This window comes from Salminus brasiliensis, chromosome 6 (assembly GCF_030463535.1).
Source record: "Salminus brasiliensis chromosome 6, fSalBra1.hap2, whole genome shotgun sequence".
NCBI lineage: Eukaryota > Metazoa > Chordata > Actinopteri > Characiformes > Bryconidae > Salminus > Salminus brasiliensis.
The window spans coordinates 10,392,550-10,462,871 of record NC_132883.1 but is presented as its reverse complement, the minus strand read 5'-3'; the positions used below and the strand labels follow the sequence as shown (position 1 = coordinate 10,462,871).

Genomic DNA, 70,322 nt, shown 5'->3' with positions numbered 1-70,322 from the left:
AACTCATTGCTGAGGGGGGTGTTATAGCCCTCTGGCACATGCCTGGCATTAGGCATGGTCCTCATTGTGCCAATACTCCAGAGGGTCTTGTTCTAACTGCAGTGCTTCTCTACAAGGTCTAGTCAAGCTGTGTGTGTGTTCATTTGCACATCTGTATAAGCAATAGTTGCTTCTTAAAGTAGCTGAATGCATTCATTAGAAGGGGTGTCCTCAAACATTTGGACATATTGTGCACATCAAACCAAGCCAGATTTGATTCATACCATCATTTTATAAGGGTTCTTTATGGAACCAAAAGTGTTCTTTTAGTGATGGAGGTCATCAGCCGATATGTTTGGTGAGTCACCTTCTCCAACACACCTAGTGGTCTTGGTAACCTGGCATTGAGCAGGTAATCAGTGGTCTGAGTGATGGTCATTTCAAAGATCCTGTTGTGGCATCTTCTTTCTTTAAGTGTATCCGGAGAGCTCTGAATAGCATGGGTGTTTTTGTTGCTTTCACATTGCACTGAAGCACAATGCATTTGAAGTGCAACAATACAGACAATCAGCTTTGGAAGGGCACACCCATCTCGAGTGATCCGTGTGGGAATTCAGGTCTTTTTATATATAATCCTCTGTTTTGAGTGGAGGAACATTACCTGCACAAATGTCTGCTTAGTGTTAGTGTTTATAGTTTATTGATTAGTTAATGCATATGTGAGCTAATGAGATGTCTAGAGTAAATTCTAGACATGGAATTTGCATGTAGTTTTATTGCTATTGTTTGCAAACATGTAGAGGTGAGACATTTAGTGTCATTAAAAGTAGAAATAATAATAAATAAAGGAAATAAAGGAAGGACTAGCTAAATTAGGTGTGTTAGGTACATTTAGGTGTGTGTAAAAAATCATCTTTTAGGTAGATTTAAACACTTTAGCTATTGGGTATATTGAAGCACTGTCCAAGTGAGCTTGTCAACCTGAAACCATGGCAAATGAACAACATAATGAAGAGGAAAAGGATACTTTCAGCTCAAGAAAATCTTGAGCTCCTGAAGAATACACCAGAACCACAGAAAGTTTACCACATTATCTAAAGCACTGGTTAATGTCCTGAACAGAAAGGGTATCATTTGAGGAAGTACCACTTTAAAAAAGCCAGTTCTCGGACAAAGCCTTATTAAAGTTGTATTATGGATAGAGGAGATGGTAAGCAATCTCAACCTGAGTGATGGAAAGAAGAAAATGTGCTGAAAATCTGTGAATCGCAAAAGGTGTTCTTTGGAGCAGTGCCGTAGTAGAAGTAGATAATAGATAGGACTGCATGCCTTTGAAAATGAGGGAGTGTTGGGTGGTGTTAACATGGTCAGATCAGGCCAAAAGATTGGAGGAAAAATGTAAATAGTAGTAGTCCTGGGTGTTACACTGTACATACTGTTTCAAATTTGTCTTATGATCTAGGTTTCTTATATATAGTAATACAGAGGATTACAACGAAAATACATTTAGCACTAAGTAATTTAAACACATCACAAGTCCTAGTATAGCATAACATAGCACTAATGCGTTGCTAGCGAGAGTAGGTTAGCACACACGCTCTTTCACTTTCAAGGACTGCAGGGCTGTTTTGGCATCCACCTGTTTTAAATAAACCCACTACTACTGTTGGCTCTCCTGCCGGTCGTTAACCGGCGGCTCTAAGAGGAGAGCTGTGTTTAGCCACACCGAACATAAACTGAGCTATTCTAACAACTTCCTCACTCTCCAAGAGAGAGACGCCTTTATTGTATACGTGATAAAATTATTATTTTTCCTATACCATGTACTCTTGACACAAAATAAGCTGCAAATCTGTAGGAAGTCCCAGGCATGGAACAAAATACAGTGAAACTGTCAAAAAATACTATGATAAACATTTTTGGCCATTCCGCCCAGCCCTACGTAAGTTTATGTTAATGGAACAAGATTTTTATTTTAAATAATTTTAGATCATTTGTATTTGTTATTTCAGCATGCCATGTTTATGCAATGTAAAACAAAAATCCAGTTATCTGGATGACTGATAATGACTTACAACATAAGCCATATTGCCATTCATAGTAATGGCTTCTGTAAAATATATACTGTACTTAGTTCTCATGTGCAATTGACTGTTTTTATAGCCCTTGTCATTGAACTAGAAGTAGTGTAGCAGACTGCTGAAGTAGTGTTAGAGGAATGTGGTCTCATGAGATAGTTGTCATCATACTGCTGTCAATGGAATAGCTTTCTTTAAAGCCCACAGTTCAGTGAGCTCAGTTAAAGGAGTCTAGTCTGTATTGTTTATAGTTGATCAAGCATCCAAACGCCCCCATATCTACTGGTGATCTCTAATGAGCTTTAATAGATGTCATTCAGGGACAGTCACAGTCTCTCTGGCAGGGAACCTAATAGTTTTATCTTTTAGAAGCAAGTGGAGAATTAAGCTTCAGATAATATGGGTGTTCATTTTAATAAATAGAGTGGAAAAAGAGGTCCCTGTAATATTGTAAAGTTAACAGTGTGGTGAATTTTATATAGTTTATTTATTCACAGTTAGCTTACAAAGTAGCACAAAAATGTGCACAGTACTGACAGACATATCTGGGCAGTACACTGGAAGAAATACAGCCTACAGCATTTATTTGTAAGCGTTTATCTTATTTAGTTTTTCAGTGTAAAAACCATCAACACTGTTTATAAACCTGATAAGAAACAGTAGACTTTTCCCAATAGTAACGCTCTGATCCAGTAAAGTAACCTTTTTAAACAAATGTTTTAGACTGGATATGATCGACCTACATTTGGCACATCGCACATCCATTTGTTTTATTAATAAACTAAAACAACAAATTAATTACAAATACTTTGCTTTAAAAGTACCAAGCAGAGTCACACTTTTTGAGAAAATAAATTCTGTATAAAAAAATAAGTTGCATCAAGATGCATTGGTAATCATTTTAGTATCGCATAGCAGCTCTCTGAATCATAATATAAACAAATCGTGAGGTGCCTAGAGATTTCCCACCCCACAAATTAAAATTTTTGTTACTCTCACTGATGGACAACTGTAAATGTACATTTGTTGACAAGCTGAGGGATATAGAACCGACATCTGAGATGAAAAAAATAATATTACATGATTTTACACATGAAAGGTCTGTTGCAATCGTACAGTACAGTAGCAGCGCTCCAGCCCGGAGAGACAAAGACAGAGATGCCATTCTCCCTATTACAGTCAGTGTACCATCAAATGGATTGTGAAGCTGTTATTTCAAAGTAAAATTGCTACTGTATGTTGCTTTATGAAGTGAATGCTTTACTACAAGGGCCTGTCAATGGGCCTAGACTGTGGTTCCATACACTTATATAGTATAGATAACTTTAAGTAAGATGTTCATAGTAGTTTTAACAAGTAAAAACACAAAATAATATGACTAGTGTTTAAGGGTTTAACCCTAAATAATGCAGGTGAAAGGGGACTAGGTGACTGGGAGCACTCACAACAATATAATGTTAGGCACTTGAATTTCTTAAATCGTCGTTTAGGCTTTTCTTGGTTAATTACACATCCAGCCTGCTGGTTCACTAAGCCTTATAAATATGTTGACAGTGTAAATCTGTAGCTACATCACTCAGCTCTACTCTGGAAGAAGATCCCTCAACATGTTGAGTAGCATAACTAAAGACTGGTTGGTCACTGCTGGACTGCTTTTCCAAATATCAGCTAAATTAGTGGTCACTGCTGAACTGTTGTGGTCACTGCTGTGGTCGTCTTCTCAACCGGCTATGTGTGAGTGTTTCTAGAGGCTCTGATGAGAGAGAGGCATCAGCATGCACGCACACATGCTTCGCTGGCCTCTTCTGCTTTTGTGGTGCTTCATCCCTAAACAAACCATTTCTCAAAGGAGTAGCCATGGCAGGGAATGCCTTGGCGACTGTGGGGGAGAAGTTTATGATTTGCACACTGGGGTCATTGAGTTAGAAATCTGTGAACTATTAGGATCAAACGTTTGTAAGACTCTATACACGTTACACTGGGTAAAGTATTAAATGTATTTGGGATTTAAATATGTAATTGTTTATTATCTGACTGCATAAGCCATGCTATTATGCTTAGCTGAGTACACAAGGGTGGACCAGGTTAGCCATTTTACAGCACCATTGTGAGAGAGTGAATGGAGCATGCAGATGTAGTAGATAAGGGGGTATATAATAATTGCTACATGGGATATTATTTTAAGAAGCTGTTTTCAGCCTATTACCAAAATAGAATTCCTGTCCGTAATGAGTTACCATAATACTCAAAGGGGGTGTCTGACTCAACATTCTCGTACGTATAGTACGAGGTCTTGATTACAAAAAAGGAGCAAGCTTGTGCCAACATTCAGTGCTGTTTAAAAAGATGCTGCAATATCTTAAGTATATCAGTATTGAAGGTTTATTCCCTACATTTCAGCCTGATAAGGAAGTTCACACACTGTCTGACTAAATAGTATGCCAAATGGTCAATCATCATTGTTAGTAGTGCATTCACTGGTGGAGTATGTGGTTTTAGATTGAGCCTACAATGAAATACTGGCCCTCTTCCCAAATATGGCCTTTTCTGTCACTGTGTAATAAGAAAAGTAAACCCAGTCGGCAACAAGCATACGCGAGTTAACATTGTGATGTCCCATTCACATGAAAAACGCCATGCTTGCATGCACTGGAGGCCAAAACACAGAGAAAAAGCTAAATATATTTATTTAAAATACCGGTTAAGTGTGGACATGGACAAAAGTCACATGTACAAACAAAAGAGGTTTGTACATGTCAGACTTGACTCACCGTAACTCATCACAGATGATCTCAGAAGTGGAAAATGTCTGTCTGTAACTCATTAACAAGGACAGATACTTAATACACTAATTAGGTACTTAAGGCTCATAAAGTATTTCGAACAATATACTGGTGGTAGTTTAAAATATGCCACTTCTGTTACAATTCTAAATGAAAATGTTGGGACGGTGATTCAGAAGGTCAACAATTATCAAACATACAATCAACTGTGACCCAAAATCTGACTGGTAATGTAAATTCAGCTGTAAAAAGAACACCTAGAAATGATGTCAACTCCCACAAGTTCTTTAATAAAATGTATTTAATGAATTAAATGATATGAAACTCAATCTAAGTATTTATTTTGCTACTGTGGACCACATCCTGGCGTAGAACGGGAGAGCTTTTATGTGGTCTGCGTGTGAAGCCCCTCCGTTAGAGTGGTGAAGAGGGAGGAGACGGGGTAGAGGTGGGTGTGATGTTTGGTAGAATGGGGAAAGACTGTGAGGTGTTGGTATATAAAGGGGTTGAAGACCTGGAGAGAGTGGAGTTAAGAACATTGCCCCTCTGCCAAAATGAAGTTGAATTCCCAACCTCCACTTCATTCATTAAACATGGGAAGGCTTTTTTAGGTTGAACAGGCAGCCTACTTACAGTGTAATAACTGCATAGTTCAGAGAACCTTTTAAAGGAATAAATTGTAGTAATTACTCCAGATGAAAAGGAAGTAGATGTCTAGCTCAGGGCTTGGTATACACTGTAGTGTGCTGGACTCTGGATCTGTTTGTCCATTTCATTCAAGACTGTAAAAGAGAAGCAGTTTGCCATATGTGCAGAACAATGAGAGCTGATGAAACACACGGCATTCAAACAGACCTCACTTCCTCAACCTGCATCCTGTGTTTGAGGGGAAGAGCTTTTAGTGGGGTGAGAGAGAGTGACTGAAGAGGTGGAGTGACTTCCCTCAGACCTTCCAGAAGGGAAATTTTGAACATGGAGAGAAAGGTTACAGGTGTTTCCAGTGCAGTACTCATAACTATCTATTGTGGGACATTATTAGAAGGATTTAAAGGATCCACTTCTTATATTTTTCTTAAATTTTTGTTTAATTGTTTGTAGATGACTATTTTAAGATTATGCGATGGGAGAATGTGCTCTGGGGAACAACAGAGGGTGAAAAGAATGGAGAAAATGATGTGTATAATGGTGCACAATCTGTCAGAGCTTATTCTGCTGAGATATTGTAAGGATATGAACTCCGGAATGCATGGAAAACACCCATTCATAAAAAGTATTGCTCTTAATCATGACAGCTCTTGCCATTTCCGTTCATATTTGAAATGGCATCTCTCTGCTAATTTAATCATAAAAAACAATGTATTATTAACTGGATGCGCTCAATAAGAAACACTAAATGACGCTTTGTTTTTTTTTACTCTTTCAGGTGATTTGGACCTCCAGCTGACCCTGGACTGAGAAGCAGTGGCTAGAGGACGAAAGGACAAAAGTGTCTGAAGGACCAAAGACCCAACTGTAATGAACTGAAGGAGTGGCACCGTTCTCCAAATCACTGTTCTCCAAATCAACCCTTGAATATTTGTCAGGTTTCAGAATTTGAAACGATGCACAAGGATGGCCTTATTTCACCTGTGAGAGGTTAACTCTCTGTTTCGTGTTGAACTGTGTTGAACTCTTGAGCCAAAATGGCAGACCCCTCTATGCTTGTGACAGAGGGAGTGAGTCCCACCCTGCCGACAACAGACAGCTGTGTGCTGGAGGTCAGGACGAAGTATGAGGTCATTCCTTCAGTAGTCTGCTCCATGTGCTTCATGCTGGGGATCATCTACTGCTTCTTTGGTGAGTCTGTGGTGATGATTTTGATAATGATGGTAGCGGTATGGGTGGCCTTGTGAAATTGTGCATGCAGTTAGATTAGATTATACAAATAGTTGTAGTAAAAAAAACGTATATAATACATACACACACTGATGAAAGTGTCAGACACTGATGTTGGACGAGGGGGCCCGGCTCACAGGGTTCTAATTCATCCCAGGTGTTTGATCGGGGCTCAGTGTGGGTTGTTTCATAACAAACTCTGCCAGCTATGCCTTTATGTACCTTACTTGGTGTAGTGGTGTAGTGATGGATGATCAGTTATCGTTCTCAAGTCATGTTGCAAACGTAACTCGGTCCTGCAGATTTCTTCTGTACAACATTCAGAGAATTCGACCCTTCCTCTCTAGAGAGGCCACCCAGGTGCTTGTTCAGTCTCTCGTCACTTCCAGACTTGATTACTGCAGCTCTCTTCTGGCTGGTCTCCCTCTGCGCACCATCAGGCCCCTGCAACTCATCCAGAATGCAGCGGCACGGGTCGTCTTCAATGTCCCAATATTTAGCCATGTCACTCCACTGCTGCGTTCTCTCCACTGGCTTCCTGTAGCTGCTGCCCGCATCAGATTTAAAACCCTGACGCTGGCCTACAAAACCAAGAACGGACCAGCCCCTCCGTATCTGATGGCAATGGTCAAAAGCCGATCCGCACCAAGAGCCCTTCGAGCTTCAAGTACGGCTCGGCTCGACCCACCATCCCTCCAAATCCGCGGAAGACAAGCGTCCAGGCTTTTTTCTGTCCTGGCACCAAAGTGGTGGAACGAGCTTCCCCTGGGTGTCCGAACGGCTGAGTCCCTCGCTGTCTTCAAACGCAGACTGAAGACCCACCTCTTCAGAGAGTACTTGGACGAATAGTTCTATGGTCGCCTTATTGTATTGTGTTTAGCAATGTCTAAGCTTGGAGGTATCTTTTGAATTTTTAGCCTATTCTAACTAGCGAAGGTTTTCTTGGGTAAATAGCCAAGCACTTTGTAAGTCGCTCTGGATAAGAGCGTCTGCTAAATGCCGTAAATGTAAATGTAAATGTACTTTGTACGCTGGGGCACAGTCATGCCAGAGGAGAAATGTTGCCACAAAGTTGGAAGCGTATGATTGTCTAAAATGTCTTGGTATGCAGAAGCATTAAGATTACCCTTCACTGGAGCTATAGGGCCTATAGGCCAACCCCTGAAAAACAGCCCCATAGCATTATCCCTCCCCCACCAAACCTTACATTTGGCATAATGCAGTCAGACTTCTGTATGCAGTCACAGTTCTGTGTCAGACTGCCAGATAGAGAAGCACGTCACTTTACAGAACACATTTCCACGTCCCAGAGTCCAGTGGCGATGTGCTTTACACCACCTCATCAGAGGACTGTGATGCAAGAGGACTCCAATGCAATTCTACAATTTTAGGCCCGCATGCAGCTGCTCTGGCATGGTACCCCAGGCAATAAAGCTCCCAGCGCACAGTTTGTGTGTTGATGTTCTTGCCGGAGGAGGTTTGGAACTCTGCAGTTGACTTTTATGCACTATGCACCTCAGCACCCTGCAACCCTGCGCTACTCTTTGACCCTACTCAGTTCAGTTACAGTTGATCGCTGAATATTTAGATGGGAAGGAATTTCACTGACTTACAATTGACTTGTTGAACAACTCATTCTTTCACAGATGTCTGTAAAGGCAGACTGCATAGCTAGGTGCTTGATTTTATACATTTATGGCAATGGGACTGAAACACCTGAATTCAGTGTTTAAGACGTGTTCCAATACTTCCGTCCATATAGTGTATATGCAGTAAATGTGATGCATCATGACACTGGATTGTGAAGAGCATACAGTATAATGATAATGTTATAGTTCTAGTTTCTCTCTTTTTTAAGGGTTAATGGAGGTAACATTGCTACGTGACAGCAAAATATAACCTGGTTTGATTTAATCTGCTATTTTTAGCTAATTCATAAACATCATGTTTTTCAGTAGGCCTGCACATAAACTTAGCAAGGATGTGCTCGGGTGGTAGTTCTCCCCAAAAAAAATACTGCACTGTGAAACCCAGTTGGAAGCCATATTTGGTTTCCTTAAGCGACCCGTGCTGACTACCGCCCATTGTAGGCCTTGTCTTTTTTTTGTAAACCGTCCTTCCTGTTTTTTGGGGTTTTCTACAGTAACTGAAGTAGAGGACACTCAGACGCTCCGAGGACGCTCAGAGACTCTCTCACTAAGCACCATTACTTACTGACAGCTTTGAGCACTGACCAGTTTAATCGTGTTGCTTATTTGCTAGAGTGTTGTTTAAATGAATAATTGCCCTCATCCTGGAGGTAGACTTACCTACAGAGTTTAAAGAAATGGTTAAATTCATATAAAAGATTACTATAATTACTTTAAAACACTAGGAATAATAATACACTGTAATTTACAATGAATTAACCAATTTGTCTATAAGCAAATCCTACCTCGAACCTTGTGCCAATGTTAAGCAAGATGAATACATATTTATAAAGCATTTATAATAAAATACTGTTTCTGAGTCTGAATATTCCAATTGATGCCCATAAGAGACCTTCACACAGCATATTAATCTTCCATCATGAAGAACAAATGTGATGTTCTGTAGTTCAGTAGATTCCTTAGACAAAGACTTTCTGTAAATTCTCCAGAAATTCTTACAAAAATGGAAGGGAGACATTCATGCTTATCTGTGTATTCAACTGCTGTCAACCTACTACATACACTATATAGGAAAAAAAAGTATTGGGACACCTGCTCATTTGTTGTTTCTTCCTAAAAGGTTTTAAAAAGAGTTTTTCATGCTTTTATTGGAATAACTGTCTTTACTGTACAGGGAAGACTTTCTACTAGATTTTGGATGTTAGACTAGGATTTTGGATGATGACCATTCCACCTCATCTCCAACTCCCCAACTTCTCCCAAAAGAACTGGATGGAGTACTGTCATTCCAGAAAGCACAGTTCCACTGCTCCAAAGATCAATGCTGGGGACTTTAAACCCTTCCAGCCCACCTCTGGCATTAGGCATGGTGCCAGTAGTTCATGTTTACATGGACCAGAGAGTCTTATTGGCAGTACTTCTTTATAGGGCATTTGCATATCTGTGTCAGCAATGGGTGCAACGCAAAGAAGCTGAATGCATTTCTTATATAGTGTAAATAGTGTATCTGTCAGCCTAGATAAAGTGTGAAGTGAACAGAACAGTTTTAAGAGACTGAATGGACATCATATAATCAAATTCTTACAGTGAGATGACCTTTAAACCGGTTGTGTTTGCTGAATAGTGCAAATAAAGATGGACTATAACCAGATGGACCAGATGAAAAATGACATACTGATTTAATTGAGCTCAAATTTTGACTTTAGATTTTTTATAATGACGTATCTCGTTTCATTTTTGCAGGGTACCGCTGCTTTAAGATGGTGATGTTCCTCTCAGGCCTGGTGTTTGGGACTGGTGTGGGCTACCTGCTGTGCCTACGGGAGCAGTTGCTGGACTCACCGCTGGATGCAGAGACCCGAGCGGGTATCTCACTGGGCATTGGTTTAGTGGGAGCACTGGTGACTGTTTTGGTGCGCTGCGTGGGTCTCTTCCTCACCGGCCTCCAGCTAGGCCTGTTGCTCTCTGTCACTGCCCTGGTGGCAGCAGGACAGTACTACCCCATCTTCAGTCCAGTGTGGGTTCCGGTGGGCTCAGTCCTGGGCACGAGCGTATTCTTTGCCGTGCTGACGCTGTGCTGGCAGAAGTCTATGACTATTGTTGCCACGGCTACACTGGGCGCTGCCATTGTAACGGCCTGCATGGATTACTGCGTGGAGACACCAGTGGTAGTGTTGCGGGCATATATGGGACTGGATACCGACCAGCAGGGGACAATGTGCTGGTACAGCTGGGTGATGTTGGGCATTTGGCCTGCAGCAGCTGCTTTAGGAATACTGGTGCAGCGCAAATTTACAGCCAGAGGACTCTCACACTCTGAGGGTAAGAGCATGAGCACAGTGTTTCACAATCCTAGTGTTTGAGTAACCCTGCATAGCACTGTGTATTGTTTACTCTCTTCTCCCACACTCATTTTAACCTCAAACGTCTAGGCTTATTTTTCGGGTATAAATCTTAAAAGAATACTCATAACAAAATTTCTCAATCTTTTGCATTGGTAGCACACATTTTACAATCAGGGACAATAATGTTGAACTTAGAAAAGATTAGAATATCTATTATCAAGAACAGACTATTTTAACTCTTTTAAATTCACAGCAATTTACATACTAAGGCTTATTACTCATTTACAGTGAGTACAATGACCCAACTAGTAACCTGACTGTCATTAACATTTAGACCCACTAACAGGTTCTAGCAATTTGAAGAATAGTTGCTAAATTACAGATTTCAGTAATTTAGTAACTATTTTGTGTTATTAGGCAAGTACTATGAAGCTAATATACACTGATCAGACATAACATTAGCACCACTGAGGTGAAATGAAAATGGTGATGTGGTAAAAGTTGGAAAAATGGTCAAGTGTACAAATTTGGGGCACGTTGACAAGGGTCATATTGTGAGGGCAGTTTGACTGGTGCAGGGCATCTCCAGTGCCTACCAGACGTGGTCCAGGAAAGGACAACTGTTGAACCAGTGGTAGAGCCATAAGCACTGTGATGCAATCCATGGAGACCCCAAACTTGTGTGACCACCTAAGGATCTGCTGCTAACGCCTTGCTGTCAGATACCACAGGGTGCTTTCTTGTGGAGTTCATGCCTTGAATGGTCAGATCTGATGTGGCGACACAAGGACTGCTAATACTCAAATATGCACATAAACAGCCTACTTATTACACTACAATTACTTGCGTATTGTGAAATACCAAAAGAGCAAACAAATCAGTGATATTTAAATGTCAGACACATGTGAACACCTGTGGATCATCAGAGATCTCAGCAGACTCATCAAGAGAGTTGGAGATGATGATGATTATTCAGATTTCTTACAGCACTCATTTGCTGATTGCACTTCTTAATGCTAGAAATGCTTGATTTTGATGTAATGGATATACACCTAAATGCGTTACATTAATCATATTGTGATGATGTGACATTTTATATAATGACTTTCATGCAAAATAATGTGCTGCCCTAGTTCAGATCTTGCAGATTCCTGCAACATGTAGCCTATGCTTATGAAAAGATAACCACTTTGTTGCTGATCTAGCATCCAGCGTTTCCCAGTTCAGGCACTGGTTGACCCCTGCACTGCACTGTTTAGTGTTTTCTGAATATTATTTGATTAAAATATAACATTTAATTACCATTTTGTAAAATCTGTAAAATGCCCATTTTAAAGTCAATGGCTTAGACATTAGCTGAGAAATGAACAGTGTACACCATATGTCTCTAAAAAAACTTGAAAGAGTCTAATGTCTAATGAAGCAACGGGGAACATATTTTATGCATTAATAAATTGTTGCATTATCTGATCATAAGTGAACATCTTTGAGTACAGCTGTAAATGGGGTCTGTTGCATTAAGGTAACATCTCAAAATGCAATTACGTGACCATGCAGCCTGTAGAACAGGACTTCTGTTAATTATTATATTTAGTGTGGGGGTGTTGTTGGAACACCTGTTTGTAAACAACCAAAAGAGTGTTATCATACCTGTAAATTTAACATACCTTTTTAATATCCTCACCACAGGAGAACTAATCGCGTCTTCAGTTTTAGGCAGAAGTAGACAAATGGCTTTTAACAGGTTAATTATGAGTATTTTGGGTATATTGTCAGCGTTATGAAATTAGGCTTGTTTGTAGTTTGTCACCTGTGACAGCAATTTTAAAGTTGTAGGGTGCATTTTTGTGCCACTATTTCTGGAAGTCATTGCCAACTGTTAGATATAATAAAGAATTAATTTTTCTTAACGTCAGTGATCATGTTACTAAGTAATACAAGTTAATATTTTTTTGGATTCATCATATAAAAAATGTATCATCATTTTTTTAAATAACCATTTTATATTTATATTTAAACATGAACAAGTAATTCTCCCTTTTTCTCCCAATATGGTACTGCCAATTAACCCACTCGTTTGTAACAACCCTTAGCACTAGCAATGCTCTTGACACTAGTAGGGTAGGGACCTAATACGTCTCCTCCAATACATGTGAAACCAGCCACTGCCTCTTTTTGAATTCATCACCAGGCAGCCGCCACACTTGGAGGAAAGCGTCAGGTCCCCAGACACACCGCACCTGCTAACAGACACCTGCCAACATCACTTAATAGTGATGAGGGGAGAGAGCATGATCAATTGCGATCTCTCGGACGCTGATGGCAAAGCAGCATGGCTCGGGATTCAAACTTGAGACCCCCAAGCCATAGTGGTAGAAGCATTAGACCACATTAGACCTTTGAGTTGAGAGTTTTTTCTGGACCTGATTGTCCCGAATCTGTACTGACTTTAAGACAATGCTTTGGTTTCAAACAGAACATCAGTATTGGGAATAAATGCTGTGATGAGGGAGGGGGAACCGATCACTAATCACACAGGTTCTCTGATCATTCCTATAGGCCGACCTATCTATGTAGTGTGGATTCAATGCACAATTTCATATACAACCCTTCTATGTTAATGCCATGGTTCGAAGGTTCGACTCAAGGAGTGGACTGTTACACACGTAGTATTGAATCTGTGCAGCATCTATTCTCCAGTCATGAAACCTGATCACAACAGGCCACTAGGGACACAAATTTGACAGACACAGAAATTCCAGGTCTATAGGACTTTTATATTGCTGTCCTCTTGTAATCACATTACCCAGATATTAGAGATGGGTGGTATTAATAGGTGTGTAATGGACTGAAAGTTTGCAGGGGACAAAACAGCAGTTCCAGGACTGGGAAAGAAAGACTGGCTTATTCCAAAGCTTTAACAGCTCAATTACAGGAAAAAACAAGACTGCCCAGAAAGGGTGGTCAGAAATAGTGAAGCTACATAAGCAGTGTTTAGAAAAACAAGATCGCTATCTGAGAACATTGCGGTTGAGTTATTGTTTTAAGTAGTTTGATTTTCTCATCAGTTTCTCTGCATCTCAACAAATAACAATTAAGGTACGATAGAGACTTTTGGTGAATGTGTTCCCATAGAAATGCCATAGAAATGATTACCTTGTAACACTGACTCTCCCTCTCTCTCTGACAGTAATTGTGAGCGGTAAACAAAAGCAAGTCCAGCTGATGCGGATCAGAGAGAAAGACGCCCGTCGCCGACCAGAGGGAACATACCGTCGCAGACCCCCACCCCTCAAACGCTACGCCGGGGACGTGCTTGCCCCGGTACGAAGTGCTCACTTTCAAGCTGCACTACACTTTCACACAAATTAGCCAACTTTCCCCCAGCATAGAACACATTCTCTAACCTTTGTGTGTTTCTTCTTCACCTCTTTTATGTTGATTCTCTGGCCATTCAGAACAGATTTCATGGTTGAGCTAAAAAAACTATTTTTCACAGTTGAGGAGGTTGATGAAGAGGTTGATGTAGAACACTGGTTCCAAAACTTATCACCGTCCCGGATCTCCTCTGACATTAAACATCCTGCCACATCCTGGCACAACTTTTATTTTTGTTGTGGCTTCTCAGACCTCATATTCCCACACTACATAGTGAATAAAGAAGTGCACCACCATTAAAAGTATTAGTGCAGTAGGTAAAATTAGAGGTGTGTGGATATATATATATATAGTCATTTGTGCATAAGGCCAATAACAATTTAGCGAAATATTGCCTGTTTATAAATGTACCACTAATATATACAAGAATCACTAATATATATGGGTAGTGTTCATCTGCTGCCATCTAGTGGCTGATTCCTAACGCTGCATTCACCATTTTTTCTCGGTCTGGAAAAAAGGCTGTTTTTACCTGTTAAAGGTTGTGAAGTACTGAAGTTATCTCCACACTGTTTAATAAAATACAGTTTTTGGCTGTTTGGGCTTTTATTACATTTAATAAAAAATTTAGGTTAATGGCTTTTACCCACAATAAAAAAATCTCATGAAAAATGCGTTTATTGTACTTTTGTTTTTTTAAATATTATTTTAATCAAATTACTTTTTTTTTTTGGTCTCTTAGAGCTACCTGGCCAGCCTACGTGAGCGTCAGATGAGCACAGGGTCGTCTATGAGCAGCCTGAGCACGGTCCACCACACCATGATTGATTTTGACTACGAGACTGGCTCCATGGTGCCTCTGACAACCTCATCATCAGCAGTGCTCAGAGTGTGAACACACACAAACACATGCACGCACACACAGGCCTCAGACCCAGGGACCTTTATTTTTATGCACTGTGGATTCTAGGGAGGAGTCCCTAGAGCCGACTGCTAGAACCAGCTGCGGTAAACAGACTGGAAGAGTGCTACAGAGACACAATGTGTGGACTACAGGGACAAAAGAGATGAGTCTATGGGGCCTGTGACATTAGATCAGCACTATAAACAACACTGGATCTCCTCAAGACTCGAGGCGTTTTGTGCGTTTTTGAGGCATAAACCACAAATACTAACAGTCCCTTCCAAATTAACCATCGCTGTAATCCAAGAAAGTTTAGCAATAAGCCGTAGATAAAGCCACCTTGTATTCAGATTCAAAAGTGCGCAATAAACTGACAAACTGGGACTAATTATGCCAGTATAGTGGTTTGGGTTTCAAAGATATTCTGTTTCAAAGCATTATTTCACTGGTATCTATGACCTCAATTGTGAAGAAAGGTGCCCAGTCGCTGTTCTTCTCTTTCTCTGGAGAATTGCTGGAATTTACACAACTGTATCTCCCCTTGTGGCTGTATGGATATATTTACCCCTCTAGAATGATTTATTAGACACACAAATAAAGCAGTGCTACTCATATATCAATGTTCCTAAGGTTAACATGACTTGTTGTGGGGTCTGCCTTATACATACTTTCATAAGGACACATCTAGGATTGCATGTTTATGTGTACTCTCTATTATTACCTACAGCATCGCCTTGGCATTAGAGTGACTAGGCGTGAAACAATTAGCCTACATAAACATGTATATCAGTGGTCTTCAGTGCACCAGAGGCCACTGAAGTGGGTTTGTAGGAACTTTGTACTGGCAGCAGAAATACTTGTAAACACTGAATTTATAACAGGAAGCCTGGGATTAACAACCGACCCTTCCTGTTTTTTCAGGAGCCGTTAGTTCCACTAAACCTTTCCAACATGGAAATCCTACAGAAACAACTGTGCTTGGGTTAGTAAATGGGAAGAATCTGGATTGATTGCATACACTGATTTAGGTTAGTTAAATAAAATGTAGGTAATATTTATCTGGCAAGCAAGATGATGGCAAAAGACCAAGGCAAGTTAAAAGTCAAGACACAATGACTGTGAATATTCCTAAAATTAAAAAGAACACATTTTCTGCAATAAATCAGTCTTCAGTTTTCTTTATAGTGGAACACAAAGACTTATGTCGAGCCAAGAATATTGTTCTGACGACTGTAATAAGCACCGCTGCCCTCCATGTGGGTTAATCGCCACATTGCATCCAGCGCTCTCGCTTGCTGAGTGGGTATCCCTTCTCTACGAAGTGCCTGGGGTCGATACGCCAGTACTGGTCCCCTTTAAACACGTAAGTGTGGCCGTTAGTCCAGGTGAATGCCGCGTCTGAATTGGACGGTAACCCTTTAATAAGATCTGAGAGAGCTTTAGGATAGTGCTTCAGTTCATTGCTGGGTCCCAGTTCGTCCCACTGCCAGTATTCTGAACCCTGACAGAAAGAAACGATAAAAAAACAGAACAAATTCAGACATTACTGACAGTGGAAAGGTTTTTAACAGGGCAGTGAAAATGAAATTAAGACGTTTTTCCACTTGTCCTAAATGAAGTTGATCAGCTAAGACATGTTTAGTGTCCGAACACTGAGTCTTTAATTTTGTTCAATTAAGCTCCAAGGCTAATGTAGCTGGTAGCTGCGTTCTAGGGCCTAGGCCAAGGTCTTCAGCTGTGGTAGGGCGGGTCCAACCCATTTTCTACTAACAAAGTGATGAAGCCCACATACCTATGCCAACATACGTGACTGCAAATTCTCCAGCCAGTGGGGTAATGGTGTCCATCACAACCACACTTAAAAAACTCCCGGCTCAGAGTATAGATCTTGGATTGAGTATACTCCACTTTGACACTTTATCTGTATTACATGCTTTATACTGAAAACCTAGTTAGTCTTAGTAATTACTACGCAATTGGGACGCACCCATTCTGTCAGAACAGCAAGTCTATTTGACAACTCAAATTGACAAATGATTGTTAATAAAAAAAAAAGTTTAATGTTTCATTGCTAATTGTTATAGCTAAACTTCCATTACCTGTTGGCTACATTAGCCTCTTAGCACCAGCACAAAATTGAAAAAGATTGGTATTGGCTTACTGATAATATTTAGGATAAGTGGAAAATCTGATAAATTTGATTTCTAAATTGGTTTCATCAGTGTAATATTTTGAGAACACATTTCGCTACAATTTGGACAAGTTTACAGCTCTATAAACATAACTTAAGAATTCATTTTTCTGCAAAGAGATAAAAAACTAAGTGATAAGAGGCAGATTTCAGCCTCAACATAGTTATTAATGATGATCTTTTATGATAACAGAGCATTGCTTTACCTTGATGAATATGAGTTTTTTATTGGCACTGGAGTAAAAGGCTGAGTCAATGTTCGGAGAGATAAGGATCACTTTTGGGTAGCCATGATCCAACTTAAAGCCAGAATACCTCCACACTTTCTCACCTACAAGAGAAAGGCACAGTGTTTGATGATCAGAATAACCAAGAAAACAACTAACTGCCTTAATACTTTTGCATTATATGATTTATGATTTTATGATTCATTCTATGTGTAAACATTAGACTGAATCCTTCACTCATTTACACCCAGGATTGCTGATTTGGTTGTGTTGCCTGAGGTCAAGCATTTCCATTCAAATAACATAATAAGATATGTAATCAAATGAATGTGTCATGCTGTGGGTGAAAGGTGAAAGTCTACCTTTAAGGAAGTAGGATTTGTTGGTCCTCCGAGAATGCACTGCCGCATCTAAGTGACCGGGTAGTTCTTTCCAAAGGACGTTAATCCTTATGGGTGTATTATAGCCGGCATCTGATATGGTCCACACATAGTCTCCACTGAATGCAAATGTCTTGTGGAGAGGCCCTTAAAAAAAGTTTCCAAATGTTCAATGTGTCACTGAGGTACTAATGGTGTGTGTGTGTGTGTGTGTGTGTATATATATATATATATATATATATATATATATATATATATATTCACAAAATATAGATATCTTAGACTAGTGTTGATTTTTTTACCCAGCATTATAGCATCCAGCGAGGCAGTGCATGGATCAGGGCCAGGTAAGTCAGCTGATGGCTTATTCGGCACTGCAGGAGCCAATGGTGCCTTTTCCACTGGCTTACCTGAACCGCAAAAGCAAAAGAGGATAAGGATTCACTAAAAATCTAAGTGCTGCCTCATAAAATACAGTCTCTTATGCAGCACACTGATATAATAAAGGAACTGTGTCATGTACGTCCAAAGTGTTCTAGCATATTCAAAACTTCAGACGAGGATAAACTATATGAAAACTACTGATACTGAGAATTATCAGCAGCAATGTCAGCCAGACCAGTCACAAATATTAGCCATAAAGCCCTTTAAGAGTCAGTGGTTTAAAGAGGCTTAGGGAGTTCAATTGAGACGTTTTAACTTGCACTTGTATGGAAATACAACCCAACCCAAGTTTAGCCAATGAGAGATCCGTGAGTGGAGGATTTCAGGATTATGGGTTGTGTAATTGTGTGTGTAACAAAAGCAGTGATCCAGAGAATCTGTAATGAATTTTGTGGAAATGAAACTGTGGGATTCTATCCTGACCCCGTTCTCACCATACAGTGCCTGGATACCGCGGATGTCGTCAGGGTGGAGTTTGAAGTTGTTACGGTAGCCAGTGTACACAGGGCCCATAAGAGCACTGCGGTACTGGGAATGGCCTAAACCCAGGGCGTGGCCGATCTCATGGGCTGCTACAATTCGTAGGTTTGACCCAGTGCTCTTCCCTTCAGTCCACAGCTCATCTTCATCGAAGTGCACTATGCCAGACTCCGGACTGTCAGCGTGAGCCAACACCTCGCCTGCAGAACCAGCACAGCACTGTTTTTTATCAGTGGGTCAATGAAATGTCAGTTATGTTCTATAATAATGCTTAAATAGTGTTTGTACTGAAAAGGTTTTGTTAATGGAATTTATATTCTATTAAAACCCCCAAATGATTATAGGGAACATAAGGATAAGTAAGACGGTTGCTATTTAGTATCCACTATGAATTCAGTATTAATTTTGAATGACTTAGTAACTATTTTAAATGATCCACTATGAATCATATAGTTTTTACTATATATTCAGTATCCACTATGAATTATTCAATAACTTTTATGATTTAATCAGCATGCAATGTAGATTATTTATTTCTGTGATTTATTTAGTATCCACTATGAATTAATCAGTACTTACTATGAATTATTCAGGATCCACTGTGCACTATTCAGTATGTGCTATGATTTATTTAGTGTCCACTATGAACTATTCAGTCATCATTTTAGTGTCCACTATGGATTTCATATTTCATTCAACTATGGAACTATTCAGTGTGTGTGTGTGTGTGTGTGTGTGTGTGTGTATATATATATATATATATATATATATATATATGTGTGTGTGTGTGTGTGTGTGTGTGTCTAATATGAATGTGTGAACGTTTTTACTATGCATTAGTAGTTTTTAGTAGTAATTCTTCAGTATTTATGTGTGTTCTTCAGTATAAAAGTGTGTGTGTGTGTATACATATATATAATAACATATAATATGTGTGTCTATGCATAGCTTATGTTGTTGGAGGGTTAAACAGTATGAGCGAATGTGACCCTGAGTCTTTTAAAACACTACCCAGGTCTGCAGTAGACTAAACAAAGCTCCTACGGCTGAATGAATCAGTATCTCCAGGGATTCAGTTTCTTTCCCAAGTGTGAATCAACCAACCAGGCCTTTTCTTTCTCTCTCACCTGGCCCATCAAACGGCACAGGGCAGAACTTGTCCCGCCCATGAAAATAAATTTTGATGTCAGGGAATCCCTTGGTGACCTCGTAGAAGCGGAGAGGGGAGACCTCGCTCCAGTACCTGAATGCAGTCTGTATGGCTGCTCGGGTTTTAGCCATGCCCAGACTAGAAGCATAGTTGTAGACGCGGTAACTCAGTGTCTTCTTGCGCCAGTGACCTGCTTGTACAAAGCAAATCAGTCATTTCCATCTTAACCGCTGGGATGCTGCATCCTGGTTGAGAGCTGTGATTTCAGCATCCACAGTGAATAGTAAAGGGGAGGTCAGCCAGGTATCTTCATCATATACTGTACCTGACCAGTCTTCTATAGATCTATTTACAATTAGAATTACCTCTAGGAAATGGCAGTGTAATATCAGCCTCCAATAGCTACCAAATATGACAACAACATTTAGATGCTGAACATTTGCGTTGGACTATTTTGGAATTATGCTATCTCAGGTCCTGAAACTCCCACCGGTCTTCAACTCACCCAGAACACGGTATTTGAGGGTCTTGTTATTAAAGGGGTCTTCAAGGCCACAGCGTGGCTGTTTCATCATTGCCAGTGTGGCATTATCCGGCCAGCCAGTAACTGGCAAGTCCATCACTTTCTGAAATACCCTAATGAAGAAATAAAGAAGTAAATGACCACATTTACACCTGGTCACTTCATGCATCTTGAGTATCAGGCCAAGCCACATACAAATGTGTAAACGCATCCAGGACTCATTTAAAATGCACAAAGGAGGTGCTCTGAGACGCATTTGAGCCACATTATAGCAGTATGAACACATCTGTCTCTTTGAGATGAGTTTGGCAACCAAAACCCTTCCCAGTACAACAGAAACCCCTCCCAGTACAACAGAAACCCCTCCCAGTACAACCACACAATGAACACATTTACAGATTCCCTCCGACGCAGCACTCAAACTCCAGTCTGACTTATGGAGACACCTTCGACTACCAAGTGTAAATGCAGATGTGTCAAATCTTAACAGGATACAATCCAGATACTCGTCACATGATGTGACCACCTGGAAGACGGGGTCAAAACGTGGTAAAAGAAGCTACAAAGCTGGTGTTGTGCATGTTTGGGGTAACATTATTAATAATTAATAATATCAATTTTCCAAGAGCTCTGTTCATGTCTTCCTGCATAAACAAAATAAGTCGTGGCCACGACTCAGTAATGAGTGGAAACGAGATCTTAAGTCATGGCCACACTTTTGTAAGGCATGGGAACAAGATAATTAAGTTGTGGCCTCTACTTAGTAAGATGAGGGAACAAGATAATTAAGTCATGGCCTCTACTTAGGGCATTTTCACACTAGCATTTTTTCTGGACATAGTCCTTCACAGTAGTAAAAACAACAAAATGAAACACAATAAAACTATACAGATACAGACTATATTCAAATTAACTTACACTACACACACATTCTTGCACTGTTGAAATCAGTCTGTGTGAACGTAAACCAGCGAGAATGATCCCCTACCCTATTCTATGGCATCAGTGCCTAGTTCTGGTCCTGGAGATCTACCACCCTGGAAAGTTTAGATGTAAAACTCACTGGCTTTAACATTTAGCATTGGAGCTAAACTCTGCAGGGTAGATCACTAGAACCAGGATTGTTCTATTAAATTACTGTTTCAGACTGAGGCCCAGCCAAAAGCCTCCTTTTCCGAGTCTTCTGCTATTTGTTAAAATGGCAATGAACTGATTTTAGACTTTTAGACTTAAAGAGACAGTTCCAGAGTACTTGATTTAGTCAAATAGGTTCACCACTGAAGGGACTGATGACCACTAAGACGTTCTTACAGCAGTCCAGTAAGTAGGTAACGTGTGAGGGAGTGATAAGTGAAGTGAGAGAGAGTGTTTTACCTAAGTGCCTCAGATATTTGCTGCACCTGGCCTTCCTGGTCTTTGGGATAAAGCAGTGATGTAGGAAGATAGCCATATCGCTTTAGATAGACCTGAAGAAGGTAGAAGAAGAAGGAAAGACGTTCAAACACCATTTTTATGCAGCTGGAACCGAAAGGAAAATTATATTAATATACTAATATAAGTGTAGTTTTTTTTAATGACATTTAAAATACACTATATGTTCAAATGTTTGTGTTTTGGACTCAAATGTGTCCAAAAAGGAGTTCAGACACCACTGCTTGATGCTTAATTTATAAGGCTGGGCTACTTTGGAACTGGGAACAAAGCAAGAATCTCATTCCTTAAACAAAGGCTGGGACTGAAACCTAATAAATGCTGCCCAGTCCGGCAGCATTGGAAGGCAGGAAGGTGCCGAGTCACGTCTGAGTCGAATGTTTGTGGACAGCTCTTCTAATAAGTGCATTCAACTTCTTTAAGTTGCACCCATTGCTGACACAGATGTGGTAATGCACACACACACAGACACACACACACACACACAGCTTGTCTAGTCCCTGTAGAGACTGAATATAGAATAGAACAGGACTCTCTGGATCAGATGAACATAAACCTATTGGCACCATGCCTGCCTGGGTTAGGAGGGTATTGAGCTGTGGAGCAGTGGAGCTGTGTTCACTAGAATAATGTTGGTACAAGTTAGGGAGTTGGGGATGAGGCAATCATCCAACATCCCGACTTAACTAACGCTCTCACGCTGAATGCAATCAAATCCTCACAGCAATGCTTCAAAATCTAGTACAAAGCTATACCTGAATAATACAGACAGTTACTCAAACAAAAGCTGATTATGGAAGAAACAATGAATATGCAGGTGTCCCAATACTTTTGTCCACATAGTGCATATCTTCAACAAGTAAACTGATTATTTCACATGACTAAATGAAATGAATGAAATTTCTTACTGTAGCTTGCCTCAGTTCCTTTTTGTGCAAAGCAGCATACACTGGCATCCACATCAGCACCAGAAACAGCACACGACCCATCTTCAGTGACTGACACCTGTCACCTGCCAGAAAAACCGTCGCAGTCACTTCACACTAGTTCAAAAGTCAAAGGGTGCAAACGACCACCAGGGATTGGCCAAATCCGACTAGTGCCTGACGCTCCAAGCTGGATGAGCCTTGAGCAGTCAGTCCGTGTTTGTGCGCAGAGATTTGTCTCCAAGGGCCTGAATCTGATGCTTGTGTTTGTCCCCCTTTTTGTTTTTCTCACTCTCCGGCTCTCTGGGGAGTGTGTTCGTATTTATAACCCTGTCAGGGAAGGCGGGTGTTTTTATTGTTTTTTTTTTTGCCCGTCAGCTAGGAATGCGAGGTGGGCCTAAATGTCGTTCGGCAGCACATATGGTGAGTCTCAGAAGGGCAATTCCAGCACAATGACGGATGAAGAAGTTGTAGCACTATTAAAGGGCTCATAGCATTAAAATGTAAATAATAATTAATAATAATAATAATAATAATAATAATAATAATACATTGATGCATATTGACACTGTAAAACTTTTAAAATGTACATGCTGTACACTTGATTTTCTCATTAATTGTGTTGTTTTGGTCACAAAACCTGCTGTTTTTATAGTAAAGAGCAAGTCAATTAAAACAGAGGTCACGTAGACAGAAATAGTCTGTTTAGGCTTACAGGATACAGATGTATTTTTAAAAAATACGCTGAAATTAATTCATTAACACATGCCACAAGTAAAAGGGGACATAGCCTGTTTAACTGCAAATCTGAAAACTCTGTTCAGTGCAACAATTCTCTGCATGTAATTTCAGTCTACTCATTCATCCTTTAATCCATTAAAGGATTTGTGGCCTACCTGGAATTATTAAGCCTAAAGCAGGACTAGCCCCTGGACAGTGTACCTTTCAATTGCAGGCTACCACTCACACCCATTCACTCACACCTAAGGGCAATGTCGCATAGCCAAGTTACCTAGCATTGAGTTTTTTGGTAGGCTGGAGAAAATCAGAGTACCTGGAGGAAACCCATGCAGATACAGAGATTACACACTGAACTCCTCACATGCAGAGACCAGAGCAAAGATTGCAGTACACACACACACACACACACACACACACACACACATTACCTACTGCACAGTGAACTTGTAGCCCTTAATCACTTCTAATGTGTCCAAAATGGAGTTCAGACTACACTATTGCTGCTTGATTTATAAGACTGGGCTATTTTGAGACTGGAAAAGAAGCAGGAATCTCATTCCTTAAACAAAGGCTGGGACTGAAACCTGATAAATGCTGCCCACTCCGGCAGTATTGGAAGGCAGGAAGGTGCAGAGTCACCTCTGAGTCGAATGCTTGGATTAAATGCTGCCTGCTATGCCTGCTTCATCTTTCCAATTTCCCATGATGAGGGAAAAAGCAACATGGCGGAGGCAAGCAGCAATCTGTAGTAATGTAACTTATTTACGATCATTCCCCCTTAATGTGGCGGCGTAGAGCTGCCTTCAAAGTGTGTCTCAAACGCGAAGAGGCCGTAGGTATCTTCATCACAAGCCTTCCAGTTCGGATACAGCCAAAGAGTCTGGAAGACTAGACACTCTGATATTCAAAGCTGATGGACTTTCCCTTTGAGGCTCGTTTGTAGGCAGATGGAAAACAGTTTAATAACGTCCCACACAGCTTACGCAATGCGACAGTAAAACCCAAACCAAACCAAGAAAAATCCACACCAAACTCAAGGACGGAATTCTACTGTTCCAGGACTCTACATGACGGCTTCTCTGAGAAATTAATCCATTAAAGACATTAAAGAAATCCATAAAATCCCCAGAAATCCCTTCTTTCTCACCAAGGCCAGTATTCTTTTTGTGCTGTTCAAAAAGTGAAATGCAAAAAAACTAAGCAGAACCGCTTGATGAGATCTGATATGATGGTCATTTAAAAGAGAGAACCAGCAGTTAGAATCTGATCCAGTCTGCCAGGGCTTGCCCAGGGTTCGTCTGCGGACGCCTCTCAAATTATCCTTCAAGCATCTTCCTTCAAGTTGTGCGCCGGAGGTCAATAACAAACACACATGAATGATTACTGGTTGGGGAAGTGAATGTGGCATAACTTGAAAAATCTCAAAACTGTAATTTTCAAAATGTGCCACCCAAAGGACAGTAGCAGACAAACACTGTATATATACGGCTGTCGCACAAACGTTACATCCAACATCGTAATTCACGTTTAACCATGAAAGCGTGATGATTAACAATACCAGCAATGACACTTGCTTCCCAAGTTTCACAATAATGAAAAGAGAGAGAGAGAGAGAGAGAGAGAGAGACAGAGACAGAGAGAGAGAGAGGCTGTTCGGAATGTTTGCGGCTGTGCCATCTTGCAGTCTTCAGCGTAGCATCCCTTCAGCATCATCTCCTCATCTGCTTCATCGTTTTTTCATCGTTCATCTGAACCACAAGAACATGGTTAAGTCACTTGGTAGTCACAAATCAGCGTGTCTACGTAATCTCTACTCACGTTATGTAAAGCGCAAGTAAACATGCTGTAAATGCTTCTAAACGCTTCTAAACATCCAACACAAGCCATTTTCAGCATTCAGATGGTCGGCACTCCTCTTCTCTGTCCTACATCTACAGCTGGGAGGATCAATCAGCTACACTCTTAAAAATAAAGGTTCTTTGAGCGATGCCACAGAAGAACCATGCTTATAACAGAGATAAGTTAAAGTGAAGAACCTGTAAATTATTTAAAGAACCTTCACATCCTTTACGCCTTTTTTTAAGACCTTAAAAAGGTTCTTCACACTCTCACACTCCATCACTATTACAAACATCGCTCTTTATGGAACCAAAAGTGGTTGTTCTATGGCATTGCCCAAAGAACCAACTGAGGCACCTTTATTTTTAAGAACGTAGGCAGCAGCGTTGGCCGACTTTTTCTAATTTAGTCAATCTGAGAGCTGATTATGGTATGGTATGGTATGGTATTATGATATGGTTCTTATTCTGCCAGTTGCTGCAGCGTTGTATGAGGCCCCTTTGCCATAGGATGCTGTGAAGCTCCATTAAAACCAGTGTTGAAATTCGCTCTGTGTCGCTCTTGTAACCACCCCTGTGCACGCCCTGTTTGCTTTGGACATTCATTTATATTCACATTTAAGGCATTTAGCAGATGCACTTATCCAGAAAATACTTTTAGCTAATACTTTTGTGGGGGACGAGGTGTTTGAAGACTGTGACTGACATTCGGACACCCATAGGAGGTTCGTTCTACCACTTCTGTGCCAGGACAGAAAATACACTATTACTCAGCCCAGTACAGTGAGTAGTGACACAGGGCGGCTCATGCGGCTCGTGCTTGGAGTTCAACAGTGGCAAAAAAAGCAAATAAATAAAGGAAAGAAAGGTGAATGTAGCATCCAGCCCTGCACTCCATCGGTTTCAGTGGTCGGCAGATTGTGCTGTAAGGCGACTATTAGGCCCTTCCAAAAACACAGATCAGCCCATCTCTAGCTACGTAAACACAAATCCCGCTTCGGGTTCCCCCTCATGGACAGCTGTACATGTGAATTGGTTGCTGAGTTAAGAGATACAGAACTGACATCTGAAGTGAAAGAAGCGTGTGGACTGATGCACAGTAGGTCAGTAACATTCTAGCATTTTACACAAATATGACTTATGGGTTATGCAGCGTTTTATACAGCGTTCCCATTTTAAGGTGAAAAATGCTGCGTCATGTTGCTTTAGCAGAGGAAGCTGAGAAACCATAGGAGAGGCGTTTTAGTGGACAGCTTTTTCCTGTCCCCTACATACAGACAGAACATGACATCATCCACTGTGTTTATGGTAATCACTAGTCCATGTGTTGGTGCTGGTCTGACGGAGGTTAACTGTCATATAAAACCCACATCTTGAGTGGAAATACTCATCAAATGGCTGAATCATTCAGGAGGTGATGACTTTACACCAGACAGTATCACCATGTCTGACATCCAGCTGCATTCGTAAGGTTGGGCTGTTGACCTGGGAACGGATTTCTGAACTCAGTGGTACTGCAAATGTAGAACATCTGCTAGTTAAAGGGTTGTTTGGTGAAAAATTAAAAGAATAAGATTCATCACAGATGCAGTTGATTAGCCTAAACATGTTTGGAATTTGATGTTTACATCTGTGGAGATGCTAGACTAACGTTGCCAACACTGGACTGTCCAATCTTTTCTCAGTAAATACATTTTCTCTGGTCAAACATCCAGTAGACAGGCATGGATACAGCTTATTCACATCTATGCTAAATCTATAACGATTAAAAGGCATTTTTATTGACTAATAAAATAATTAATATGTTTTAAACCACATCATGGTGATTTGACTGGGTTCTGAGAGACATTTTTAGCTGTGTACCGACAGAGTCTGTTAGCATTGTTAGCCCAGCATTTTCCTTAGAGGCCATGTCTACATGTATCTGTATATTTTTAAAAGCTGAGAGTTTTGTCTGCATTCTGGCCTCCAATCCAGACAATACCTGAGCAGTTCAATGTAGCAATGAAACCTCTGTTTTTCTCTCCTATGTCGAGCGTACATGTGGACAGGGCCTAAAGATGCCTCATATATCAAACATGTCTTGAGTGATGAACTGAATCTGATGTAAACCTGTAGCGAGAAGGTTTTCTGAACCAGACGCAATGGCACCAAATCCTGGTCCTGTAAGCATGCCCGGAAAAAAATTAAATTAAATAATTACATATAAATAATTTTGCTCTGTGTGTCCATCCCTCCAACTCTTCTTTAGCTCTTCACAACTGTCTCTGATGATTCTCTGATGAACTCTTTAAAGTCCTTGGCGGCCCAGAGTTTATCCAGATGAGCCACCTGCTTCTGATGCAGCTTGCAAAGAGAAGTGCAACAAACTGAGCCATACATATATAGTTAAAGCATATTAGATACACATACCACCTTTAACCTACACTTAGTGGCCATTTTATCAGGAACATCTAGTGGATAGTAGGTGTTCTTCAAGTTTACGATATAGACTGAAGTCTATCTGCTGCTGTATAGCCCTTATCAGCTGCCTTCTACACATCCATCAAAAGTGTACCATTAATAACCACTGATTTTTTTTTTTTGCTCTTGGCCCAGCAGCTCAATAGTTCAACCACATTCAAAGACAAATCTGTTCAAAACACATTCACCATTCTCTTTCAGCGTCTCCAACTGGACAGGTGATGGAGCAGAGAAACACAGTTCTCTAACATGGGGTGTATGTTTTTGCCTCTTTAATGCAATAATAGAATACTACTGCCGAATATGTGACAACTACTGAAGTTTAAAAACAACAGACATGATAAAAAGGGCCCCACAAAGAAAGAAAAATGACTCGATGACTTAAATACTGTCATTCTTATTCAGTCCATAACCACAGCTGATTCGTACTTGTCTTACAAGTAACTTTGGAGTTGCAATATACTGTACTGGACGTCACACATCTTAAAAGAAGAAAAGACCTTCTGAAGCCACTCAAGTTCTTGCACTGCATCCTCGGGGAAATCTATCATGGTTAGAGTGGTACTCAGTCCATTCATTCAGCCTGGATCATGAGAAAAAGGTAGTGTGAATGGTTTTAACTGTACAGGGTACTGAAGGAATTCCACGCTGTTCATAGCAAAAAGATGGTGGCCCAGAAAGAGACATTTTCCTTATTTTCCCCATGTCAATTCTCCTCCTTCTTTGAAAAGGTCCAACTTGCAGGGGTGCAGAACTACACTTTAGCCACAATTCATTGGGAGTGCTGCTCCAGAGGACAAAAAAAATGAGGTCAAGAGCAATGAAGAGCGTTTTTATGCTTATAAAAAGAAGATTGCTCATCCTCACATTATGGACTGGCAGAGGAGAATGAAAACAGGGGAAATGATAGGGGCATTACACCTGGAATCAGGCCAACTGTAACAAATGAAGGTCTATCCTAGATTCAAAAGTACAGTATACGGCACTACAGCCTCCAAAGAAAACAAAACAACAACAACAAAAATCAAACTGCCTGGCCTCCCTCCATTTCCGTGCAGTTTTCTTCACAATTCCCCCTCCAGTTGCTTTATCTCTTCCCGTAAGGCCTGCGCCCGTCCCAGTTTGTCTAACTGATCCTTGGAAGGGTTCTGCAGCTCTCCTGAGTCCAGTTTCTGCTGTAGCTCCTCCACCTGTCGCAGCTTCTTGCGCAGGTTCTTGATCTTCTTGGCTTTCTCCGCGGCTGCGGGGGTTGGGTCAGCGGCGGGGGCGGGGGCGGGGGCGGCCGTGCTGTTCTGCTCCGACGAGGCTACCGTCACCTTCTCGAGCTCTTTTCCTAGTGTCTCCACCTCCTCGGGTGCCTCCTCCTGCTGACCCTGGGACTGAGCCTGTTGCTGCTGCTTACGCTTCTCTTTGCGCTTCATGTTGCGCTTGGCTGTTTTGGAGAGCCCGGCTGTCTCGCTCTCCTTGTCGCCTCCCCCGGCAGCTTGCTGCTGCCTAGCTGTTGCCGCATCCTCCGGACTCATGCCAGGGGGGAGGTCCGGCTTGCTTTTGAAGAACTTCACATATTTGTTCTCATAGCTGTTTAGAGATGGGAAGGGAAAAGCAGGAAACTTTTACATTTCAGTACACTGTAAAAAAACATTTAGCTATGTGGACAAAAGTATTGGGACACCTGCTCATTCACTGATTCACCCCTGCCCCCAAAAGCAAGGGTTTTTATTAATAATAAAAAGTTATACAGCCTATAAATTGGACCAGCAGCTGCTCAAACACATACAGCTAAACCGTCTAGCTACATAGTTAGTCAAAGAGGTTTAGCAAATAAGAATACTACACTGTTGTAGAATACAGCTCTGTATAACATCTTTAATCCAAATCTAAGCTATAAGTATATATACTTACACTGGCACTTCCTCCTGTGGCACATATCCATCCTTCACTCGTCGAGGTTTCCTCCAGGTCCCGTCTGGCCGCTGTGTAGCAGCAATGTACTTTCCTGAGAGAGCACACAAACAGGCCATGAAAATGCTGCCAATACCTGTGGGTGGAATATTTTGGTTGGCCACACTGGACCCAACACAGACTTATTCAAAGCAAAATGATGCTGCTATACAAACTACACATTGCAGTGTTTTATTATTTAACTCATCTTAATTATTTACCTTTTATTTTTATATTAAATATTTAATTTTCACCTTACCCTATCCTCATTTTGTCAATCACTTGTGAAGCCCTTTGAATTTTAATTTTATTTGTCTGAAGTGTGCTCCATAAATAAAGTTTAATTGATTGATTGATTGACTGATTCAAAGTACACATGGTTGGTAGAGCATAAAGAGTAACATCACTACCCTGCATGTGGCAGACTAGGGTCCCTCAGTAAGACTTTTACTTTTGTTGGAGTAACTGTCTCTACTATCCAGGGAAGACTTTCTACTAGATTGTGACACATTGCTGTGAAGATTTGACTGCATTAAGCGACAAGAGCGTTAGTGAGCTCAGGATGTTGGATGATAACGACCCCACCTCATCAACTCATCCCAAAAGTATTGGACGGACCACCATCTATCGTTTCAGTGAACACAGTTCTCTCACTGCTTCTCAGTTCAATGCTGGGGGACTTTTCAGCCATTTAACCCACATCTGGCATTAGTCACTGTGCTGGCACTCCAAATTAGCAGAGCATAATTTAAAGGACCCATGTCCTCCTTGTTTTCTGATGTCCACTTACGACTTCATTATTCTCCTTTAAACAACACCTCCTTACCCTTTAGGACCAAACGGTTTCCAAAGTAACATAAAAATATAGTTTAAAGTAAAGTACAGTTAAACAAGCATCACGCAACACATGACTGCCTTGGGGGAAACTGGGCCCAGGCTGTTTGTTATAAGACTATCATTCAAAATGGTAAGTTCAACTGGAATGGGCAGGGCTGAATTACTGTAGGTTGAAAGGCAAATATGGAATGTCTTGATTTTCGATATATAAATTTTCCATATATGGCCTGTATGAAATGGAGAGTTAAATGGTATGCTTTAAAACCGAGCTGGACAACAGGACTATAAAGTGCATAATGCAATACTTAAAACTCATAGTTTGAGATATATATATATATATATATATATATATATATATATATATATATATATATATATATATATATTGTTTTTTTTTTTGTTTTTTTTTAAGGATTGAAATTGTTGCATATCTTGTATCATAAAACTCTCCTGATGTTATGACATTTATACCACATCTCTGAGCCCATTCTAAAACTTTTATACACTAAACTCTTATTCCAACAAAGTGGGACTGATACACTGATTGGACAAATGACACATAAAACACTACAATAAACCAATAAGACATAAAAACATAATTCTTCAAAAATATTTAAATATAACTTAGTTGTACCTAAGGGGTGCCCATGCCTACAGGTGCTCTGTTTACAAATCACATTTACAAACCATTTATTTAAAACACAGTAAGTCCAGTCCTACAGAAGAGCTACTGATGCACAGGTAGCTGAAAAGGGTAATGCTGGCTATGGTAAAAAAGGTGGCTATAATAGAGCAAACAGTGCATTACAGCTTGCTGCTCATGAGGCTCCATCGCTGCAGACCGGTCAGAGTTCCCATGCTGATCCCTATCCACCCCTGAAATCACTTGCAATGGGCATGTGAGCATTAGGACTGCACCACCAAGCAACAGAAAAAGACAAGCCAGTGGAAGCAGTGTGATGCTCTGCTGGGAAACACTGGGTGCTGCCACTCATGTGGATGTTACTCTAACTTTGACATGCACCACCTCCCAATTTCTGCAGTGCACCCTGCAAAAACTGTCCAGAAACTGTTTGAGGACCATGACAAAGAAAGTGTGTCAGCGTTGACTTGATCGGATCTCAATCCAATCGAGCACTTGTGGGAACAACAGAGACCCCACCTCGTAACTTAAGGGACTTATATAGGATCGGATGCTAAAGTCTTGGTGCCAGATACCACAGAGCACCTTCAGAGGTATTGCAGAGTCTATTCCTCGACGGGTCTGAGCTGTTTTGGCAGCACAGCAGGGACTTACACGTTACTGGGCGGGTGGTTTTAATGTTATGGCGCATCGATGTATATGACACGATAAGGCAACAAAGGAAACCAGGAATGCAAGCATACACGAGTTAACAGAGTGCACTTGAAAAGTTGCTGTGCATACATTAGCAAATGAGTTGGCATACCTAAATCATCTGTGATCATCTGTGACTGCAAGCAAGCGACATTATGGAGGGATTGGTGCCTTCAGCACGCGCCGCGTTCAAAACACGGGCTGGTTAGAGGACGACAAAACTGGAAACCCTGAAGTTTTTTTTTTTTTTTAGTTTTTTGACATTAGTCACCTCCAACTTTCTAACAACTGTTTAAAAAGGAAAGTAAAGCCACACGTTAGGCTCGTCGGGAACAGAAGCGCGGCTGGGAGCTTCATTCAGACAGGCGGCTAAACACGCTGCCACAGCGCGCGCTGCTCTGTGTGGAAGCGAACATGCTGCACCGCCGCGCCCGGAGCATCATCTTAACACTTTTACAACACCAAGAGCTGACGAGAAAACCATACAGCTGTCGATCTTTGGGCAGATAACACACACAACGCTTTGTAAAATCATTTAGCTCACCAGACTCATCCGTTACATAGGGAGTCGCCATCTTGCCAGATGTGGGGTTTCCTGTCACATGGCGGAAAAGGGGGCCGAGTGAAGAATTTCAAACAGCCATTCACAGGTTAAAATACAGTTAAATAAATAAAATAAAAATACTTTATTTAATTCCCATATTAAACGATTAAACGTTGAATAGATATCGTGCCCTGCCAAAAAAAACAAAAAAAACAAAAAAAAACATATATGTGATAGGCTTCTGTTTTGTTGGAGCTATGATGGAGTGGACTGTTGTAGGCGTAAACGTTTCACAAATAAAACTCAATATTTTCTTACATGTACAATTACTACAATTAAGTATATTTTTTAATTTAATAAATAAATGAAAAAAAAAAATCATCAGTGTGGCCTGTGCAGGTTTCAAATCTTGGTTCCCCGGACAGTTCCTAATACTGTTGGGGACATATGCCAGGCCTGATTTGCTAATCAAGGTCTGAGACTTTGCAAAGCACAGGGTGCTCAAACACCACACTTATGATTGAGGGGTTTTTCAACTGCGGAGGTCAAGATCAGATTTAGAGGATTCGAAAAGGAAACTCAAAAAGAACTGCTCATATGCTGGTAAGACAGGCCCCTATATTTGAGTTGAGGTCAAGAGTGGTGGGGCACTATTCTAACATTATATTATAAGGCAGAGTCATGACATCATTTCTGTGACCTCATCACAAAACTCACAAAACATTTGCTAAAAAGAAAACCTTGACAACTGTTGAGCATGAGAGTCCACAACGGCTAAGGGATTATAAGGATTTGGTTGTGCTTTTGTAGTGAAATATCCTCCATGATCTTAACAAGATCAGAGCGAAATATAGTACTTATCCTACAGATTAGTATATATATACAATGCCTTGCAAAACTATTCAACCTTTTGCCACATTTAAGGCTTCAAGCATAAAGATATGAAATTGTAATTTTTTTCTGAAGAATCAACAACAAGTCTCTCGATGTGCAAAACTGATAGAGACATACCCCAAGTGACTTGCAGATGTAATCGCAGCAAAATGTGGCACTACAAAGTATTAACGTAAGGGTGTCGAATAATAATGCACGCCCCACTTTTCACGTTTTTTATTTCTTAAAAAAGTTTCAAATATCCAATACATTTTGGTCCACTTCACGATTGTGTCCCATTTGTTGTTGATTCTTCACAAAAAATTACAATTTCATATTTTTATGTTTGAAGCCTGAAATGTGGCAAAAGGTTGAAAAGTTCAAGAGGGCCGAATATTTTGCAAGACACTGTATATATATATATATATATATATATTCTCATGGAAAGTCCTGGTGGCTTGGGAGCCCTAGGCATTGTAATAAGAAAGAAACACCCTTGTTCTGAACTAATGACACTTTAGAGACATTCCACCCTCCCCTCACATGTACTTTCAACAGCACCATTACATTTTGCTGCAGGCAAAACAGCCCAGTATCTGTACAGGGCCCCCAGGCCAACATACCAGGGCTTAATACTTGAATAGCTGTAATTTATACTCAGGTCAAGGTTCAACAAACATTGAATTTCTTACAATATAAAAATGATTACAAAAACAGGTTCTTTAGAAGTAAATGTGAATCTGAGATTATAATGCATTTTGTTCAGTGATAGGAGGGTTTGGTGGTTTATTTTTCCTACTGACAACAATCTATAAAATTGCCAAGAAAAATACATTTTAATTGACAATTACAGAAAAACCAGAATCTATCATCTTTTAAAAGACATTTTACATGATATGAGAAACTTTGCTTAAACTGAGGGTGACCTGGTACCACAGCAGGTAGTATGTGTGCAGCTTAATGGGCCTGGGGTTGTCAGCTGAGTCCTTGCTCCAGTCACTTTTTGCTTTTTTGTCTATATGGGTTTCCCTAGGTACTCTCCAGATGTCCATATGGGTTTCCTCCCTCCTCCCCAAAACACATGATATGCTAAAATGCCCCTAGATGTAAGTGTGTGAGTGAATAGGTGTGTGTTGCACTCTGTGGAGGACTGGCACCCTGTCCAGGGGGTATTCCTCTCTGTGTGTAGGCTCTGGACCCACCACAACCATCGGCAGGAAGAAGCGGGTAAGAAGACGGACGGATTAATGGATTTGAACTCACAAGGTACAAAAAGTTGCTTGAAAAGATACACACATTTTAACAAATTACTGCAAATTCTACTTTCTTCCCTTTCTGGTGGCGTTGAAGCTGGTCCAGTTCACAGTTTTGTTCCTTTGCCATGAATTCCAGGATTAAAGGAAAACAGCCAACCCCCCAGCTAGCCAGAAACACCTAAAGTCCTAAACACATCTGCTCAGGGGGGCAAACATATGGACTTTATTATCTTTCCAGCGTTTTACACCTTAATAAACTCTCACAGATCCAGAAAATGACGAAAGGGAGATTTTTGGTGTGTGGACACTGCAATACACTGTAGTACAGTCAGGAATCCAGCTTAAAGGAGCTTGATGAGACTCTTATTACTGAGAGCCATTCACTGGAGCAAAGTACCACCGCTCCACTCAGCAGAACAGACTTCCAAGCTATTGCAGCTTTTGGTTGAAGGTGTATTTCGAAAACTAGATGGTCACTTCAATACAAACTACACCAATTCCACGAAATGAAGTTGCAAAACGACGAAGGCGTTTTCAGACAGACATAAGGAGGTGTCTGAACGGGATGCCTAAAGTCCACTGCCTGCAGGATCTTCGGAAGTGACGCGGCAAGCCAGCAAAGCCGGCTGTAAAGAGAGCGCGAGCGAGCGCGAGCGCGAGACAGAGGCGTGAGGGAAAGCAAAGCCCATACACTCTAAGATCGGACAGACGGCAAAACAACAGTCTGCAGCTTTCTTCTGATACCTCCAGGTAGGCCATCTTTCCTATATACCCGAGGAGATCCAACTAAGCGCTGCTGATGCTGGACTCTGGTGGATTTCGGCTGTGCAGGGGGTGCTAGTTGCTGCTTCGAGAAATGAATTGAGGATGATTTCTGCGCACAACGCAGTCGAGCACAACACACGGCAGCCTATGGGACAAAAAGACTCCTTGCTAACTGGCTAATTTCTGTGTAATATAGAGCGATGAAATGGAGCCGGGTCTGCAGCTACGTGTGTGTGTGTGTGTATATGCGCGCGCGCGCAAGTTGCATTGGAGTTCGATCACACCCTGGAAAATTCAGGAAAAACTGTCGTAGATTTCACGCGCGAGCTAACGTGTCAGCTAGTTTGATAAATAGGCAGCTAGCGAGCGAATTTACTCCCAAAGCTGGCGAAAAAGTAAAGCTCCACGCCAGGATTTTGCTCCTGCAACATGGGCGGCTCTGCTGCAGTGGTGCCGCAGCCGGGCCGCCCAGGCGGTTGAACGGAACAGCGGGACTGGAGTTTTACTTCCTGGACCCGGATTGGCCGCCACCATTCACTCGTTGCTAAGATACTAACGGTGCCGTGTAACTAGCCACGGATCTCTGAGCTAGCCAGTGCTAGCTGTGTAGCCAATTGTCTGGAGTAATTACGCTAGCTAGCTAACTGCTAGCTAAATAACCACCGGAATGCATCGCTTCAGTGTATTATGCGATGTAAACCATTAGTGAATTAAGCTAACGAAGCCCAAACCCGGGTAAGTGAGCTAGCTAGCACTAACACCTCAGCCACGATGAAGAGTTATTCAGGCTACGTATTGCTTGGCTAGCTAGCTAAGAGGGCAGCTAGCTAGCTAGCTAACGTTCGCTCCGCTAGCGAGCCAACCTGTACAGTATAGGCGGGCAGTGCAGCTAGTTTTGCCTCCACTCTCCCACAGGAGGACAGTGGAAATGTGCAGCTGATTGTAGCTACAGTTAGCTGGTTAGATAGTCAGATAGTTTGTCTGCTGTCCTTTGTGTCCATTGACCCGGTTTACTCCTCTTTCTTTGCTCGAGTCAGTAGCAGCTTTAGCCTGCCTGCATCTGTCTGCAGCTCATATTGGCCATCTAGCTCTCTCACAGACTCAGACTTGATTATCAATAGCAGACACGGTGACTTCAGATGCCATGAAGCATCAAGCTAGGCTACCTGGAGGGCAGGAGAGTGACACGATGAGGGTGAAAGTAAGTAGCTAGTTAAAGCTAGATGAGCTTAGCTACTTTCACTAGCTACAGAAAACGCCTGGCTGTTTGAGGCAGATACAAGCGTACAAATCATAGCTAGCTGGATATGACACGCAAAATGTGATCAGATTATACACAGGTAATGTCATTGCTCTGGTTTTAAAGGTAAACCCCATCTAAATATGTGCATTGTCGAAGTGTCTGGACTTGTTGGGCACGAGTTTGCTCACTGCTCTCCTTTGAGGGGTGAACATCAATGTGTGGGGGCTCCAGTTTAATTAGAAACATGGCTTTGACTAGCGCAGACGCCACGTGAGCTCTGGTCTGCCTTTATAGCCAGATGACTGGGGTCATTTTAGGTTACTGCGTGGGGGTCTGACTTACTTGAAGCTGGATTAGTCTGTATTCCAGTTTCAGCTGCAAAGCTTGCAGAGTTCACATGGGATCAGGGCTAGATTTGACTTGTATGACTTGTGGCAGTTGAACCTGCTTGATGACTATGCTACTGTATTATAGTTAATTAGTTTCCTGAAATCCTTAATTGCTTTATGCTATTTCATATGAGAGTCACACTACAGCACTACTAGTAGTGTGTTTCTGTGCTAGATTTCCAGACAAATTAGGTTTTTATGCATTGGAAATGTTGTGCAGTTTAATACAGTGACAGCTGATTGGATGCAAGGGATCCTAATTAGAGGTCGACCGATATATCGGGCGACATTTGCCTTTATATTTATATATATATATATATATATATATATATATATATATATATATATATATATAATGTGTGTATATGTATGTGTGTATATATATATATATATATATATGTATGTGTGTGTGTATATATATATGTGTGTGTGTGTGTGTGTGTGTGTATATGTGTGTGTGTATGTATATATATATATATATATATATATATATATATATATATATATATTATGTATGTATGGGTTATATATATATATATATATATATATATATATATATATATATATATATATATATATATATATATATATAGGTATGGGTATGGGTTGATATCTGTGTTTAGTAGCGATGATTTAAAGTCCGGCAGCCCCTTTTGTTTGTGAAAGATGTGGGGTTGGGGGGGGGGGGGCAATTGAGTTAAAATGAAAACACATTGTTTTTATGTTCTGTAATATTTACATAACATACAAGTCAAATGCACTAAAACGTTTTACTTACAGTTGGTTAATTCAGGACTTTTTTATATAATAATGCAGAAAGTGTTTTCAGTACTATTTTTATTTTTTTACATATTGTATTTCTTTTATATTTTTTCAGTTTAATTGAGTCGTATTCATTAAGATGATCGGTGTTCAATAAATGATGAAGTTCAGAAATGTTGTGCATTCACTTGTTGTTAATTATTAGTGTGATATTTAACCTTGCAAATAAAGCGGAAAAACTTCTAGATATTGCCGTTTTGGAAAGGCTCTAATCTACAAGGTCGACAGTGTGTTATGACCAAATAGTTGGAACCATTTTGTCTTTCATGACTTGGTGAATCTGGGTTATTGTATTGTCTAGTGGAAAATTGTTTGGAAAATCGGAGAAGCAGTTGCCACAGCAATCTGACCCTGAGCACTTGAAGAAAACCAAAACCGAGAGAAGCACGGTGATCTCGGGATCGTGTTGGTACTGGCGAAAATGTGTTAAAACAATGCACTGTCAGGTAGATGATTGGATTTGACTGATACTTTAAAATGCTATGTTTTATTTAATTATACACAATGCTATGCTGCTGGGTTTAAATGTCTGCATTTTGTAAATTTGTTTTAATTTGAATTACATTTCACTGTAATGCTAATCCAAGCTTTAGACCCTACTTTTTTGTGTATTTTCTATTATATCAAACCTAGGAAAATGTAAATATCAGTGTGGTGATATTTTGCGTCATGTCCAAGATTAGGGCTGGACATTGGAAAAAAACTGGCGATACATCACGTATCATGATACAGGGGTTGCAATTCAATATTATTGTGATTCTATGAGCTTTGTGATTGTGTTTATTTATTCATTTAAATCATATTTTCGAAAAATGATCAAACTATTTAAAACACCATCATGTACTTAAAACCTGAGTGAAAGAAAAGTTAGAAACGTTTTTCTGCAGTCAGAACAGTGGGATCTGAGGACAGAGTGCAACACTGCTATCTAATGGTTGGGGTTTAAACACAACACTAAATGAACAATTGTCTATTGTGAATCGTTGCCTATAAACTTCATTATAATTCAGCACTGTTTTTGAGATTTGATGCAGTATACTAAAACATAATATTGTGATAATTGGATAAATTGATCTTTTCTAATACTAGTGTTGAAATCTGTCTGATTACGATACCGATCCGATCAACAGGGGTGAGCAATATCATGTTTATGGTGTTTTGGTTTGATATGTGTTTTGTTCTGTTCTGCTACTTTGTATATTAGTGGTTTTCAATTTTGACAGGAAATTTTTTTTAGTTTTATTTTATTTTTTTTAGTAGGAAGGGTTATCAAAACTGAATTTTTGAATACAGTATTCCTCTTTTTTTGTCTTAATGGTTAGTGAATACATGAAATAACCTGAAGCTAAATTTTGAAGCTGATTGCTTCATAACAGAAATTTGGTAGTTGAGCGATTCATAATCCCATAAACCCTATAATCTATTATTCGTTTCAGTAATTGAGCGATTATTTGACTTGCAGCCCTAGTTCAAAGTGATGCTCACTCAACCCCCTTAAGAATCACCTATGCTAAGCTGCTTAGGGAAACCCAGCCCTAGTTGTTTGTGCTACAGTGGGGAATTGCATGCTTGCAGTTGAATAGGTCAGTAGTTCGGGAGCACATTCCATTTAGTCTTGGCCAGGGGCTCACTGCTCTGCCACATCACTCAGGCTAGACTGGACTCGGTGTGTGTGTGTGGTTCTTCCTGTAGCCTTCCATCAATGAATTCTTTTAAATCTGCCACTCTTTCCTCAGATTGCAATAGCCCATTTTCAACCAGAAGGGCTGTGATTAATGTTACACATTATCCTCAGCCTGTTTTGGGCTTTATCTCATACTTAACTAGGGCTGGGCAATATGATGTTATTTTATCATATCGTAATTAATTTGGTTATCGTGACACATAATATAGCTTTTCTAAGCATATCGAGGATACTGTTGGTGCCTAAAGAACACTGATCAACTGTTTCAACACGTTTCATTTCAAACAGTGTAATTAGACTGGTACAAGCTGTACTTTGTATGGTCGAGTATCTGAATAGCAGTTTTTAAGAATCTGTTGCTACCGATGTATTTTGTCTGATTTACATGGATTGTGTAGCGTGAAAATGTCTTTAAATATCATGATACAGTATTTCTACCATATCGCCCAGCACTGTACTCAACCTACATATCAGGAGTTGAGCTCCACAATGTGAAGAGTCCTATTTTATCAGGGTATGTTTTTCTGTGCCTCGAATTTGTCTCTAGCTTGTGTTGCGTAAAGCGACCACAAGAAAGGGTTTGATTAGGTGTGCTCCGCCTCATTGTCAAACAGCCGGTTCGTTTTCCTGTTGGTTTAAAAATAGGCCCTGGCTCTGGCGTCACTCCTTCAACTGAGCGCAGGTGTGTGACGTGTGTACAGGTGTGGTGATGTCCCTGTGCTGGTAGCATGCTCTGCCCCCCCCACAAATTCGCAAGTGCACACAAACACGATGTCACCCTCTCGCACGCAGAGGTGAGACTTAAGAAGGGTGTGTGTTGGCATAGTTTGAATTTCTTTTGCAGAGGCCGCTTATGGAGAAATTGAAAGCTAAGCTCCGCTCAGTTCAGTTTTGGTTCTTAGAAACTGCCGGTTCCTTGTCTTTGGCCGTGGCTGGTTTGCTCAGGGAGTAGGTGACGTGGGAAAACACACACACGTACACACACTCGGGAGAGTTTCTTCTTAAGCTAAAGGGAGAGTGAGTGAGTGAGTGTGTGAGGGATCCTCTGTGTGATGTGTAAGGCTTTGAATGGAAATGTCAGATTTGCAGTGACCCTCAGTGCCTGATGTAGTAAAGGTATAGTGAACTTTCTGACTGGCCATTTATTCATTTATATCTTTCTTTTGCTTTTTACTTCTCATTCTTTATTTGTTTATTGGTTGCTATTTCATCTCTCTCCCTTTTTAAACTGCATTTAATGAGCATTTGCTTCTTGTCCAAGCCAGCGAAATCTGCCAGTGAAACGAAACCAGAGGAGATTGTGAGTCAAAGAGTCCGAGCCGCGGCTGCGAGCCAAGCTCAGGGCCAGGGCGCTCTCCAAGGACAATATTGAATGCAGATTGTGTACACGTGTGCCAGACAGACAATAATTCAAGCAAGTCTGATTTTAATTATGATGGTTCAGGAAAGGAAATGGGCTTTAAAGGGAAAGTGGATCTGCTGAACTGTACTGTATTGTATATGTATATGCATGTGTGTGGATACGGGATCTTCTCGGCTGCCGTGTTTCCTTTAAACCGGGACGTACGACTCGCATAGTTTTGTATGTAGCTTTTGTTATCCACATTGATCTGAAGACGTAGTTCTGATTCGGAGTTGATACATCAACAAGCTTAACAGGCTGTGTTTGTGTGCTGTGGAAAGCAAATATTTTGGAGTGGTGAAGAAGAAGAAGGAGGAGGAGGAGGTGGATGTTTTATTAGTTTTCCAGATTCTTCCAGGATATATATTTTTTTTTCTTTGGAAGTCGAGGAGTGTGGGAGAGGGAGAAAACGAGAGAGAGAGCGCGAGTCTGAGAGTTTAGGAAATTACCATGTCCAAGTGTGGATGTGGAAGTTTGCCTTCGCTGTCCTTAGGTGACCCGGTGCTGTCGGAGGCCTCGTTTTTACACGCAAGCATTTTGGAGAGGGGGGGGGACATCTGGTAAACGCTTGGAGAGGGATTTACTCAAGAGCAACAGAAGGCATTAATGAAAAACAAAAAACATTGGGTTGAAAGGAGGCTAGACTTCAGCAAAACTAAGAAAGTAGCCCTGTGTGCTATGTGCTAACTTGCTTACTGTCTTTTTCTCTTGTACAGAATAACTGACAAGTCTTGAGAGACTGAAGTCCACTTAAGCTCTTACAGAAGTTGATTATGGCGAAGAAGAATAGTCGCAAGGGTAAGTGATGTGACCAGTGTCTTTCTCTACTGTACTTTGCCTCTCTGATTGGCAGTGTTTTTGTGTACCCTGTCCACAGTGCCCATGTTCCCTCAGCTGGCATGCCCATTTCTCTAAAAGTATCATGTTCCTTCCTATCCCTCCTTTTCCTGTAGTGGAGTATGTGGGTACTATGTGTCAGACACTAAGGTAATAGCAATCCTGGGTAGTGGAGGTAGGGCAGGGGATGCGAGTCGTGGTAAATGTGTGACTGTAATAAAACAGAGGCACATTGCTCTTTCCTCCTGTTCTCCTGCTTGTGGTGTTCAAAGGTATCCTCATTCCACTCTGCACAAACAGTTTTGTTTTCCTTACGTGATGCTTTAATATTCTGACGCGCTGCCATCACACTCAGTGCTCTCCACAGAAATACCCCAACAACTTCAGTCTGTGATCTAGTGGATAGTTGATTGTGGTTCTTAAAGCATCAAATCAGAGCAAGACAATCTAAATTAGATTTAAGGACAAAAGCTGAATTCACAACTCTGTATGGAGGGTCTAGGGCTGGGTGAGTTGTCATAAATGTAATTGTAATGTTTAAGACAACTTGAATATATCATGATCTAGATTATTTGATATCTGTTAAGTTAGAATGGATGAAGAAGAACCAGTGGTTGCACAATAAAGTGGTCTCAAACTATGTATTATATTCTTTTATTTAACATGTCACAGTGCATTGCACTACATCTAGCTAAGCAGGATTATTAAGATGTGTAATGAAACCTGTAGTCCTATAACTGTATCTGATATCTACCAAGTGCCCAGAAAAGCATACCGTGATAAACCAGGCTATATTATAATTATTATGGTTGATTCATGCATTGACGTTGGAATTCAGACTGATGTTTATACCTGGTGTGTTGTGTTGTTTTTTGTTTGTTTGTTTGTCCCCTCCCCCCTCCTTCCTTCCCCCCCTGTACATATCTAACAATGCAGACACAGAATGCATTTATTGATTATTGTTTTTTTTATATATATAAATAGTAGGCATTTCGCTCTGTTTGGGGTGAAAAATGCTCAGATGCAGTTTTACAAGCCTGAAAGACACTGTTTGTCCTTTTTATTGTGGGCTTTTGAAAAATGAAAATGAAAAATGAGCTCTGCTTTTATTGGTTGGTGTATGTTACTGTGCTGGCCCTCAGCCATTCTCTTTTCCGGTCAGCCTGGTGTTAGTTTTTAGCCTTTTCAGAGGCTCCAGAAGCTTCCCAGAGGTTTCTCCGATCAGTCTAGCATTAGCCATAAGCCTTTAGTATTTTTGAGGCCGATACCAATTGAGGGTGGGGCTGGAGGTCACATTCCAATTCACCTTTGCAGGCAAGCAAGTCTCTCAACCTAGATTTTTGAACTCGACCACATTTTATTCTCGGTCAGACTCCGAGCACCAGCTGTGAGAGTCTAAGTTTCTGTGTTAGATCACTGTGTTAATTGACTACTGTGGATTTTGCTTTTTAATGATAGCAGTGATGACAGCAGTGTAGGGGACCTTTTTAAACAGTTGATTGACCTCTGCTTCCACTATTTTGATTCTAATATGACTATAAATTCTACCATTTGTTGGCACAGTCCGTTTTCTGGATGCTGCCATCAAACTGGAATCCGCGGTGAAGTAGGGGTGGGCAATATGACCATGTTTTATCGTGTTTGATAAATTCTGTTACCCTGATAAACAATATGCTTTAAGGACTATATAGTGGATAACAGTTGCCCCTCACGGAGTTACATCAGCGTTACATTGCAGCTGGTTTAAAGTTTCTGAACTAGGTTAAACGATGCTTAAACCATCACGTTAAAGTGAGCCTGATTTTCTTATATTGCTGCTTAGAGACACTCTACTTACTGAACTAGGCTATAAGGTGGGCTGTTTAAAGGAAGACTGAGGTTTAATTGACTGACTGCGGTTACTTTATGGCTTTGACTAAGCACAGCGTTTGACAGCCTGCTTTGTATTAGGTTATGTGGGTATTGTGTCAGTGGGGCTGCACGCTGATGCAGGCAAAGCATGGCGCTTAAAGGCAATCTCTGAGCCACAATAGCAGGGAGGTTAACCTGGAAACACCGGCAGTAACGACAGTGAAAGATGATGCTTGTAATGAAATGCAGTGCTACAGCTATTCATACACAACCCTCTGAACACCCTCCAGGCAGTAATACTTCTTTTATTGCTTCCCCCAGGATCTAAAGCCTTAGCTCCTCTCCTACTCAGAAGTGTGCTGTCCCCTTTTTTGACATGAATCTGTTGTAGGCCTTGCTCAGCTTCATCTCAGGCCAGGCTCTCTTTGAAGGCAGGTGCATTTCGTCTCTGCTGGCAGGGTTGGGAAGGTTAAATGCAAAACGTATTTTGTTACAGGATGCCGATTAAGTAGCCTTGATTTCTAGGTGAGGGCTATTATTTCACACAGGTCCTCTCTGCCTAAAAAGGAGTACACTTGCCTTCCTGTAGACAGTCGGTAACAAATGACATACCGAAGAAGTGACTAGTTTGAACACATCTCCGGTATTAGTTTTGCCAGAACGTTCTGCTGTCTCAAGATGTGATTCCAATCGCCTTTACAGATGAAGGCAGGAAAACAAACTACCAACTACCATGGGTGACTTAAAGATCTAGGTAACTATAGGTGAATCTAAACCAGTTGTTTTGGTTTATTGAACATGCACTCTTCAAAAAAAAATGAAGGTGCTTTAACAGGTTCTTTAAACAATGCCCTTGAAGAACCACATTTGGTTCCACAAAGAACCATGTTTGTAATGAAGATGTGTGAGTGTGAAGACCCTATAAATTGGTGGCGAGTCTTCATATCAAGATGAAAGTTCTTTAAAGCCCCTGTATATCTAAAATGTCTTAGTACTAAAGATGTGCCACAAAATATTTCACATTTTCCAAGTATGTGTGTGTGAGCGCTGTGCATAACCCCGTTCAGTGTGACTTTAAGTGGACAGTGTCTGTAAGCATGTATAGTCTGGCTAGACTGTGCTCACCAGCCGCCATTGTTGAGCCTCCCATTGCTGCACAAAGTCACACCCCCATCCCGCCCTTTTCTACTGAGATAGCCAGTAGAAGCATTGATTTATTCAACATCCTAAAATGAGTTTTCATAGAGGAATTAATGACCGGCTAAAATGCTAAAAATAGAAAATGCTGACTTGGTGGGTTTTATAAACTTCTTCACGGATGTCTTTTAAAGAGCACTGATGAGCACTTGAGAGATTTCCCGATTAGGGTGAGCTCATAAGTGATGGCTAATGGGATTTATATTTCTCGTAGGTTAGCCATTGTGGACTCCTCCTCGGCCATCGCTGGTTTTGTTTGGCAAATGTAACGTGTTTGCATTGAGATGCACTTGCAAATACTTTCAGCCTGAGTGAGCCGTTTGAGTGGTGTCCATGGTAATGTCTTGCAGCAGTCATGCCACCCATCTGTCTGTGTCTGAGTGTGTGTATGTGTGTCTGTGTCTCTGTGTGATGGTCAGACAGCAGACTGTAACCTCCCATATCTGATCGAGTTGCATGTGTTCTCTGAACAGCAGTGTGTTTGCGAATGGTCTTTGACCCACTGAGCGCAGGCGTGCGTCATCATAACAACCTGCTCAGTTTATGGCTGTTACTAGGTGTGCATGTGCCTCTGTGTTCTTATCGCTCACTTTTTTTTTTATACACTCAGCATCCTAGATGGGAGGTTTCTGTTCACCTTTACAGTGCTTTAGGTTTCAACAAGGAGAAACGAATCTGATGTGGCGACTTGCTTGGCCACCGCCCCAACCCCCCGGCCCCCCCAGCACACAGCACTAGCCAAATTCCTTGCTAATGCTGTGATTGATTATTTATTTATTTATTTATTTATTTATTTATTCATTTATTTATTTTTGAATACTGTAACACATTGCTGTTTCCAAGATTAGAGGATCTGCTAAATGAAGTCCCCTGTAAAAATCCCAGTCACAGCTGTGCCAGATATCGACGCATGTTTGAGCTGAGTCACTCTTGGATTTTGAAATCCGAGTGTACATACAGAGAAATCAAGCTTTTTTGGGTACTTTATTGAGTGTGGTACTGTAGTGTTTTTCTTACCTTACAGGAACCATATTCGGTTCAATAAAGAACCTTTTTTGTTATAGAGTCAGTCTGAGTTTCAGTCTAAAGAAACCTGAAATTGGTAAACCTTCAAGTGACCTCAAGTGAAAGTACTTTAGACCTTTTAGGGTTCTTCACACTTACTCTAGTACACACATGCTTCTTTATGGAACTGAAAAGTGGTTCTTCTATGGCATCAATCAGAGAGCCATCTATAGCACCTTTATTTTTAAGAGTGTGGTATGTTTCTGTAAATAAGACCATCTTAACATTCCTGTTGTTTAATTTAATTTTACTCTCTGCAATTTAAAGAAATCACCTTTGAGTCAGCAGATTTTTCAAACCGGTATCTGATTTATTTATTGTACAAGAACCCTTTTCAATACAGCGTGGAACTTTTAGCTTTGAGTGTAACGTCAATTTTTATAAACTCTGCATGGTTTAACGGATAGTCTTTTCACTGGAATCTAGTGTAGAAATGTGCGTATGGTCTTTCTGTGGATCTAGGGCTGTCTAGTGTTTGTTGTGACTGGTACAACGGACCGTGAGTGAGATGTAAATTAATGCAGTGCTGATGCTCTCATGGAAAATGTGCATACAGGGCCTAATTGAGACCAGTCTCTGATAAATTCATGCTGGGAAATATTGCCACGGTTCTGATTATCAGGACAACTTGTAGGTATTTGTGGTTCTGCGCAAATGTGTCCATCTTTACATCATTTGTATTGAGTATTTCCAGCTGACCACTTTTATAGCTTTCAAATTTGAGTTAAAGGTTGAAATTTAAGATTCTTTTATTTATTTATTTATTTATTTATTTATTTATTTTATGATCAAGCTGATTTCTTTGTAAAAGTTGACAGCATTTTGAACAAAATGAACAGTGCATGTAAATTGTTCACTATGTTCTTATCCTATTCTATTGGCAGTGGATTGGACAAGCTCTTTGTGACTGTGCATTTGCACATCGGTGTCAGCATTGGGTGCAGCTTAAATTAGCTGAATGCCTTCATTAAAATTAAGGGGGTTGAAACATTTATACATTTAGTAGATGTGCACAAGACTACTCAACAGCAAGCTCCAAAGAACTCGAGGTTGTCAGTGCATGTTCGTACACTGCACAGATTCGTGACTCCTAAAATACTGGATGGTTGTCTCTCCAGCAGCCTTTTACCACCTTCTTACGTCAGTATACTTGTACAGTATAACGAACAGTGCATATCCCTGCTGGCTGTTCAGGACTCAGAGTGCAGGGTCAACCATGCTATGGCATCCCTGGAGCAGTGAGTGTTAAGGGCCTTGCTCAAGGACCCCAACAGTGGCATCTTGGCGAGTGTGGGTATCCAACCTACAGCCCTGTGGTTAATAATCCAGTGCTCTAACCACCAAGCCACCACTACCCCTGAGTTTTCACGCACTACACTCTTTAAAACCTACGATGCTATCTACTGCTTTTTGCTGTTTTTCCAGAAGTTCCTGCTGTTTTTTGAGGCTAATCTTTGATGGTGCTGCTTTGTAAGGATGGGTCTGCATCTTATTTATCTGACTCTGCATCACAGGCTTGGCCCAAGTGGAAGCTGTATTAGTAGAAGGCCACTTCATTACTCGCAGTAGTTCCATTTAACTCCCCTCATTTCCATTAAATCCATATGATGGTACAGTGTCCATGTGGGCTTCTAGCATCCTGTATTCATAACTTGCCCACCCCTGTGAGGGTTTAGTACTGCTGTGTGTGTGTGTGTGTGTGTGTGTGTGTGTGTGTGTGTGTGTGTGTGTGTGAGCAAGAGGGAGGGAGGGAGGGGGGAGGGGGCAGCGGGAGGCTTAGGCTGCGCTGGAACGGACTTTGCGTTTGGTGGCAGAAGTTTCTCAGAATGACTGTGGGTAAGTATAGGCTCTGCATGACCGTCTCCGCTGCCTCTTTTACTAAAAGAAATCAAGGGTATTCATGTAGCGTTCTATAAATCCTCCACGTTTTTCAGCACAGCTGGAACCTGTTGTGGAATATCTGCTGCAGATTAGGAATATGAGTTGCTGTTTCACTTTTGTAGCAAAGCTCTACAAGTCTATAGAGGGGATTTGTAAAACATTGACTTTCCTGCTGAGAAAATAACTTTTTAAACTTTGTTTTATTATTATTATTAATTTAATAGGGTTTGCAGGTATTTTGTGTTCCTTCCCTTCCCTCTCTGTCTCTCTTACTCATTTTCTCTTCCTTTCCCCACTCAGTCTCTTTTTGGGCTCTTCTCTTGACCTAAATATTTTAAGGGAAGTCCCACCGCCCCCCCTCTGCCAAGTCATGCAGGACTGTCAAGCTCCAGACGGTACAGTTCAGCCCCAACTCTTAACGGTTTCTCTCTCTCTCTTCCTTTCTCTTTTTCTTTTTTCTTTTCTTCTTCTTTATAGACGCATCTGGAATTGTGTTTGACACGCACTCCAAAATGGTGATGTCCCAAGGAGGAACGTTTGAGAAAATGAAGGAAAAGGTAATAGTTCTTTCCTATTATTATTATTATTGTTGTTGTTGTTGTTATTATTATTATTATTGTTATTATTATTATTATTATTATTATTACTTATTCTTATTCTCCCAGCTTTTTGTCTCCTCATTTTTCCGTCCTACTGCTTTCTCGTTTCATCTTCTCACTGTTACCCTCCCATTTCTTTCATCTCTTCATCCCTGCTTCTTCTCTGTTATTGGAATGTGGCAGAGCTGTAGAGATTGCTGGCGTTCCTAAAGCCCATAATCAACTCAAGTCATTGACTTTTTGAGTGTTCTCCACTCTCTGTAATTGAGCTGCTCTGTTGTAGTTTTCTCCTCCATCCGTCTCTTTCTCGCTCTCTCTCTCTCTCTCTCTCTCTTTCTCTCAACCTAAAGTTAACGCAGGTTCAGCCCAAACATTAAACAAAAGCCATCTGGCATTATTAAATATTTGTTTTGGATGCCAGTTTTATCACTCTATATTAACGCCTTGTTACATTGAGAGGTGCTGGTTGTTCTGGTTGATCTTCAGGGCAAGTTGTAACGTTTTCATAGGCCCTGTAGGGTTATATTGGGTTATAAATTATCAGAGGTGTGGCTGAAGTGCTTATGAAAGGAGAAGGTGTCACTAAGGGCTGCCGGGTCATGACTTGTGCTTCTCTATCCTTTCATACGTCTGCACCACGCACCAATTACCCTGAAATAGGTGTCACCTTTGTGTTTTATCTGCCTGTTTGAATGTATTCAAATGAATAGGACCCATTTAGCTATTAATAGAAGGTTAGATGTTTGTTACAGCAGCACAATTGAGGGCTAGAGGATACTGCTGATTTTATTCATTATATTGGACTAGCTGTGACAACCTCCAGACAACCACATGCACCAACACCCACCAGTATTAAATTTTTTGAGGCGTCATTTCCTCCTATCTGCAGTGGCTGTATTTGATCTGTTCTACTGCCCTCCTCCAACTCTGTGGGTGCGCGCACACAAATGCACACGGCCATCTTTGTCTCTGTTTCTTATAAGTCTCGGTCTCTTTCTCCAGATTAATGCAGTGAGAGCGGTGGTTCCCAACAAGAGCAATAATGAAATCGTCCTGGTTCTGCAGCACTTTGAGAACTGTGTGGATCGGGCCGTCCAAGCTTTTGTGGAAGGTACTGTTCGTCTGCACTGCACTGTGTCCATATGCATGTAGTATCATAGGTGGCCTGCTGATTTTAGATCTGTTTCGCCTGTTGAGCGAGCTTTGTATGAAACATGAAAGTGTGTACCTAAAAGTTCACACATGCATGAAGGTATGCTGGAATGCAGCTCAGGTGTGTTGTTGAAGGCGTTGTTTAAGGGGAACAAAAAAGGCTGACTCAACGATGTGACTTGTTTAAATGGTCATGTAATGAGATGTAGCTTGATAGTTAATCATCTTTTGTGGACAAGGCAAATGGAATGCTTATTCAGAAACATCTGTGTACAGATGCACAGATTTCTAAATGTCAGTCCTTGAGTATCAGTCAGTACAGTTCGGATACTCAAAAATAATGTAAACTACAAAGCTTTAAAATACTTCTTTAAAAATACTTCTTTATTGACTCCTTCCTCTAAAGAAGATCTTAAAAACTGCCTATTGTGCTCCAAAAAAACAGGAAACTGTGTGATTCCTAGTATCGTATTGGTGTCGTATCTTTACATGCACACAAAGTTATGGCACATTTAATGTTATGTTTATTTTACATTTATTTACATTTTATTCTAATATATTATTATATACAGTGAATAAATCAGTCCTAAAAAATGCAGAAAAATGTCATTTAAGTTTTTGATTAAGTCTCGTAATGGATTTGTTTGTGCGTGCACTCTGAGAGACATCTCAGAGAAAGGATATGCTTTATTGATTTAAAATGGAGGTCCCATTGTGATCCAGTGCTTTCCTCCGAGCGTGTTGGCTGCCTAGGGAGGCTGCAATGATGACAGTTTGAAAAGAGGCGGTTGCTGACTAGTGTCGGGAGCATTGCCAAGAATAGAAACTGAGTCTAGAGCCACTTTGATTTAGTATTACAGAGAATGCAGTAAAATAAAAAAAGGTATACGTTTTACTGTAGTTGTTCAGCATCTCCTAAACTTTCTGCTGTTCTGGAGTACTGTAATTAAATCTATGACCTCGGTTCAGTGTAGTTCTGTTTTATATTGTGAGTTTTTTGATTCTCGCTTGAGAATTGAATGTTGAATATGTGGCGACTGAAGTGTATCTAGTGGTTTTATGGAGTGTGTTGAGGGTGCACTGTAATGATTGTACTGCACATAGCATGTTCTGTTTTGACGACCAGTGACCAATTATGACTGACACCATAAACCTTCTGCTTGTTTCTTTTTTCTACCTTCAGGCAGTGCAGTGGAGATCCTGAAGGAATGGAATGTTACTGGTAAAAAGAAGGTGCGTGCCAACAGAGTGACGCGTTAAGAGAATGAGGGCGCAGGCCTGCGTCACCACGTTAATTTGTGTTCACTGTTCTGCTAAATTTAGCATTCAAAGAATTTTTGCTTTTCTCAGTAGATTAGTAATTTCTAAATGTAGATCTGCTATGAAGATGGTATGTTCAATGTACGAAAACCCCTACTTTTTGTATTTGTGTCTGCAGTTAAATACTTACTGCGGAGATCATTTTCACAGGTTGCTAAAACTTACGTACACACGCACACGGTAAATCGTAGAGGATAGATAGATATCAATGTCTAGATGGATAAACAGTGGCTGTTCTATCTAGATGACTTTACAAATAGCCACACATGCAGCCTTTCATTTGTCAGGTTACCTTACATAAACTGCTTTTAAAAGTAGATCTGTGGTCTTCAATAAAAAGTGATTGGCATGTTTGATTATAATTATAGGCTTTGCAGAAGCATGCAGAATAATGTCTACAAGTAGGAGCGCATTAAGGCGTAGATTGATGGATATGGTTTTTGTATGAAAGAGACCACTGTGCCAGGACGTAAAGTAGGCCAAGCTGTGGTATTGGTAGACAGTGGTGTACTTCAGTTGAAGGAGCACACAAGTGCATTGTAAGTGGTTGGAAGTCTTGATGGAAATGTCTCCAACTATCTAATTTCTGTAGTTTTAGTTTAGACATGCAAGTAAGTGGAATGTCTCCTAAGTTCCAGTCTTTCTTAAACCATAAACATGTTTCGGGTTCTTGGTATTTATTTAGTCAGATTTTAGAACTGGTTTATGCTTGGTTTTTCCTCCTGGGTGAAGTGATTTACTCTGTGTAACACAATTTGTACATTTTGTACAATTTTTCCAATTGACAGCCCAAGAAGAAAAAGAAGCCCAAACCCCAGCCTGAAGCTCCAGTTACTCCCGCCACCTCCAAATCGGTCCCACCAAATCAGGCCGAGTGTGCCGCTGCTGTTAACGGTTTCCATGCCAATGGTTCTGCTGGTGCTGATGGGGAATCTCTGGACTCCTTGAGTGAACAGCTAGACTCCGCCTCCTTGGACACGACTGAACTTGAATCAGAACCCGCCACACCCGAGCTCTCCATCACAGGTAATCGTGAGCTTTATTACTGCAAGCTGTCTTTAGTGGCTGTATATTTTTCCCTCCTGTTGGAAGGATTTGCATTGCTGGCAGAGAGTACAAATAATACATACATCACTGTAGAATAGCAACGATGGTTCCAATTCTTGCAGATGTAGAAGGTAGGGACCGAATCTGTAGTTCGTTTGTACACTTTTTGTGCTGCTTGGGTGCATTTCATTAGCAATGCAAGTTACAAGAGCTATGCAGTCAGACTGGCTTTCTAATCCAGTACACCGGCAAACTAGTGAATAAAATGATGTATTCTCTTGGGCACAGCATGCAAGCTTACTGTTCTCTTATTGAGCTTGGAGAGGGTAGAGTTTGGTGATGTGATTGGCAAATAGTGATGAAACAGAAGTGTATTTCTATTGGGAATATACATAATATTGATTATTACTTGTAATTGCTTGATTAGCCTGTGCAGTACTGTTATTTTAAAAATAAAAACAAAAGCATTGTCAGAAAGAAACCTTGAGCAAATTACAATTTTGTTGGCTGTGAGCATCCTGGCCAATCGTTACACCTACCAGATAGGTGTGTGGGGGGGGATTTTTAAATCAAAGTATTTATGTAAGCCACTAATCATAAAGGGTTGAACGCATTATGTAGCAGTTTGCTGCCACATAAAAAAGGTTCTGTATAGCAACGTATTACTATATTGTAATTTTGTTTAATATTGTTGCTGTCACACAAATGGCAAATGTACAGGAGAAGGGGGAATAACCAACATTTATACATTTACATTAACATAAATTTATAAATAAAAGTACAAACATTTTGGACCATTTCTGTTGGTCTGTTCATCATGACATTCAGGCACAATGTTAAGAACAATCAGATTTTGAGAGCTAAAAGATATTTGTCCTTAACATGTAAAATCTGACCGTTCTACTATCCACCAAAAATTCTTACCAAGCAAAGAACCCTTTGCACCTCTAAATGATTTGCCTTCACTGAAGAACGTTTAAAGTTTAGTTATTTGTATTATTGCTATATGCCATTTTCCAACTAGTTTGTTTCTTTAACTTTTCACAGGGGGAGAGGTAGAGTCTCAGAAAAGCTTAACCCCAAGCCCAGCCCCTCAGCAAGGCACCAATAATGGGGCTCGACAAAATCAGCACAGTTCCCGTGGCAGCAAGTCCCGTCCCAGACCTTCTACCAGCTCCCATAATGCCACTGGGGCACCTTTTCATCCCTCTGATGACAGCCAGCAAGGGTCATCCACAGGCCGAAAGATCGGTAAGGGTGCTGTCAGTAAAAACCCAGTAACGCTGCAACAGTATGCTGTTATACCTGGCATGGTATCGTAATGCTGAGAATTTACCGCAAAATATGAGGTACCCTCAAATTTGGGGCGTACCTTTTTTTTCTTGTTGTTGGCATAGTCTTTATTGTTATGTTAGTCTGGTTAACTGGCAGCAGTGCAGTGCCACATATGCTGTGACCTTCCAAACAGATGTATGTGTGATCTTTGAAACCTTCTGTCTTTCCGGTCTGAGCCATTCCTCTTTCACTGTTTCGATGAGAAAAGCTGGTGTTTCTCACTCTCTCACTCGTGCTCTCTTTCTCAGGCACACAAACCACCATTCTAAATTTAACTAGCCTGAAATAACTGGTATGAGGCTGATTGAAGTTCATAGGCAGTGTAGAAGAAGAGCGAGGTTTGGGTGGTTTCAGCACTGTACTACGTGCTCTCTATAGGAGGGAAACTGATGAGAAATCATTTGAGGCCTCAGTTTCTGTTCCTCAAAAAGCTTCTGTATAGTAGTTATAGGGGCTAGAAGATACATCACATCCAGGCATGAGTAATTTTAAAGTGTCATGTTGTTCTTGTTCCTTCATTCAATCTGAAGTTTGCGTTTAATTCCAGTTGGTCCTAGACTCTAGATTCCTGTTTTTGTTAAAATATCCTAGTGAAGCCTAGATCAGGTTTAAACTACACGACTTTCAGAGTTCTCAGATTGATGTACTTCACACCGTATAACTTGATGTCTCATAATCAGGAATGTTTTAGTCGTTGTGATTTTGCACACTACCCAACTGCTCAGCGACACAGGTTTGCGAATTACACCATTGTTACCTGGAAGAACCAATGACCGACTCAAGTCTGTCTGCTATCAAAAACCCTGTTTTGTCACAAAAATGCACACGAGAACCGATGTGATGGCATACACAAGGCTCACCCTGCAACCTCTCTGATCACATCTTTCAGCAGTGCGCAAATGGCAACCAAACCTGTGCATAGCGACTGCCGTTTTCCGAGCTGAGGCTAAAATTGTGTAGTGTAAACCTATAGAGAACCTCTGATAGAGAGATGGAGAGATCCATGTATCTGTCTGTGGAAGTCAACTTTTATTTTTTTCTCAAAAACGGATGTCAAAGTGCAAATCAGTTTACAATAACTGACAGTACCTAACTGACAGGGTTGTGGGTTTAATACACCCTTAACGATGGCTGACTGCTCCAGGCATGTGTACTAACTGTCCACCGCGTGTGTCCCCTCAACATGTGTTAAAGGCAGAGGCCACACGCATGCCACATTAGAAGCATTAGTGTTGCTGACAAGTCTGTGTAACTGCTTAGTTGTATCAAGTAATGCTGTGGTTAGGAACCACGACTAACAAACTGTCAGTGGTAGACGTGCACCAACCAGGTGTGTGTGTGCATGTGTCCAAAGTGGCCAGTAAGGGTGTTTAAATACTCCCATGAAGTAAATATGCCTCCAGCCCTAAGACCAAACAGAAGCAGTGTAGACATCCTGAGAGTCTTTTGTGTATAAACTTTTTTCCATACTTGACTAGATTACACTCCAGATGTCGAAGTTATGCTCTCAGGTGATTGTGTGTTTGTTGGTTTGAAGCAGGCATTCAGTTGAAAGGCTTTCAGTGGTTCTATTATCCACCACACGCTGAAGCCAAGAGACTATAAGATCTCACGGGTATCGAAGAGAGCGTCTGTCTATACTCTGCAATACTCCCACAAGCCTCAGAGCAGCGAAGTAAAGGTGCATGGGCCACACACACAGACCCACTGGCACATTGCACAAGGGAGGTGTGTGTAGCAGTAGGGACTTAAATGTCTCTGGTGTTATCCAGAGCTTTTGTTGACCATCTGTGTGTAATTGGGTCTTTTGACTTGTTTACGCCTTTGTATGTGACTAATTGAGTCACTGCTTGGTGTGGCAGATAGGCCTGGTTTCCATCTGGCCCCTGGCATCCTTGTGGCTTTATGGTGAATTTTAAGGGTTTCTCTCCTGCTTTACTTTGTAGGGGGTTGTTCAGCAGAGACACTATAGCATGTGTGAATTAATGGAATAGACAGTGTAGATGTCATTGTTTCTCTCTTTCTCTCTCCCAGCACCAAACATTGATCGCTCAGTGAAAGATCTGCAGAGGTGTACAGCATCTTTGACGCGGTATAGGGTGGTGGTGAAGGAGGAAATGGATTCCTCCATCAAGAGGATGAAACAGACCTTTGCTGAGCTTCAGAGCTGGTGAGTAATACTTTTGTCTGTTTTTATTTATTTATTGTAAAGGCATGTTCTAGAGTACAAATACTAGTGGTCTAATGATTCAGCCCACAGCTTAATTCAAGCCACAATACTGAGTTCATGATTTGATGTTCTCAGAATATTCTGAACACAATTCAAATTAAAGCAACATTATGCAACATTTTTTAAACAATAAAATAAAAAATAAAATAATAAAAAAAAGTTAATTGGTTGGTTTTTGAAGAACCCTTTTTGTAAATGATAAATGCGAGCGTGAAGAACACTTGTGTAGCTGGTATAGAACGAACATTACAATTATTGGTGTTGCAACAATGCACTTGCATCAGATATCACAATAAATAGAATGCCAATTTTCCACAATGCGTTCTCATGTTTTAGTGTTGCAATGACGTTACACACCTAACCGACAAAAAAACCTTCAATGATCTTCCAAAGGATCTACAATTTTCATTCAGTCTTTGACTTTGACTGTATTTGACCGTATACACTTTCCAACTGGCATTTTTCCTTTGCCTTATGGGTATATAAAAAAAGGTCTTTCAAACTACCGCCCATGTTGGCTTTTTGTTTTTGAGTCCTGTTCAGATAACCATTTGTAAATAAGCACATTTAACTACCTGACCAAGCTCAGGGAAATATGTTCCAAAGCTTAATTGCAGGTTTATGCAAAGCATGATTGTGAGTGTATATATAAAATGACTGCTCTGACTTTAGGAAAATTAGTGATGTAGTGAAATGCAATGGGATATGGTCTTGCTGCTGCTGCACTAAGATAGAAGTTATAGAAGCTAGTGTATTATATTATAGTGTATGCTTATAGAAGTTAGTGTAGCCCAAATTCTATTGATCTGGTGAAAGCATAACCTCTTTGGTGTAAACTGTGTACCTTCTTTGTCTTATTTATTACCCTTATTTCACTGTGCTTTCTGACCATGCCACCATTCATACAACTCCATAGCCATAGAGAGGATGTTTACCTGACACAAACACAGAGTTTGAATGCTAGTTATTTTGAGCCAGTAGTTCTGAACATGGCATGATCAACCATGTGAGGCCTCCAGTGAGTGTTTACAGTTTTAATGTGGGCCACACTTCTTCTGTTCTTCAAATGGGCTCTCAAGTCTCATCTTGGTGGCTAGTTGTTCAGCTGAGAAATAAGCAGACATTAGTGGTTGTGATATGCAGATCACAGGTTACTGTGCATCATCAGTATGTCTAATCTGTTTACCTTATCGCACTCATGCTCTAAGAACCTTTGGTCTGGTTGACTAGCATATGGGGCCTGCAGATGACCTCTTTCTGACTCAAGAAGAGTTTAGATGGTTGGGTCTGTCTTGTGTCTTATGAACAGTAAAATTGAGGGGGAAAAACACACATTTGAGTTGCCCCACATGTTGACGCTCAGCTAAGACATGATCTGGTATTTTCATGTTTGCCCTGGAGGTACAGCAAACTTGCAGCTAGTTAGCCAGTATGTCCTTGTGTAAGGAAACAAACTGTGTAAACGACTTGATCTTATCTGAAGGTGGAGTCTCTTATAAGGTTATTCAGAGAATACAGCAAGTAATCAGTCAACTTAACCTCTTTCTTTATCTTTCTTTATAATCCTCCGGATAATGTTGAAAGTGCAATAGCTTATTGTTTCTTCTCTTGTCTCTCAGTCTTATGGATCGCGAGGTGGCTCTGTTGGCTGAGATGGATAAAGTCAAAGCAGAAGCTAGTGAGTATTTTTCTGTGTGTCTGTGTGTCTGTGTGTCTGCATCAATCAGTCCACCCTGTTCTATTGGTCCTACCCTTGCTTGTTCTTCTTGAGTGCTTGGGTGGATCACCCAGGGTAGATCACTTGGAGGTGGTGGTCTCATGGTTCGCCCAACACCATGGATTAAAGTTTAACCATACAAATTTCAAATACGGTTGTACTGCCGCTGTTACATTTTTTTCTAACATTGTGCCACGAGAGCCATAAGGCAACCCATCGAGCACAGCCGCATGTCTGCAGGGATATCGCTCTGGTGTGTCTCAAATACAAACCTAGCAGTTTTGATTTTTTTTTTATTATTATTATTCTTGTATTTTCTTTGCGCTTATCTGGAAAAATAATGTGACTCAAAGTTTTAAGTTTTTTAACTCAATTTTTTGGAACTAACTCCCAGTATTTCTCGTTCTTGTAGAGCATCTGAGTCACAGAATAATCCTGGTGATTTTTCACCATCAGTCTTGCGCAAATTTGCAGTTTGTATGCACCTAGTGTGATGATAGTGGTGTGTGCAGTGTTACTGTTCAGGAATGCATACCTCACAAGGAGGTCATTCTCCTGGACTTCGCCCTAGGAAACACTATCAGGTGTCAGGTCTCCCTCAATGGCCCTTTTGTGTCAGTGTGCAATTAGGAAACTGCAACCTGCAGTAATCCTGCTTTCAGCTTCTACACTCCACTCACTCTCTCTCCTTTTCTTTTCCTTTGCTCTCTTGTCAGTCTTTCAGTTTAGAAAAGGGGGGGGGGTGCTTTCTTTCTGTGTAGTCATTCTACCTGCTGCTTATTTGCTGCTGTCTATATTGTATGTGGACAGAGTGCTGAGGTTCCCTACAATCTTTTAATGTCATCTTTCAGTACACAAACACGCAGTTGGTCTCTGTCTGAGTGTGGCAAGCTCAGTAAAGCTCTAAATGTGTGTGTGCATTCTGTTTTCAGAGACCTGCACACATCTTTAGCTTATTAACAGCTTCCGAACGCCAGGCAGCCTCGGTGCCTGAACCTGATGGAACCGAACATCAGGACTGTACTTTGCGTTGCTATTTGTCTGACTCTCATTTAGACTTCACTGGCTGTGTTTCTATTATTGGAACACTGGGGAATGGTGGTGGACCCTCTTGAGAAGAGTTCTTGATGAAAATGGACTTTAGACTGGCTCAAACTGACTGAAGAAAAACTTTACTGTAGGGCTTGATTAGCTGTCCTTCACAGCTGAGGGAGAAGGAATAGGGAGGGTGATTTTTATGAAGGGCCACTTTTTCTCAACTTCTTTCAACTTGACCAAGCAAAGCATATCTGTTAGGCGGACTTTTTTTTTATTTTTTTTTTACTTTTTGTGAAGACTGAACAAGCCACCGTTCATGATGCTATAAAGTACTGTGAGATGGTAAAATGTTCATTTGCTGAGGAATGCATTTATTGAGTATTTTAAATTGTAGAATGTGTGTCTGGTTGGGATGAACAGTCCTCAAATGTTATTTAACAGGCTTATTAACAACACTGATTTTATTATTAATATTATTATTATTTTTATTTCCTTCCTCCCAATGTGAAACCTGCTGTTTTTCTCATTTTAAGGAGGATTTATTGGGGTGGGGGTGGGGGAGCTTTGATAAACAATGTGCTTTAACTTGAACTCAATCAGCTAGGGTAGCCCAGTTTATTAAGGTAGCAGATGCTGGAGAGATCAGATGGTAAAAGCTAGCGTTGGCTAGCATTAGCTTTTAGACTAGTGTTGGTCCCCGCTTGCTCCCCCGTTTTGTTTTTGTCTTTTTTATGTGCCAATTTTAAACTTCTCTTATGTGGACACTGACACACAAAAAGCCACGATCACAAGGTCTGGTAGGCGTTGCAGTCTGTATTCCCAGAAGTAGCCCTAGAGTTTGGAGGTGATGTGCTGCTTTTCGGCGTCAACAGCACCTTTGACTAGGATTTGCGCTGGTGGACTGGCCTTAAAAATGGCCAGTCAATAGTGTTACGTTTCAGCTTTGGAATGGTCAGTTTTGCAGCCCCGTTTTGATTGTCGGATTTTCTTTTGATGGAGGAACAACCGCTTTAATGGTTTGTCACTTCCATGAAATTCGTAGTATTAAACTACTGCAAAGGGAATAACCCTTTTAAATGCTGATTCCCTCTCAACTAGTGTTGAAGGTGGAATAAGCCAACAGTACATTGGTGGAATGCTGCCTCCTAACACACACACTCATGTTGAATGTAAGTATGTTGGCTCACACCTAATCAAACAAGCATGTTTGCAGATAGGCGTCTACACCGAAGGTATTAATCAACCTTAAACTTGTATCTAAGAACCAGGTGATGTGTTGTGGTGTCGTGACCTTATCTACTTTGCGTCTGGTTTAGTGGTCATCCTGAACAAGCGGCAGAAGCGAGCTGAGGAGCTGAAGAGGCTCACAGACAAGTCTGCTTCAATGTCTGAAGAGCAGCTGACGGAACTACGTGCAGACATCAAGGTATGTGCATGCACAGGTTCATGTTCTCATAATCGTGTGACAACAATCATATGTAAAATGTAATTAATAGAAACACATTTGTTAGAAACGATCACCCCCACTTTTATTACTGCTTAAAGCTTAACTTTTTTGGAGGTGGACCGTGCAACAGTGATGGAAAGCATGCCAATAAATCCAACAGAAATGGTTAAAAAAAATGGTCCAATCAAATCATAAATCATATTGAAATGCAGTGGGGTTATTTGCATGCAAGGAAAAAAAAAATATGTGGAGGAGTGAGGAAAATCTTTCTCCCAATCTTTGTTAGATACAGAAAACAGTTAAGAAATGGAAATGTTATGGAAATTTCTGGCAAAGGTGGGCATAGAATGTCCTCACAAAAAAAAGTGTAGTTTTTAAAGTTTAATTAACTCACTCTCAATAGTTGAAATAAAAATTGTGCCCATATGTTTTAAAGCCCCTGGGAACCTAAATCTAAGATTTCTTTCTAATTAAGTTACTCTGTACACTTACTCTTGGGGCCCTGAGAAGCAAAATTATGTCTAATGAGTATCTTCCCGAAGTCTAATAAATGTCTGCTGTATTTTACCAGTTTTTCTCTCCTCTCTATGAATTGGGTGCTTCTAAAAGTCTGAGCATCCTGGAGAGAGAAAGCTAAAGCTGCCCTGCGTCTCCAAAAAAATGACCAAAAATGATAAATAGTGTTTCCAGGGGCTTAAATGGAGTGTCCCAGTTCATTTTTCCTTCCTTATGGCTGTTCAAACATTTTACATCACTTTTCCTCTCTCTTTCAGCTCTTTGTGAGTGAGCGGAAATATGATGAGGATCTGGGGAAAGCTGTTAAGTTCACTTACGAACTGGATCCTCTCAAAGCTAGCATCATGGCCTTTGGATCAGGTATTGTGTTGGCGTGCCTATGCATGTGAGATCACTTCTCAAATTCATTTGTTGGCTTTGTTAGTTGCACTCTCTCACTCTCACTCTGTCTGTCTGCCACCCTCTCCAGTGTATCACCCTCAGACGGGATACTCAAACCGCTCTCGCTGTAGCTCCACTTCTTCTTCGGTCACTGGCCCGGCCCCTGTGGAAGCCCAGCCTCCCCCTCAGACCCATCCCCAGGCCTCTGGTTACCCAGGCCGCCCCAACGTTCCCCACAAACAGGTAATGTTTACACATGTTCTGTCTCGGTATCCCCTTTACTGCCACTGTGATAAAATGCCCAGGCCTCCGTTGATTTAACTAATCACCTTTATCCTGCTCTCTCACGCACCCTCTGCTTACTGCAGGTGTTCCAGGGTAATAGGCGTATATTTCAGGGTTACCAAGGTGGCCAGCGCCACAACGGTGGCTCGTACCAGGACCGCAACCCCAACCGGACCAACTACCGCTACCATGGAGACCAGCGTCACCAGGGTGACCGTGCCCAAGCAGATGGCCCCAACTCTCAGTTCTCCAATAGTATGAGGGGCCCCTCCCACCCTTCCGCATCGGCCTATCGGCAGGATCGGCCCGCCCCTAACGGGCTGCCGCAGAGGCAACCTCGGACCAACTGCCCCTGACACCTTCAGAATGTCTCCCACTTGCCTCCGTTATGTCTCCCCAGTCCCTTCCACTTCCCTCCTGTCCCTGCACACACCCTTCCCTCCCTTCACACCCTGCCCCTCACCATTCCCTCAGATTCCCCTCAACACTATGCCCTTGATCACACAACTATTCCATGTGGATGAAGAATAGAACTCGAGTTTACATCTCCTTCCCCTCCCTGTGGTCAAACTGAGCTGTAGTGCCACCTTGTCCTGCCCCTGATCACCTCTCATCTTCACGGTTTCATTCCTATCATGTTCTCCGCATTTCTATATATATATATATATATATTCCTATGTTCTTTTAAAGACCATCATTTGTTGTCATTCTCCTCCCCTTCAGTTGTTGCAATTATTTGTTTCATTTTTTGGGAGAGTTTATGCATTCGACACCGTGGTAACTTTATTCATTAAAAAAAAGTCTTAATTCATGAAGTGATTAGTGCACTTCAAGGTTTTTTCTTTAAGCTTTACTTTCATATTATACTTTTTTCCGTATTATACTTATACTGTTTTATTTCATTTTTCTTTTTTTCATTGTTTGAGCTTTAATTTCCCATTTTCATGTCTTTTTTTTTTTAACTTCATTCTGTCTGTCTTCCAACTTTATTTTGTGTAATTTAGAAAAATTGTGATGTTTAGCTCTTGGGCGTTAACTCCCTGAGATCTTTTGAGATCGTTGCTAGATTGCAGTGTTCAATAGTGCATAAAATTAGTAAATTAGTCTTTTGTTTTTCCCATTTCGGAAAACGGAAAGCAGAAAAAAAACTGTTCGATTATGTAGGACCTTAAAGAAGTGCTGCTGACCTAATAAATGCTCAGAAGGTCCAGTGTCTTGTCTGAAACTTCTGAGCATGATTGATTGACCCTTGCTATGTTGCCTTATGGCCATGGTGGTTTTTCTTTTCTTTTCTTCCTTTTTTTTTATTTGTTGATCAATGTTAACAGCTTTCTGTTGAGTTCGGGCTCTGCTTCGTTGTTTATTTTGCTGAGCAGAGGCTGGGTCCTGGTTTGGTTCCTCTCAGAAAAACCAGTGCTCTTAACCCTGCCTGATCATGCTGGAGCTCACTGCTGACAGCCTCGTGCACCTTTCACCTCTGATTTCAAGGCTGTAGTGGAGATGGAGGTTAGGCCTGTGCATTACTCTCCTACAGTATGCATGCAACACATTGGATATACTTGCCTTTGATCACAGTACAACCTCACTCTCTCAGTGTGGTGTGGGTATTTTTATTTTAATTTTTTTTTTCTTGATGAAGCGGCTGTGTGCGGGCGTTCGTTATGCGTGCGTAATGTAACGAGTTCCTAGTTCTTTCACATGCGTATATACTGCATTAGTATCACTCAGCTTCTTGACCTGTACCTGAATGTCAAGGAATATTCAGCAGAATTGTTTTCTGTGTATCGTTTGAAGTTTGTATTGAGTGCATGTCATGTCGACCTGTGTGAAGGTGCTAAAGTGAAATGTAGGATTTTTTTTTTCTTCCTTTTTCTCTTTATATATTTTCCACAATGACTGAACAAAACAAACTCCAGTGATATACCTCATACCATACCGCTATGGCTCTGCCAGTCTGTGCAGAGAATGGGGCCCTTCTTGCTTTTGAGACCTTTTTCCATTTATTCGAATGGCCTTGTAGCAAGTTCCATTCCCTTTCTTTACACTCTTAAAAATAAAGGTGCTCTGAAGGGTTCTTTATTCGAGGCCATATAAGAGCCATTTTAATAAAGAAGATGTGATTGTGAAGAACCTTTTTAAATTGATAAAGAACTTCTACATCCACTTCTTTTAAACATCTAAAGAATTCTTCACACACAAACACACACACCTCTCTTTTGAGAAAATGGTTCTTTATGGAGCCAATTGTTGTTCTGGCATCGCCTAGAGAACCATTCACAGCACCTTGATTTTGTAGGAGTGGAGTAACTCTCTACAGCATCTGCAGTCGTTCCATTTTCTGCTGGATCTGTAGGATCGTCTTTTTCTTCCTTTCTTTGGTTCTCTCGGTTTCAGTCTGGCAGCGTTTCCAAGGAGATAAAGATCTGTTATGTTTTTGCTGCGTCTTTGTGGTTTCTGCAGGTGATCCCTGAACCGGTCACTTGGTACCATCACTGTGTGCCAGTTGTCACCTTGCCGTGTGTGTGTGTGTGTGTGTGTGTGTGTGTGTGTGTGTGTGTGTGTGTGTGTGTGTGTGTGTGTGTGTGTGTGTGTGTGTGTGTGTGTGTGTGTGTGTGTGTGTGTGTGTGTGTGTGTGTGTGTGTTTTTTTTCTCAGTCTGGTTTTGCATTCATCACTCATGGGTGATAAACCAGCACCTCTGCTTCTCCTCTGTAGCTTTCAGCTGCTCCTTCACTGGTCAGAGCCAGTGAAGCCTCAAGAACCTTCACGTGTGGCCACGTGGCCTCCAGCTTACAGTCTCTTTCACAAGAAAATCGGATCTGCTTGTTTGTTGTGGTTTTGAGTGTTTGACCTGGGCCCGATGGTTGAAGTTTAAGGTGGTCACGAAGGAGGAAGTCTGGATCACTTTGTACACCATTTAACCATAAAAAATACAACAATTAGCCGTTTCTGTCTTCATGTAAATTTATCACCAAAGAGATGTTGTTCAAGTTACTGCCTTCATGGATTTCACTGTTCTTATTTCTACTTTGTAGATGCCATTTCCTACTGCGTGACTCCGAATGATGATTTCTATGACCGTTTATATATATATATATAATATTTCCATTCTGCCCTTCTCTTCCTCAGTCCTGTCTGTACATATGTATCTATATATTTGTTTTGGAGTCCTTGCCCAGGGCCACATGTATGTAGTTGTATCACCAGGCCTGTGGTTTACCTCCAGTTGTAAAGAGAAACCTTAGTTTAGTCAAATTTTTCCCGATGTATAGAAAACTCCCCCCCCCCCCCCCCTTTTTTTTTTTTTTTTTTTTTTGTTTTTTTTTGTTTTTTTTGTTTCCAAGTATGAGACAACTGTAAACTCAAGTGCCTTCTGTCGTTCTTTCCCCCATTACACACTCATTCCCTCCCTACGCCACCTTTTCCCAAGTGTGGACCAAAGACATCTTCCAGACCCCTCCAGACTCTGCCTCCAATCTATGTGATGACTCCTCCCCCTGTCTGGCTACAGTACCCACAGCACTTGGACAAGCCCCTCCCCCATCTCACTGATTGGCACACTTCTCATTTATTATGAATAATAATAAAAAAAGAATTGTTAGCAATTGCAGAACACCTGTTTCCAGGCTTTGTGTTTTCTGTTTGAAGCATGAATGCGCATCAAAGTTCGGGTTTAGTGGAAAAGCAAATTCCCAATGTAATTTTGTCCACAAATAGAGCTGATTAGATGAGATGGGTTTGGTATGCAAAATTAGCTTTTTTTTTTTTTTTTTTTTTTTTGGTGTTGCTGCGCTCGGTGGCTAATGCTTTATGGGTAATGGCTGACCAGTAGAGGAAGCTCATACATCTCCGATTAGCACTGTGCATGCCTAGATCATTACACACGTATAGGAAGCTGGACTAGCAAAATTCAGCATTCAAGCTGGCAGGTGTTTTATAGGTTTTAGCTATGTGATGAACATTTACATTTACATTTATGGCATTTAGCAGACGCTCTTATCCAGAGCGACTTACAAGGTAACTCCTATTACAGAGGCCAGTGTAGTGTTAGGAGTCTTGCCCAAGGACTCTTATTGGTGTAGCACAGCATAGTCACCCAGACTGGGAATCGAACCCCAGTCTCCCACGTGGTATGGTAGTTCACTGGCAGGTAGTGGTGTTATCTGTTGCGCCACACCAACCACTGACATCGTTCAAGCATCACAAGGAAGCGAGTCATGAGATTTGTGAGATGACGTTAGGTTTGCAGTTGCACAGTGCCAATAGCTGTACAAGCTTCCATTACTTGTTAGCTCTATTAGCCATTTGGCTTCACCACAAAACTAGACTCCATTTGGGCTAAGAGGAAGTTGTGTACATTTGGTTTTCCACTTCACTATCACTTAAACTGGTGAGATTTGATGCCTTGGCAGCACATGTAAATAGCAAATGACCATTTTCAATATAGCTTTGTTTGATCTAGTACTATCATAAGAGATATTTATAAAGTGCATGTGGGTCAGGTTAGAGGTGACTCCTTTTTAAGGGGGGAAATGCTAAAAAGCATCTCTTTTGAAATGCAGCTGTAAATTATGTACATGATGCTGGAGCTGCAGTGGAATGTCTGATGCTTTGGCCTGAAGATACTTCAATGCAGGCATCTACACCACAAGCTTAAAAGTAATGGTGAAGAAAATGACTCCCTGGGTAACACAAGGAAGAAACCATGAATAGAGCCATGACTCTTCTACAAAAAGCTTCCTTCTTTGGGTGGGGCCTACTCTCAAGACCATTGGGATCCCTGTTTTGGTGTCCCCAGCCATGTAGCTGAGATGCTCAGAATAGTCTCGTATAATGTATTATTCAATACTCATAGTGTTATATATTATTCAGAAATCAGACTATTCAGTCTTTAATAGTCAGTCAGATGATGCTGGCAGCTGTACATGACCATGTAATATTATCCGTAAACTTCATGTAAAAGATAAAGAGTCTATTAGTGATTGAGGGCTAAAGTTCATGAAGGAAAGTGGTGTATTTATACAGTCCAGCAATTTGGACCACCCCTGTGTAAAAAATGCCACAAGGTGCCCATGTCTAATGTCTTGAATAAATGGAAATCCAAAGGCAAAAAAAACCAAACACACACATGGAGACCCACATTGTCTCTCCTCATGTCGATCCTCTTTGACGGCACTGGTTATGTTGCCCCAGACGGGTGTACGCTCCCTCAGTCATCATCTAGATAGCCCTACTGTACCTTGGACTGTTGATCCCTTACACAAGCTCTCACAGGAGAAGAGATCAACCCTGTGAGAATACACATCCATCCATGTAGAAAGAGACATCCTGTACGTGCTAATGACCAGTGTTCATGTTTATTGGCCTTCAGGGAACTTCCCTCAAGAGGATTTTCATGAGTTTCCTTGTAGCGACTTTTTAAAAGCCCCTTGTTCCTCGTAAGCTGCGAGTGTAAACATTAGCCTAATTCCATCATGTGGTTAAAGCATCATTTGTGGTGAATTGTGAGGAAAGGACACCCTGGGACTGGAAGCGAAACCAGCTGAGCTAGCTAACATGGCCTACTGTTCGGCAGCGTAGTGGCATGGTTAAGTTTGGCCACCTGGCTAAAACAGGCTAGTGTGGGAGTGAATGAAAGCCCAGCCATTTGTGCTCAGGTTACATTCGAGGAGGAAGTGACTTTTTTTTTTTTTTGTCTGTGTGAGAAGAAGAAGAAGAAGAAGAAGAAGAAGAAGAGATAAACACTTTAATGTAGCATGAAGCCCAGAGCTCCCCGTCTCCTAGTGATGTGGCAGGACATACTCTCAGGGGTGTCTTCTGTCCCAGTTCTCAACAGCTCAACCCCAATCCCCTTTCACACTCCGTCTTACTAGTAGCTCAACTTTTCATGTTCAAGCCAAACATCTCACAGATACAGATCATTAACAGGCCTCAGAGAACCACTGCCCTGTGTTGTGTTTCTCAGACGGATTTTCACACACTGAACCTCCCCTTTAAACGTGGCACATGCAGGAATACAACAGCCCCCCCTGCTGGTGAGAAGAAACACACATCTGTAAGTGGAAGGTGAGTCAGTTAAGTGGACCGGTCCACATTTAGTTCCCAGTCCAGTTCTGAATGTCTGTTAGGATGCACCATGAGGTCCCGGGCCTTGATGTAGTCTACGTCTACCAACACCAGGGGCTGAGTAAGGCGTTTTCTGTAGGCTGAGAGTCGCCTGGATGCAGCTGTCTGTCACAGCTGGGGAATGTCTCTTTCATCCATGCTGATATACGCCCAGTGAAGCCCTGCTTTCTGACTAACCGAGGATTGAGAGTCAAATCAACATATAGATAGATAGATACTTTATTGATCCTGAAGGAAATGTAGCATATCTCATATCATATCTTAGCATATCTTAATATATCTTATTATTATTATTATTATTATTATTGCGTTATGTTAATATTACGTGATAGTATATAACAGTTTGTTTTTGTTTTATCATCATTATAAACAATGTTTAAAAAAAAATCACACTGCATTTTACTTTACTTTAAGTACAAAATTAGTTTTTAATATTTATGTTGTATGTAGGAGGGCAATGCAGATGAAATTGGCTTTTTAAAATGTTTGTATAATAAATATTATATAATAATTTGATGTGTTTGTGTTTTGATATCGCTGATTAGAAAACAGCTGAATGGAACATTCCGCCCCCCCCCCCGCTCCTCCTCCTCCTCCTCCTCCTCCTCACCCCCCTCTCAGCACAGTAGTGGTACATTCCGAGGCGGAAGCGCTGAAGTGCAGGGTAAACACAGCGCCGGGAGAGGTGTGAGAGATAGAGAGTGTGAGAGATAGAGAGTGAGATAGAGGGTGAGAGGATCTGTATGTATCTGTTTATGACCTCCAGCTGAGGCAGGTTTTATGTATTTCTTTCTTTCACGTTATATTTCAGCTGAGTTCAGTGTTCACCGCCCTCCTCATGTGTTTGTAGTGAACACCGTGCTGCTGCTGCAGGGTTCCGCTCTCTCAGCTGGGCTCTGCTTCAGAACAGCCTACATCTTCCTGTTGACTTCAGTCTTCATTTCCGAGCTTCTGAAAGAGGACAGTCTGTCAGAAGACTGAGCTACAGTCGGCTCACAGGCTCTGAGTCTTCCCTGTAAATATGGCTAGTCTTCAGTTCTTACAGAACTAATGATGAAGAAGACTTTAGGCTGTTATGTAAATTAAATGTGGATGTAGATCTTAAAGTTAGCCTTACTTTACAAAGTCCAGGTTTGGGATGTAGTTTATCATGAGTAGGGATGCACATATATGTATGTATCAAATGTGAAATTGTAAAAAAAATGCACTGTTAAAGGTGTAAGATCCTTGAGGAGCTTTTGGAGGGTCTTCAGTTTGAAACTGTGGAGGAACCTCTTAAGATGCTTTGAGGAACCTTCAAGAAAAGGATTTTAGAAGAATAAGGTTCCTTGAATTATCCTCAAAACACCTTAAGAGGTTTCAAACTGAAGAGCTTTCAAATGTTCCTCATATGTCTTATACTTTTAACAGTGTACTCTCAAGGGAAGGCAGATTTTTGAGCACTGCTGTGAAGATTTGATTGCATTCAGCAACAAGAGCTGGATCAGGATGTTGGATGATCACCACCTCACCGTGCTCATCCTTAACAGCCCATCTCATCCCAATTTCAAATGTGAAATTGTAAAAAAAAAATGCAGTGTAGTAGTCCTGCGTCTCCTAAACAGTCGGGGTTTGGTCTCCCAAGAGCATTTTGGACATCAGGGGCATCACACTGAATACACTATCGCTTAAGATGATCTTAACGCTAAGATGCTTTCTGAACAACTTTAACTTTAAATATATTATCAAATATTGGTTTGAGATATCAGACAGATCCAATCTTATATCTGATGCCAGATTTTTTTTCTTCTTCTCAGTCCTAACCCCTGTGCCAGAAAATATGTTTAACATGCGGTGTCAGAATTACGTTTTTGCTCATGTCCTGATGGTGTGTTTCCTGCAGGTGAAGATAATCATGATGATGGAAGGGGTCATAAAAGATGTGTTTAGAAAGTTCAGTGGGTATCCTGTGCCTCTTTCTGCATCTGTCTGTGCTGAAAAGGGCAGATGTGGGACCAGGGTCCAAAACTTCACCATAATGACCGGTAAGCCTGAAATATATGAACTTGTGCATAACTAAATCAACTTGGTTTGATCTTACTTCTTTCTGATGGGATGTACCCAGATGCATTCTTGGATTTTTTTTATGATCATTGACCGTGGTTTCTGTCTCTCTGTCTACCTCCCTGTAGAGTGGAGTCAGTGTGAGATGGACAGAGGAGTAAGGTTGCGCTACTGTCAGCAGTGGACTCTGCAGTGTGATCCAACGACTGTGAAAAACATAGTTCCCCTAGGGCCATGCATAAACACACATGGAGAGTAAGACACTTGCATACACAATCATGAATACACACAAAAATGCTAAGGGTCAGAGCTAAGCAGCCTATTAGTGCAGCATAGAGTCTTAGAACCTTTTACAGAAATGTAGATATGTGGATCTTATTAAAGAACCGTAGGGATACAAATAGAGTGATGATAACACTAACACACACACACACACACACACAATCCATTCCAGTCCAGTCTTCCTCTTTCTCCATCTTCAGGCTGTTAAGTAGTCACTCCCCTTCCGGAGCACGCAAGGCCATCATTCGGGAAGCCAGTGCTCATGGTGTGGGACATCAGCACCTCGAGGTAATTATGACTCTTGACTGTTGACATGGACTGCTGACATGAAAATATGGTGTTCCACAACATGGGTCCTTTAGGTGCTGATGAATTGTCACTGCTCAGGTGTGGGGATACAGTGGACTGGAGAAAAGCTTTGACCTCACAGCCCTCAGCAAACATGGGAAAGTCTATGAAGACGGTAGGCACTCCATTTACACTATATGTTCAAATGTTAATTCAGTGATTTTTAGATGCACCCTTTTCTGAGACAGATGTACAAATGCCCACACAGCTTGTCTAGTCCCTGTACTGACAAAGAATTGAACTCTTTGGAGCAGATAAATAGGAACCTGTTGGCACCGTGCGCCACGTGTGAACTACAGTCGAATAAGACGTTCTCTTGAATGATGGTGCTCCATCCAATACAATTGGGATGAGATGGGCTGTTAAGGATGAGCACGGTGAGGTGGTGATCATCCAACATCCTGATTCAGCTCTTGTTGCTGAATGCAATCAAATCTTCACAGCAGTGCTCAAAAATCTGCCTTCCCTTGAGAGTACACTGTTTTGAACATTTGAAAGCTCTTCAGTTTGAAACCTCTTAAGGTGTTTTGAGGATAATTCAAGGAACCTTATTCTTCTAAAATCCTTTTCTTGAAGGTTCCTCAAAGCATCTTAAGAGGTTCCTCCACAGTTTCAAATTGAAGACCCTCCAAAAGTTCCTCAAGGATCTTACACCTTGAACAGTGTAGAGACAGTTTCTTCAACAAAAGAAAAAAAGTAATGTCCCAATACTTTTGCCCATATAGGGTATTTCCCAGCTTCTTTCCAGT

General features: G+C 41.0%; 5 protein-coding genes across 11 annotated transcripts in view; 3 read left to right on the top strand and 2 right to left on the bottom strand.

Annotated features, from left to right (window-relative positions):
- The window catches only part of LOC140556790 (transmembrane protein 198-like), a 17,860-nt gene extending 1,707 nt beyond the window's left edge, over positions 1-16,153 (top strand). Inside the window, exons 2-5 of the mRNA XM_072680859.1 lie at positions 6,264-6,676; positions 10,108-10,686; positions 13,900-14,033; positions 14,830-16,153. Coding sequence (XP_072536960.1) covers positions 6,523-6,676; positions 10,108-10,686; positions 13,900-14,033; positions 14,830-14,982 — 1,020 coding nt within the window. The 5' untranslated portion in view covers positions 6,264-6,522 and the 3' untranslated portion in view covers positions 14,983-16,153. The remainder of the gene's footprint in view (positions 1-6,263; positions 6,677-10,107; positions 10,687-13,899; positions 14,034-14,829) is intronic.
- A 63-nt stretch (positions 16,154-16,216) lies between these two features.
- Positions 16,217-22,806, bottom strand: LOC140557075 (matrix metalloproteinase-19-like). The gene is made up of 9 exons (XM_072681210.1): positions 22,726-22,806; positions 21,761-21,852; positions 20,369-20,499; positions 19,841-20,053; positions 18,668-18,913; positions 18,092-18,199; positions 17,772-17,936; positions 17,389-17,513; positions 16,217-16,492 (listed from the first exon to the last, which is right to left on the bottom strand). The coding sequence occupies exons 1-9, from the start codon at positions 22,804-22,806 to the stop codon at positions 16,253-16,255; spliced, it is 1,401 nt and encodes a 466-aa protein (XP_072537311.1). The 3' UTR covers positions 16,217-16,252.
- Positions 22,807-28,050: 5,244 nt separating this feature from the next.
- Positions 28,051-32,496, bottom strand: pym1 (PYM homolog 1, exon junction complex associated factor). Of its 2 annotated transcripts, none has more exons than XM_072681585.1 (3): positions 32,444-32,496; positions 29,688-29,781; positions 28,051-29,363 (listed from the first exon to the last, which is right to left on the bottom strand). In XM_072681585.1, exons 1-3 carry the CDS (start codon positions 32,472-32,474, stop codon positions 28,850-28,852), a joined length of 639 nt encoding a protein of 212 aa, XP_072537686.1. In that variant the 5' UTR covers positions 32,475-32,496; the 3' UTR covers positions 28,051-28,849. The 2 variants fall into 2 exon arrangements, with proteins under 2 accessions (XP_072537686.1, XP_072537687.1); XM_072681586.1 differs by lacking the exon at positions 32,444-32,496 and adding an exon at positions 32,012-32,334.
- A 2,743-nt stretch (positions 32,497-35,239) lies between these two features.
- Positions 35,240-64,059, top strand: spats2 (spermatogenesis associated serine rich 2). 3 transcript variants are annotated; one of them, XM_072681583.1, is made up of 13 exons: positions 35,240-35,322; positions 41,594-41,675; positions 48,186-48,265; positions 49,310-49,418; positions 50,643-50,692; positions 51,568-51,805; positions 52,874-53,077; positions 55,196-55,331; positions 57,011-57,069; positions 59,463-59,572; positions 60,367-60,469; positions 60,579-60,733; positions 60,859-64,059. In XM_072681583.1, the coding sequence occupies exons 2-13, from the start codon at positions 41,651-41,653 to the stop codon at positions 61,129-61,131; spliced, it is 1,542 nt and encodes a 513-aa protein (XP_072537684.1). In that variant the 5' UTR covers positions 35,240-35,322; positions 41,594-41,650; the 3' UTR covers positions 61,132-64,059. The 3 variants fall into 3 exon arrangements, with proteins under 3 accessions (XP_072537684.1, XP_072537685.1, XP_072537683.1); XM_072681584.1 differs by lacking the exon at positions 35,240-35,322 and adding an exon at positions 35,622-36,072; XM_072681582.1 differs by lacking the exon at positions 35,240-35,322 and adding an exon at positions 40,427-40,591.
- A 3,485-nt stretch (positions 64,060-67,544) lies between these two features.
- LOC140557285 (acylamino-acid-releasing enzyme) overlaps positions 67,545-70,322 on the top strand; it is a 16,556-nt gene continuing 13,778 nt past the window's right edge. Inside the window, exons 1-5 of one of the 4 annotated variants that reach the window (XM_072681577.1) lie at positions 67,545-67,629; positions 68,783-68,924; positions 69,072-69,198; positions 69,426-69,513; positions 69,613-69,688. In XM_072681577.1, coding sequence (XP_072537678.1) covers positions 68,795-68,924; positions 69,072-69,198; positions 69,426-69,513; positions 69,613-69,688 — 421 coding nt within the window. In that variant the 5' untranslated portion in view covers positions 67,545-67,629; positions 68,783-68,794. Of the gene's footprint in view, positions 67,672-68,782; positions 68,925-69,071; positions 69,514-69,612; positions 69,689-70,322 lie in introns of those variants that run through there. The other 3 variants (XM_072681578.1, XM_072681581.1, XM_072681579.1) reach the window with 3 other exon arrangements.

What these genes read in the sequence shown, in the direction of transcription:
- pym1 (XM_072681585.1), bottom strand. Translation starts at nt 32,474, where the DNA reads ATGGCGACTCCCTATGTAACGGATGAGTCTG. An exon ending in CTATGTAACGGATGAGTCTG is followed by an intron (nt 29,782 to 32,443) that starts GTGAGCTAAATG and finishes GTGCTCTCTCAG; the next exon opens with GAAAGTACATTGCTGCTACA. An exon ending in CCACAGGAGGAAGTGCCAGT is followed by an intron (nt 29,364 to 29,687) that starts GTAAGTATATAT and finishes ATCTCTAAACAG; the next exon opens with CTATGAGAACAAATATGTGA.
- spats2 (XM_072681583.1), top strand. Translation starts at nt 41,651, where the DNA reads ATGGCGAAGAAGAATAGTCGCAAGG. An exon ending in CATCATGGCCTTTGGATCAG is followed by an intron (nt 60,470 to 60,578) that starts GTATTGTGTTGG and finishes CACCCTCTCCAG; the next exon opens with TGTATCACCCTCAGACGGGA. An exon ending in CCAACGTTCCCCACAAACAG is followed by an intron (nt 60,734 to 60,858) that starts GTAATGTTTACA and finishes TGCTTACTGCAG; the next exon opens with GTGTTCCAGGGTAATAGGCG.
- LOC140557075 (XM_072681210.1), bottom strand. Translation starts at nt 22,806, where the DNA reads ATGGGTCGTGTGCTGTTTCTGGTGCTGATGTGGATGCCAGTGTATGCT. An exon ending in CGGTATCCAGGCACTGTATG is followed by an intron (nt 18,200 to 18,667) that starts GTGAGAACGGGG and finishes TTTGCGGTTCAG; the next exon opens with GTAAGCCAGTGGAAAAGGCA. An exon ending in CAAATCCTACTTCCTTAAAG is followed by an intron (nt 17,514 to 17,771) that starts GTAGACTTTCAC and finishes TTTCTCTTGTAG; the next exon opens with GTGAGAAAGTGTGGAGGTAT.